The following is a 51680-nucleotide window of genomic DNA, read 5'->3' as shown; positions in this document are numbered from 1 at the left end:
CCATTTAAAAGAGCTGTTTAGGTCTGAGAATTTTCACATGTACAAAGTTCCACTCAAGGATGCCGAGGAACTGCACCCCTCTTGCTGGAGTCCAGCCCTCCCCACCCAACCCTGCTGACTGCTGATGCACCTTCCATCCCTGTCACACTGTTGTCTCGGGAAGGTCACGTGAGTGGAGACACGCAGCATGGGATCTCTGTAACTGGCTGCTTTTGCTAAGCATCATGTTTTTGAGATCCACCCCAGTGCTCTGTGTGTCAGTGGCGTGTTCCTTTCTATTGTGGAATGGTGTTTGCCTGCACAGGGAGACACGGGTGGTTACCCCTTCATCCATGGGAGGACATGTAGTTGTGTCCAGATTTGGGCGATTATGGACAGAGTTGCTATAAATATTTGTGCAGAGGTTTTCATGTGAACACAATTTTTCCTTATTGCAGGGAAAATCGTTGTGGGACTGCTGGGCTATGTGGTTTAACAGAACTGTCAAAGTGCTTTCCAGTGTCACCTCACTGTGGTTTTGATTTGCATTTCCCTAATGACTAGTGTTGATGGTCTCTCATAGGCTTGCTGTCTTCCACATAGAGCGTCCTCTTCAGTGAGGATCCAAGTCTTTTACCCACTTTTGTTTGGATGGTTTTCTAACTGTTGATTTTGAGAGTTCTTTATATATGCCAGACTACTTTCTTTGTTGGATATGTGGTTTGCAAATATTCTCTCCCAGCCTTTAGCTGTCTTTTCAGTGTTTTTTAATAGTGTCTTTTTCCAAGCTATGTTTTTTATTTTGATTACGTCTAATTGATGGATTTTTGCTTTTACATGCATTTGGCGTCATGTCTAAGAACAATTTCCCTAACCTCAAGTGATGAAGATTTCTTCCTATGTTTTCTTCCAAAACTTTAAACACACTCTCTCCCTCTCTCTCTCTCTGGTACCAAATAAAGAGGAAACACTCATGACAATTGCAGTCCTGGTTTCTGTAGCTGGTCACATGGTCCTATAACTACGTTCTTCCACTCCCCAGTATGTATTCCCTTTGCCTTCAGGAAGCCTCTGTTGGTTGTGGTTTTTAACCTGGTGGGGAACCCTCATTCCCAAAGGTTCTGGACTATTACTAATCCTGCCTAGATTGGGTTGTTGTGCTTTTCCATTGATCTTAATCACAGCACATTCCCCAAGAGCCCTCCTATACCCCAGACATGCTCTTCCCCAGTCCGTTGTGAAGCAGCAGGGCAGTTTCTCCTTGGTGGTCTGGACCAGCCACCCCCACCAGCGCAGGAACTCCTTCTTTACCTGTTGATCCAGAGGCATGAGGAGCTTGGCGCTGCTGGGTGGCAGCCTAAACTTCCAGTGCAATGGATCATCGCTGTGTCTCCTGGCGGCAGCATTCCTCCCTCTGGAACTAAGACCTCTAGGCCAGCAGAGCATAAGGTATTGGGGACGAGGAGCAAAACTTTTGCTAGTAATTTTGTTATTTCACAAATGTTATATACATGGAATCATATAGTATGTACCTTTTAAAGATTGACTTACTTTTTAAAATTGATAATTTATTTGAGTTTCATTCAAGTTGTTTCATGTGTCAGTAGATTGTTCTTTGTAATGCTGGGTAGTATTCTATAATATGGATGTGCCGCAATGTATCCAACCATTCACCATTAAAGGACATCTGGGTAGTTTTCTGTTTGGGGTTATTACAAATAAAGCTGCTATGAACATTTGTATATAAAATTCTGTCTAAAAACAAGTTTTTGTTTGTGTCCTGGAAATGCCCATGGTTGCATTTTCTTGGTCCTATGATAAGTACATTTTCAGTTTGATAAGGAACTGCCAAATTTTTTCCAGAGTGGCTGTACCATTTTACATTTTCACCAGCAAGTGTGGGTGCTCTGTTGTCTCTGCATCCTTGCCAGGATTTGCTGTTATTCACTATTTTTTAAAAAAATATTATTTAAAGTTTTTTAGCTGGAGTCTCCATCTCCCAGGCTGGAGTTCATTGGTGTGATCTCGACTCACTGCAACCTCCACCTCCTGGGTTCAAGCAATTCTCCTGCCTCAGCCTCCCGAGTAGCTGGTTACAGGCATGTACCACCACGCCTGGCTAATTTGGAATTTTTAGTAGAGATGATCTACTATTCTTTTTATGCATTGCTAAATTTGATTTGCTAACACTGTCTTGAGGATTTTTCCATCTAGGCTTATGAGCAAAATCAGCCTGCAGTGTTCTTTCTTCTGTACCTTCCTCCTCTCTCCCTCCCTCCCTCCCTCCCTCCCTCCCTCCCTCCCTCCCTCCCTCCCTCCCTTCTTTCCTTTGTGCTGTCTTTGCTTTGTTTTGATATCAGGATAATGATATCATGTTCCTTTCTATTCTATTTTCTGGAAGAGATTGTGTAAAACTCTCGTTGATTCTTCTTTAAATATTTGGTAAATTCTCCAGTGAAACCATTTGGGTCTGGATATATTGTGTTCAGGAGATTTTTAGTTACAAATCCAATTTATATAACGGTTATAGGACTATTCAGGTTATATATTTCATCTTTTCTGAGTTATGGTAATTTGTGATTTTCACGGCATTGATCCATTTTTTCCTAGGCTGTCAAATTTGTCAGCATATAATTTTTATAGCATTTTTCATGGATGCAGGCTCTTTTGTGATATTTGTTTCATTCCTGATATTGGTGATTTGTGTGTTATCTCCTTTTATCTTTGTTCATCATGCTAGAGGATTATCAGTTTTATTAATTTTTTGAAGAACCTGTGTTTTGCTTCTTTAATGTTCTGCATTGCTTTCCTGTTTTTAATTTCATTAATTTCTGCTCTTAACTTTCCATCCTATTTGCCTTAACTTTATTTTGCTATTCTTCTTTTAGTTTCTTTTCTTTGACTATTGGTTTGAGAACTTTCCCTATTATTAATATAAGGATTTATAAAGTGCTATAAATTTCTCTCTCAGGTCTGCTATAGCTGAATCCCACTTTTTTTTTTTTTTTTTTTTTTTTTTTTTTTTTTAAGACAGGGTCTCATTCTGTCACTGAGGCTGGAGTGCAGTGGCACAATCTCCACTCACTGCATCCTCAACCTCCTGGGCTCAAGCAGTCCTCCCACCACAGCCTCCCAAGTACCTGGGGCTACAGGTGCATGCCACCACACCTGGTTAGTTTTTTGTAGAGATAGGGCTTTCACCATGTTGCCCATGCTAGTCTTGAACTCCTGGGCTCAAGCGATCCACCCGCCTCAGCCTCCCAAAGTCCTGGGATGACAGGCGTAAGCCACTGCACGCAGCTGCATCCACAAATTTTGATATGCTGTATTTTCATTTTGCTATTTGCTTTTTAAAAATTCTCTTTAAGACTTCTTCTTGTCCACATTTTATATAAATGTTTACTGCTTCATTTCCAAGTGTTTGCAGATTTTCCTGTTGTCTTTCTGCAATTTATTTCTAGTTTGATTCCACTGTGGTCAGAGGGCATACTTCGTATGATTTCAGTTTCTAAAAATTTGTTAAGGTTTGTTTTAAGATCTAGGAACCTCACCCAAGCTTTGGTGTCCAGAGTGTTTCCTGGAGCTGCACTGTGCAGCCATAATTGACTGATCTGTTGCAGACTGATTGGAACTCTGTGGTCACCGCTCCCTTTCCCGGAATCTGGGGCTGACAGCACATTCCTGGGAGGGCCCACCATGGGCCAGCTGGTGGCAGAAACTTCAGTATGGTCTGAGGGGCCCACCATGAATAACAGAGACCCTCCTGTCACATGGCTTCAGGACTACTTACCAGGAGCCAGGACAAAGGCTAGACCTCTCTTTGGGCTAGGCCGAATTCTTTACCACACAGAAATTACATTTAGGACTCAAATGTGCCATTTGTATTTGCTTTCTGCGTGTTTCTTATGTTTCCTTTAACCTGTTTCGTTTCACTTGTCATGGATTAGTTGAACCGTTTTTAGCATTTCATTTTGAATTATTTATACTTTTGGGTGCATTGCTTTGTATCGTTTTCTAAGTGGCTGCTCTAGGATTGATTATAATACACACATGTAACTTATCACAGCCTGCTGCCATCAGTGTTTCACCACTTCATGAGAAATATCAAAAAGCTTTCTTTTATTTACCTCCCCTTTGCCTCCCCCACTTAAACATGTAATTATCATAAATATTTCCTCTTCAGATGTAGAGCGCCACAGCAGATGATGTTATTATTTTTTGCTTCAACCGTAAAATAAAATTTAAGAAACTCATCGTAGTCAATTATATTTATCATATGATTACCCCTTCTGTTGTTGCTATTTCTGATTTCCTTATTTCCTTTTTGTTAGGAGAGCTTCCTTTAGCCATTTATTAAGGGTAGGTTTTCTGGTAACAAATTATCCTAGTTGTCCTTCCTCTTAGAATATCTTTATTTTCCCCTCATCCCTGAAGGATATGTTCACTGAATAGGGTTCTGGGCAGACAGTTTTTCTCAGCACGTGGCGATGGTGTGCCGCCCCCTCTGCCTCGTGGTTTTAGAGAAGCCCACCATCCTCAGAACCAGCGTCCCTTAATGCATCGTTTTTCTCTAGTGGTTCAAAAGATTTTTTTCTTTGTTTTTCCTTTCCTGAAGTCCGTTATGATGTGTTTATCCTATTTGGGGTTTGCTCAGATTCTTGAATCTGCAAGTTTATTTCTTTCACCGAATTTGGGAAGTCTTCAACCATTGTGCCTTTGAATACTTTTTCACTACACATTCCTTCCTCTCCTCCTGGGACTCTGGTGACAGGAACGCTGGGCCTTTTGTCACTGCCCGCCCGTCCGCAAGGAGATGTTTATTTCTCAGTCTCCTATCTCTCCATCGTTCCTATGGGTCCGCTCTATTAATCGTCCTTGAATCAACAGACTCTGTTCTCTGTCATCCCCACTCTGCTACTGAACCCAACTGCACATTTTTTCATTTAGTTATTGCATTTTTCAGTCGTATGATTTTCATTTTGTTCTTGTTTCAAGAAAATTCGCCATTGTTTTCTGAAGCATTTTTATGATGGCTGCTTTAAAGTTCCAACATCTGATTTATCTTGGTTAATCTTATTTTGCTATTTAAGTTGTTTTTTGTTTGTTCTGTTATGTTTTTGAGACAGAGTCTTACTCTGTTGCTCAGACTGGAGTACAGTAGCATGATCTTGGCTCACTGCAGCCTCAAACTGCCGGGCTCAAGCGATCCTCCTGCTTCAGCCTCCTAAGTAGCCGGCACCACAGGTGTGTGCCACCACAGCTGGCTAATTTTTAAATTTTTTGTAGAGACAGGGTCATGCTGTGTTGCCCAGGCTGATCTCAAACTCCTGGGCTCAAGTCATCCTCCTGATTGACCTTCCGAAGTGCTGGGATTACAGGTGTGAGCCCCCTCACCTGGCTTCAAGTTGCTTTTTATGTTTCTTGATATGACAAATAATTTCAAATATATTCTGGAGATTTTGGTTATTATGTAAGGAAACTTTTGATCCTATGTGAACATTCCAGTTCAGTTCATGGTACCCTTAATTTGGTTTACCATATAGGCCCCAGCCTGCTTTGGGGAAATGTAGAGTCAATGACAGTGAGGAGATTCCCACTGATCCATGTCACAGGTGAAACAGAACCTGCTGGAATGCAGCTGGCCTTCCGTGGAATGAAGCTGGTCTCCTGTCTCCTTGATTTGAAGCAGCTTCTCCACATCGGTTATTATGCCATTTTTCTACCTCTAATGTTTTAAAATTTGTGCCTTTTCTTTCTCTTTTGCTTGACTTCCCAGAGGTTTTTTTATTTTAACGGTCTTTTCAAAGAAGTAGTTTTGGGTTTTATTTATCAAGTCTACTTTTATTATGGCTGCTTTAAAATTAAATACATTGATTTCTTGTTTCCCTTTAAAGAGCTTCTTGTATGTTTACTTAGTTTATATAATTTTATATATCCTTTGTTCAAGCCTATTAATAAACACTTGCAGCTATAACGTTTCCCCTGGGAACTGCTTTGGACATATCCAAAGATTCTGATAGGTCACACACTTACTGTAGTTTGCTTCTGAAGTTTTTCATTTTAGTTTTTTTTCTCTTTTACTCAAATTATCATCAGCTTTCTCCTTTTATCCTGTTTATCACAAATTAATCTGAGGATATAAATTTCTCCCTAAGTGTCAATTTTGTTGAGTTCATAATTTTAATATGTAATACCCTTTTGCTATTGAGTTACAGGCATTTTATAATTTTCATTGTGAAAACTAACTTTGTTTCCAAAACACACATTTTCCTTTTTTTTTTTTTTTTTTTTTTTGAGACAGAGTCTCATTCTGTCGCTCAGGCTGGAGTGCAGTGGCACAATCTCAGCTCACTGTAACCTCTGCCTCCTAAGTTTAGGTGATTTTGTTGCTTCAGCCTCCCCAGTAGCTGGGTTTACAGGTACGTGCCACTATGCCTGGCTAATTTTTTGTATTTTTAGTAGAGACAGGTTTCATTATATTGCCCAGGCTGGTCTTGATCTCCTGACCTTGGGTCATCCACCCGCTTCAGCCTCTCAAAGTGCTGGGATTACAGGCATGAGCCACGACGCCCAGCCCCAAAATGCACTTTTAACATGGTCTTTGTTATTGCAGGTTTCTAATTTTGTTGCTCCCTGGTGAGAGAATGTGATTTGTGTAACAGCAGTTCCGGGAAAGGGACTGAGGCTTCCTGCTCCTTTAGCACAGCTAATTTTTCCAAATGCTGTCCATGAGCTTGGAAACAGCATTGTACTCTGTTGGGATGGGCTCAAATCTCTCTGTAAAAATGAGTCTTCTTCTGTTGGTGTTTTTTTTGTTTGTTTGTTTTTTGTCTTACTTGTTTTGTTTGCTCAGATCTTTCGATGATCCGGTTAATCTTTTAATTTATGCAGGATGTTTCTCTGCTCGCGCAGGCTGGTGGATGGGGGACTGGAGAGAGGACAGGTGTCTGCTTGCCCAGGACTGGCAAACTGTCACTTGCCCTGGTTGTGCCTTGCCGGGAGCTCCCATGCCTGTCTCTGAGAGTGTCATGAGCGCAGTGGTGGTAGTTGTGTGGTGGATGCATTTCCTCTGGGTTGGAGGGTGGGTGGCTGGTCCTACCTCTGTTTGTTGTTGCAGCTGAGACACCGCCCACTTCTGTTTCCTGATGGATCTTGTGGGTCATTTGGCTTCTTTGTGGCCTGGGCTCCTGAGCTGGCCCTCCACAGTTCAAGCAGGAATGGAGCTGGCTGCTGCAAGAGTTCCTTCACTGGAGGGTATTTCTCCTCTCTCCTCCCACACATAGGAACACGCGGGTGAGTTTTGGAACACGCGGGTGAGTTTTCCTCTGCCCACTGTGGTCCGCAGCCCGGCTTTCCCCTCCTCACCCTCTGCTTTCAGACAGACCTGCTTTTCCCTGGTGTCTGTGAGAGGTGATTCTTCGTGGTGCCAAGAATGTGGATTTTTTTTAGAGCAGGGACTCTCACAGATATTTGCACACCCATGTTCAAAGCAGCATGATTCACAAGAGTCAAAAGGTAGAAGCATTCTGGGGGTCTATGGGTGAGTGGATGGGCAAGCAAAATGTGGTTATGCATACAGTAGACTGTTACTGAACCTTTACCAGGAAGGAAATTCTTTTTCTCTCTCTTTTTTTTTTTTCTTACTTTTTGTGGAGAATGGGGTCTCACTATATTGCCCAGGCAGGTCTCGAACTCCTGGGTTCAAGCTATCCTCCCGCCTCTGCCTCCCTAAGAGCTGGGATTATAGGCGTGAGCCACAGTGCCCCGCCAGAAAGGAAATTCTGAGAGGCCCACCAACATGCATGAGCCTTGAGGACATTGTGCTAGGTGGAATAAGCCAGCCACAAAAGGGCAAATACGTTGCGATTCCACTTACATGAGGGGCCCAGAATGGACAAATTCACAGAGACAGAAAGTGCAATGGTTACCAAAAGGAGGGAGTTGGTGTTCAACGGGTTCAGTGTTCAATAGGTATGGTTTCCTATCGGGAAGATGAAAAAGTTCTTGAGATGGACAGTGATAGGGGATATGCGACAATGTGAGTACACTTAAATGCCAGTTAACCTTACACTAAAAGATGGTACAACTGTGCATTTTATGTTAAGTATATTTTCACCACAATCAAAACATTTGAAAAGATCCTGCCACGAAGTCCTGCGAGCTTGAGCCGGTTCCTGGGCCTCCTGGTGCCTCAGCCCTGCGTATAACACGGGGAGCGCCTGTGCCTTGGCACACGGCCCTTTGAGTTCTCGTGTAGCACTCAGAGCTCAGCGTGGGCGAGGGCGTCACCTTTCTAGGGGCATCCATGGGGCTTGGAGAACGGAGGCTCTGGGGCGCCAGAGCAGTCCACAGGGAGAGGCCAGGCGGAGCGCTTGATCACCCCCAGCCCTCTTGGGGGGTTTCACATGCTTCTCCCACTAGGCAGCGGCAACCCTCCCCACCCTCCCTTCCCTCCTGGTTCCCTGATCCTCAGTGACCTCGTCCTTAAAGACTCAACTGCAGAGTCCCCACCCGAGGACCCGCAGTGCCCTGCCCCGCGCCCCGAAGCTTCACCGCTCCTGTGTGCCAGGAAGCCTGGCTCCAAGGGACCCTCAAGCGCTGGGTGCGGCTACCGGGGACTCCTGAGGCAGCGGCTCCAGGCCCCGGGGCTGGCCAGGCGTGCTGTGGGCCCGCTGCCCTCACTCCCGCCCAGGTCGCACACAGGAGGCGCGGTCAGCCGACACGTTGGACAGGGTTGGAAACCTGCTGTCTCTTTCCGGCCTCGGTTTTCGCGTCTGAAATAAACGCGCGTCTGAAATCCTGGTCCTGGCGCCGCCTCTCTGCCGCGGTAATGGTTTCCACCTCTCATGAGCCCAGAGCTTCTTCCAGGCTTGAGGCAGAGGGAGTGTGCGTGCGTGTGAACGGGTCACACTCTTGTGTGAACGCGTCATACGCTTGTGAAAGACGGTGCGTGTGCACACGTGTGTGCGTGCGTGTGAACGCGTCTGGTTGCCCGAGGATGCACACATGCACGTGTGAGTGTGCGCATGTGTGTGCTCAGAGGACAGCTCTCAGCAGGCTGGGGACCTCCTTCCGCTCACCCCTGGGGGTTTCGGGGACCAGCCCCCAGTCTCCGGGTGCTGTGGGATGCCCTGGGCCGAGTGCGCACCGCTGTGCTCCAGCTCCGGCTCTGGGGGGACCCGGCCTTCCCGGCCCGCACCACGGGGAGTTCCACTCAGTGGCCACGGGGTGGCGCCGCAGACACGCGACTGAGGAGCGTGGCGGCTCCTGGCTCCCCGCAGCCTCGCCTCGGGCTGTGGCCAGGGCGGTCAGTCTCAGGCCCAGGTCGCTGCTGCCAGGAAGAGCAGGAACAATCGCTAGTCACGCCTGCTGGTGCCCCTGTAGTGCTTATGCTCCCAGGCATAAACTGACCGCAACATGCATTATCTCCTTTTATGTCCCTACTATTTGGAACCCTGTATTTTTTTTTTTTTTTCGTAAATCTGTCACTTAAAAATATCCAGGGTGGAGCTAAAAGTACAGACGCTGCTCAACTTACCCCTGGCTGCGGCCCCATGAGGCCACTGCGAGTGGAAAACAACAGTCCACCTGACTACCGAATAGCACAGCGTGGGGGCCCACGTTGGCCCGCTGGGAACACTGCCCTGAGCCTGCAGTGGGGAGAAGTATCAATACCAAGCCTGTTTTGTAGTCAAGTGTCAGATACCTCATGTAATCATTGACTACTGTACTGAAAGCGAAAAACCGAGTGGCCGTGTGGGACTTAAACGAGGGTGTCTGCTGACTGTGGATGACTTTTGCATCACTGTAAAGTTGAAAACTGTTAAGTGGAACTGCGGTAAGTCAGGGGCTGTGTGCACTAGAGACCTGAGTTCTGCCACTCCGTAGCTGTGTGACTTTGGACACGTATTTGAGCCTGAGTGTCTTCTACACAAAATAGATTTCTTAGCATAACATACACATGTGTACGTGCCCGTGAGTGTGCACGTGTGAGTTTGCATGAACACATCTGTGTATGCATATGTGTGCGCATCTGTATGTGTCTGTGTAAGTCTGTATGTGCATTTTTGTGTATGTCTGTGTGTGCATACAGACATATTTTGTACGTGTGTGTGCTGTGCATGTGTGTGTTAAGTCCCTGAGGTGGAGCTGAGGAGTTGAGGGGAGATGCTGGGAAGGGAGCCAGCACCATGCCTTTGTTGGCCAGGAGAGAAGCTGCCATCCAGATGCAACCTTGGGCTCCTGCTTCAAGGCCACAAGGCTTTGGGAGTGAGGAAGCTGGGGGCTGGAGCAGGGCAGTCCTCCACCTCAGGGGAGGTGCCCAGCCAGGCCAGGAGGATGGAGAGAGTGCTGGAGAATGGGGGGAATCCGAGGCATCAGGAAAGGAAGGCACAGGCCACGGAGAGGGCAGCTGGGCCCTGGGTGAGGCCAGCCCTCGGGAAGGGGGTGCCACAGGCAGGGGAGTGCCCAGATGGACAGCCCAGGGGTACAGACCCATGGGTGCATGCCAGTGGGGGTGCTCCTGAAACAGAGCAGCGTTATCCAGCAAGCAAGATTGGGACAACTAGTTATTCCATTTAAAAAACAGGTCAATGTCAGTCCTCATACTATGCTTTAAAATAAGCTCCAGATGGACTCATGCTTTAAATGTAAAGAAAAAAAGGCAAAAAGAAAATAAAGAAAAGGCTTGTGAACAGGTGGTTATTTGGGAGCAATCATAGGATGCAGGAGAGAGGGGATGGAGCTGCGGCAGGTCTGGGGAAGGGAGAGAAGCCAGCCTGAGACCAGGGCCCGAGGACCCATTCCAGCCAGCAGTGCCTTCTGTGCACTTCCGCAAGCTCACACGTTCTTCCAAAGTTGCCATCATGGAGAGGTAGGCTTCCATGTAGTCTTGCCTCCATTCGATTTGAATCCTTGGGTCGCTTTTCCTGTGATCATACTCAACCCTGATACAGCCATTGCTGGGGCCTCCCCTGGCTGGACGTTCTGCTTTTGATCCACATTCTTTCCTCCTACCCCGAGGCCGGCCATGGGCCTCCTGAAGGCTGACTGGGAGGACCTCCCTGCCACAGCCGTGCTCTTGATCTGCCCATGCTGTCACCTCCATCTCCACCTCCCTCTCCATCCTTACCACCAGTGCTCACGTCAATGGGAGCTTTCCACTCACCAAGCCCAGGCAGGTGTGTCACATGAATTTCTCTTGGGCCTCACACTAGAGGTAGTGGTGCTGTTGTCACCCCACCTGCTGAGGATATGCTGGGGCTGGCAGCAGCTACTCAAGAGCAAGGGTGTCGCCATCTCCATCCTGTGCCCACCCAGCCCTGCCCCCTGGGCTCCTTTCAAGTCTTTTTTTTTTTTTGAAATGGAGTCTTGCTCTCTCTCCCAGGCTGGAGTGCAGTGGTGCAGTCTCAGCTCACTGCAACTTCCACTTCCCCGGTTCAAGCGATTCTCCTGCCTCAGCCTCCCAAGTAGCTGGGACTACAGGCGCCTGCCATCACGCCCAGCTAATTTATTTTGTATTTTTAGTAGACACGGGGTTTCATTATGTTGGCCAGGCTGGTCTTGAACTCCTGACCTCGTGATCTCCCTACTGCAGCCACCCAAAATGCTAGGATTACAGGCATGAGCCACGGCACCCCACCCCTTTCAAATCTTAACAGAGAAGTCCCCGAAGTTTCCTTGGGTCCATTGGATGGATGGGCCTCTTGGACCCCTCAGCCTCTGGGCTTCCCTTGAGGTCCTGGAGCTATGTGGGCTCCAGCTCTGGGAAGGTGGACCCCCATGCATGTGTCCTGCCATCACTGTCTCTATGGAGTCTGGCTCACACTCAGTGAGCCATAAGGGCTTGTTCAAGGTCATCTGTCCCACTGATTTCAGACTCAGGGTGGAGTCTGAAATCATCTGTCCCCCACAGTGCACTCAGAGCCCTGTCTGGACTAGGGCACACATACATGCATGCTCATATGAACACACATATGCATATGCACACACCCATGCAAGGCTGCAAGGCGCATGCACACACACATGTACATGCACACACATGCACGTTCACATGCACAGGCACTCATGCACCTAGAGCCTTCTCATCTCTGCACTTTGAGTCCTCCCTCCCCTTGCCCATCCTTGCCCATCCTTCAAGGCCTCAGTCAAAACCATCTTTTACAAATCGTCTCTGGGTTGACTTTCCTTTTTGTTTTCCCTCTTAGAAGAAGCGATGCTGTCCTCAGTCATCCAGCATTCACTGGGCGCTTGGTGTGTGCCAGGCCCCAACGTGGGTCTTGGGCATGTTCCAGTCCTCATGTCCTTAGGGCTCCTCGGTGAGTCGAGGGTGAGGAGGACATGGAGGCAGAGGAGGACACCGAGGCACAGGAGGCCATGGGGCAGGTCTGGGTCCACTCAGGCTCCAGAGCTCAGCCCTCCCTGCCGAGTCAGGGTGAGCAGGACAGACGCCTGCTCCTGGAACTCGGAGGGCGAGATGGACACGCAGGCAGGGAGGCTCCAGGCTCAGGGTCTATGGAGCAGAGAAAGGAAGCTTCCAGGACAGCAAATAATTCCTGGAGTGCCAGGGCAAGAGGGGAACCTGGGTGGAGGAAAGCGTGAACAGGGCAGAGGTTGGAGGTGGATGTGGCCCCCGAGCATGTTGGAGGCGACTGAGCTGCTCCGTGACTTTGGGCGTCTTCGTTCATCCCTGCATTTGCACATGTGTTAAACAAACCTACTGAGACACTTGTTTTCTTTCCATGGTCCATGGACCTCTATATTAGGAATATAGAGTTAGCTTCCTGGGGAACTTTTAAAGAAGTATTCTTAGAGAAGAAACCAGGAGGCATCGTTGTGGGATGTTAGTACAGGGTCTTGGGTGTATCCTTTGGTATTTTGCGGGTCAGAGTAGCACGAATTGTGTCCCCAGGTGTTGAGACTGCAAAGTGCAGGTTCCCTCCTGCCCGCACTGATGCCTTCGGGGGATGGCCTGTCTGCTCTTCTAAGAACAGTTAACTCAGTCTCAGCTGACCTCAGCTACCTGTGCTTTCTCCAGCCAGGCTCTGTGTTTTGTGCTTTCACTCTCAAAACAACCCTGTTATTATCCCTGTCCCACAGACGAGGACGCTGAGCCCCTGAGAGGCTCAGTAGGTGCCTGAAGGTCTTCCAGCCAGGAGGTGGCAGAGCCAGGGCCGGCATGGCCTGAGGACTCCGAAGCTCCCACGGGCACAGCTCCTTCGTGCCAGCTCTGTGTCGGAGTTTTCTGTGGTCCTCACAGCCATCTTCCTGGTCGGCTGAGGTACAGACAGGGTGGAACTAGGACCGCCAAGCTAGAACCAGAGCTCGTTCCTAAGCAGGGCACCCGGGCCCTGCCTACGGTGCTGGGCAGGTTCCTGGTGAGGAGGGTGGGCTCAGATCCTGCTGTCACTGTGACCATGGGGCTTTTCTAGGCACCCTCCTGACTGCTAACACCAGGAGGGCCTATGATGGGGGACCACCGCCCCATGACGTGTGCCAGGTTTCTGCACATGACCGCTGGGAAAGGCTGGCTCTGGGCTGGGTGGACCCGCACTGCCCGCTGGCCCCTGCACCCAGATGGTGCAGCCCACACCCTTCTGATGCCCACCTATGCTCAACCCTGGGACTTCCCTCCTTCTGCCGTGTCTGACCCTGGTTGCCCTGGTTCTGCCACCAGCTCGTAGCAGCCCTTCCGGAAGCCACGTCCTCCAGGGAGATTTGATTATGTCCTGGTGGTGCGACCTCGCTAATGCAATCAGGAAGTTTTCTCAAGACTTCAGCTGCTTTGTTGGCGGCCAGGCCTGGCTCTCAGCAGCTCTGCAGGCTGGAAGGGCCCAAGAGACCCTCCACCTACCCGTTGTCTCTGGCAGCAGGGAGGGCTCCGGGGCGCAGTCCGTTGCTGCTCTGCTCTCCTCCCTTCTTTGGGTAAGCTCCTTGGCTCTGATTTTATTTGGAATCATCGAGAGCCTGTATCTGTCTAGAAAAAGCAGATGAAGAATCAGCACCACGGAGAATACTCCAGAAAGCAGTCATTTTCTATCAAGGTTAGGCTCTTAATTGAAAATTTTAAGAGGAGAGGAAATTAGGGGAGAATCCAGATATTCTCTCCATTATGGTAATCAGCTGTAATCAGAGCCCGAGAGCTGCGCTCACTTCCGGGGTTTCTCCCAGGATTACCAGAGCTGTCACGGTCACCTTCACCGACCTGCACTGTTGTCAGTGGGAGGGGCTGGTGGGGTCAGGGGGTGCTCTGGGAAGTGGATCCAGGAGGGCTGGGCTGGATCCGGGGGTGCTGAGTTCAGATGTGACTCTGCTTAGCAAGTGTGAAATACCGGACAGGGCCTTCCAGGCAGAAGGAAGATTGAGAACTGCGGCCGAGCAAGTGCGTCTGGGAGCCTTAGTTGAGGGTCTAAGTTTTCCCAGCAGGGCAAGGTTGAGGGTGAGGATGCTGCAGGCCAATTTTCTATGGCCTCATAGTGAGGACAAGAAGCGGGAGACGGGCCACAGGGATGAGGGTGTCTGCTCCCTGCAGCAGGGTGCACACCACAGCCGTGCAGAGGCACCCGGCGGCAGGTATTGGGAAAATGCCCTTCCTGTGTGTGTCCTAGGGGCTGGGCACGGCCTGATGGGCCCCCTTTGCTCACGGTTGCAGGAGCCCATCCATGTGGGGTCCTGCTGAGCTGACTTCCATAGGGCCAGGAAGGACTGACCCGGCCTCCTTGCTCACTTTGCCTTTTGGACAGTGTCCTGTAGGTTTCTGTGAGCAGAGCACACAGAAAGGAGATGCCCAGTAATTTCACTTAAAAACATTTTTTTAGATAACAGCAAAGGTTCTTCAAAGCTCATACTGTTAGATATTTCTGAGGCAACAGCAGAAGGAAATTAATAGCTAGAGAAAGGAGGTCCACACTCATTTATTCCAGTCAATAACATAGTGTGATTTTATAAGAAGGACAAAAGAAATTCATACTTTCTCATGAGTTGTAAACATGTTAAAAAATAAACAAATTTCTTTGTTATGTTGAAGAAGATAGTAAGAAAATTTCAGTCCACTATCACATTATCTTTCTCTCATATTGGAAATGGTTAAAAAAATGGCGCTTCATCTATTCATTTATTCATTAAATCAATCAACAAGTGTGTATTGAAAACTGTGGTGGTAGTAAAATATGCCCAAAGATCCTCTGACACTTCCCCCATGAAAGAGGTTAATTCCCCTGCCTTTGGATAGGGACTGGCATATGACATTGTGAATGAACACGACGCAGTGGAGTTGTTGCTGCTTGACTCCCAGATGCGTTAGAAAGGGGGTGCAGTTCTACAGGGCTCTCTGGGGCATGTGTCTTGGGAGTCCTAAGCTATCATGCAAAAGCCCAGCTACCTTGAAACTGACATGTTAGAGGGACCACATGGAGAGCCCAAATACCGATAGAGAGGCATACCTGAGGAACATCAGCTTTTGCAGCTGTTCAAGTCTTCCCAGCCCAGGAAATAGCCATGGGAGGCCTTTGAGATGAACCCAACCCAGTCACCTTCTGACTGCAATCACATGAGACGTCCCAAGCCAGAACCACCCAGCTGAGCCAACTCAATCCCCAGGACCAAGAGACATAATAATAAAAAATCACTGTTGGTATTGCATACCATTAAATTTTAGTGACTGGTTACACAGCAGTAAATAACTGGGGAAATCCCCTAAGGTATGTCAGGCACTGTGTTAGGTATTAGAGACATCCTCCCCTAATGGAGTTTAAAACTTGATGAGTCTAGCCAGGCATGGTGGCTCATGCCTATATTTTCAGTGCTTTGGTAGGCTGAAGTGGGAGGATTGCTTGAGCCCAGGTTCAAGGCTGCAGTGAGTCATGATCACACCACAGTACTCCAGCCTGGGTGACAGAATGAGATCCCAAGTCTAAAAAAATTAAATTTTCCCACGAAGTACTCCACATGAATACAAGAAACAATGCCCTTGCTTCCCTGATTTTTCAGTCCAAATAGCAAATAGGGAAATATTCATATTAACAGATACATACCAATATAACAAAATGTAGACAAGTGCTAAGTAAATGAACAGCAAACAGAACTGACTAACAGGAGGGTACTCTTGGGAGCTGCAGAATCAGGGAAAGAATCAGCGGGGACAAAGGAGCTGGGCTAAAGTCAAGGATTCATGTGGGAAAAGGTGCAGGGTGGGAAAGGCATGTCATCCTGAATATGACGGGGCAGCGTGAGCTGCTTGGGAAGACAACTCCCATGCAGGGAAGAGCGTGAAGGAAAATCAACAAGAGGCAGAAAATCAAGAGTCACAGCAGGCCATAGCACAGCTTTAAAATAACTAGACTTTATTTTCTAGGCAAGAGGAAGGCCCTGAAGGTTGAAAAGCCATGGACTTGCCATGATGGAAGTACAGGCAGGTAGCCTGGCAGTGGAAAGAACATGGACTGATGTGTCGAAGTCAGTCTACAGGGAGGGAAACCCATCAGGCGGCTCTTGAAATAATTTTCCAATACTGTAAAAAATGTCTTTCACTCTGCTACCCTCCTCTCCCATGACCTGCCCCAGCTCCTCCAAAATGTCACATAGTGCCTCTCCTGTCTGTTCCAGCACTTTCTGGTCTCTGGAGCCCTGACATTCTCTTAATGACCCACATTGTCTCACGCTGGGGATACAGTTAAGGGGCAAACTTCCCAGCAGCTCTCTGCTGAATGGATGGGCTCGTTTCATCGCCAAGCCCACTGACAGCTGCTTCCTGGTGATCCAAGGAGTTCTGAGTACTTGTTTGTTTGGACTCTTGGATCCCCCATGTGCTACACAGTATCATTAGTTCACTGATACCTGACAAGTTTTATCCTAAAGTGAACCATACAAGTGGAGACACATTCAAGTGTTCCCTGAAGTAGAAGCATTCCTGGTTTCTGGAAGCGATGATATATAATAACAATGACATGATGCTTTCATCTTCAAAGCCCTATGCAAACATCACCTAATTAACCCCAACTCCGTACCTGAAAGGCAGGGAAGCATCATCAAACCTGGGTTTCAGGAGAGGAGACTGGAAACTACACATTAATCAGCCTTGGTGCCAAAACCAGCAAGGAAGAACTCCTGACCCTTACTGCTAAGCTGAGGCCGAGAAGAAAAATCAACTCTGAAATTTTAAAATTTATCACAAAGGTCATATATGATAGCTCCTTGTAAAGCTTATCAGAGAATAGGAAAATAAATGGTGTTCATACAGGGAGGCAGGATTCTAGGGTGCTGGCTCTGGATGTTTTACTGCCTAACAGTGTGACCTAGCCATACTTTGAATTCCTCATCCGTCAAAGAAGCCCTATTAGTCTGATTCCCAACACATAACAGCCTTAAAACAATTCATGAAAAAAGTGCTCCAAGAATGAACTCTAACCAGGTCCCACACGATACAGATCATTTTAACAGCTGGGAAAAGGCGTAAGATAGACGAGTCCTCATCCTCCCTTTCTACATAATTTCCACCTCATTCTGCCACATTTCCACCAGCAGAACTGTCCCTCCTTACCACTCCAAGCAATACGGTCAGGTTCTCTCTCTCTCCCCTCCATCAAACTTCCCCCCAACACAGCCTTAGAGCTCACTGATGCCTTGGCTTCCAAGCAAGTTCAGGTTTCATGGAAGCCTTTCCAGAGGGACTTTGCATCTTAACAGGGGACAAAAGTCCTGTTCAGCCAAACTGAAGTCTTGATTGTGGTGTTCTGGCCACTGGGAACTAACTTGCAGAGGAAGTGTCTTGGGATAGTGGGGCCCATGTATCATACCACCCGACATCGACAACGGCCCCAGTAGCAGTCAATGTTTTTTGCAGGTTTTTGTTTGTTTGTTTTTGAGACAGAGTCTCACTCTGTCACCCAGGCTGGAGTGCAGTGGTACCATCTCGGCTCACTGCAACCTCCGCCTCCCAGGTTCAAGCGATTCTCCTGCCTCAGCCTCCCGAGTGGCTGGGATTACAGGTGCCCACCACCATGCCTGGTTAATTTTTGTATTTTTAGTAGAGACAGGGTTTCACCACTTTGGCCAGGCTGGTCTTGAACTCCTAACCTCAGCTGATCTGCCTGCCTCGGCTTCCCAACCTGCTGGGATTACAGGCATGAGCCACAATGCCTGGCTGCAGCCAACATTTTTTAAGTATTTACAGGGAGCCAACCTCTGTTTTAAAAGAAGACTGGTGTTATGATCAAGAGAGCATGGTCCCTGGTCTTCCTGATGCTATGAAATGACTTCATCTCTCTGTGCTTCAGTCTCTTCATCTCTGAAATGGGAAAATAAGGTGTATCTATCCCCTAAGGTTACTGTGATGATTAAATGAATGAATCCCATAAAGTGCAAAGCACAGTGCCAGGTATGTAATAAGCACCAAAAGAGAGTTGCTATCATTATAGACACTGATATGTACTAACAAGCATGTATTAATGCAACCTTGTGACGTGGGTGCTAGTCCCATTTTATGCAGAGGCTGAGGCATGGAGGTGAACATGTTTGCCTCAGATGAATGGCTAGTCGGTGGTGGGCAGCCTGGCTGCAGAGCCTAGACCTTACCACCGTGTTGAACTGTGGGGCCCCATGGCTTCCAGGCCCTTCTGGGGCAGCGGCACAGGGCTGGCACTTGCCAGCCTGGGTTCAAGTCATAACTTGTCCACATCAAACACACGAATGAAGTTCTCTCTTTTCTCTCTGACTTGGTATCTTCATCTTTATTATAATATCCCCCATAAAAGCTGGCCATGAAGATCAAATGACTTGTGCAAAAAGATTTTGAAAATTCTGAAATGCTCTCCTTTCAAAGGTAAGGAACTATTATTATCTATTGCAGCATAAACTGAAATGAGAGCTATAGGCAAGAGCTAGAAGAACCCAGGCTCTGAAGGCCTTAGAAGACCACCTGTGCTTCTGTGGATCCTCAGGTCATGGAGACAATTGGCCTCCATGATCTATCATCTATTGGCTCCTCCTTGGAGAAACTTGGTCAGATCTTGGTTCAGTGGGCCCAGGAACTGGGTACCAGCACGGCAGGAACCCAGGGGCAGACCCCATGCTGCAAACTCTACTGCAGGCCCTGCCAGGCACCCCTCCCCACCACATCATGAGGTGGTAAACCTCCATCCACCCCACAAACCAGGAAGCCCATCACCAATCAGGTGCTGTGCATGGCTGTCATTCACTCCCTCACTGAAGTTCCTCCTAGGCCAGGCAGCCACAGGAAGGGGCCCTGAGGACTGTGAAATCCAGAGGTCTCTGAGGAAGGTAGGATGAAAGGGGGCTTTGCCAGGCACTGCAGGGTTCCAGTGTCCTTGGCTCCCATGACAAGAGCTGTGTCCGCCCTCCTGTTTTTTCCATTATTGCCTGAGCCATGCTGGGGTGCCCAGAGCACTGTAGACCATCTGGGGTCAGTACCCTGCTGATTGGCCTGGGGAGAACAAACACATACACACACACACACACACACACACACACACACACACACACACACACACAGGCCTTTGGAGAAATTCACCCCAACTCCCTGGGGACTGGCATTCTCAGTGTGTGGCCTTTTAAATCCCCAAGGGCAATGACTCAAACTACTATGCTGGGGATGTTAGAGGATGCAAATATGCATTTTTGAATGACAAACTATTTTCTAATGGTGGCAAGTCTGCTTTCACAGCTAATCAGTGTGATCTATTTTAAAAGTTATTATTTTCCATAGTACAAGACACAATAGCCAAGATTTGGAAGCAAACTAAGTGTCCATGAACAGATGAATGGATAAAGAAAATGTGGTTCGTGTACACAGTGGAGTATATTCAGCCATCAAAAAGAGTGAGATCCTGTCATTTGCAACAACGTGGACAGAACTGGAGGTCACTATGTTCGGTGAAATAAACCAGGCACAGAAAGACAAATTTTGCATGTTCTCACTCTTTTGTGTGAACTAAAAATTATAAACAACTGAATTCATGGAGACAGAGAATAGAAAGACGGTTACCAGAGCCTAGGAAGGGTAGTGGGGTGGGGGCAGGAGGAATGGCTAATGGGTACAAAATATAGTTTGACATGAGTAAAATCTTTGATAGCAAAACAAGGTGACTATAGTCAACAATTTTTTGTATTTTTAAAAGTAACTAAAAGAGTATAACTGGAATGTTTGTAACATAAAGAGATGATAAATGCTTGAGATGGATACCCCATTTACCCTGATGTGATTATTATGCATTGTGTGCCTGTATCGAAATATCTCACATACCCCATAAATATACGCTCCTACTGTTGTGGGAAGTCAAAGACTCTGAATGGAGGGACCGGCTGGAGCCGTGGCAGAGGAACAGAAATTGTGATTTCATGTACATTTATCAGTTCCCAAAATTAATACTTTTATAATTTCTTACACCTGTCTTTACTTTAATCTCTTAATCCTGTTATCTTCGTAAGCTGAGAATGTATGTCACCTCAGGACCACTATTGCACAAATTGATTATAAAACATGTGTGTTTGAACATTATGAAATCAGTGCACCTTGACAAAGAACAGAATAACAGTGATTTTCAGGGAACAAGGGAAGACAACCATAAGGTCTGACTGCCTGTGGGATTGGGCAGAATAGAACCATATTTTTCTTCTTGCAAACAGATGTGCAAGTAGGAGAGATATCGCTGAATTATTTTCCCAGCAAGGAATATTAATAATTAATAACCTGGGGAAGGAATGCATTCCTTGGGAGAGGTCTATAAATGGTGGCTCTGGGAGAGTCTGTGTTATGTGGTTGAGATAAGGACTGAAACACACTCTGGTCTCCTGCAGTACCCTCAGGCTTATTAGGGTGGGGAAAAAATCCTGCCCTGGTAAATTTGAGGTCAAACCGGTTCTCTGTTCTCAAACCCTGTTTTCTGTTGTTTAAGATATTTATCAAGACAATACGTGCAAGGCTGAACATAGGCCCTCATCAATAATTCCAATTTTGCCCTTTGCCTTGCGATCCTTGCTTTTGTCCTTGCTCTGTTTCCTCAGAAGCATGTGATCTTGTTCTCCTTTTTTTGCCCTTTAAAGCATGTGATCTTTGTGACCTACTCCCTGTTCGTACACCTCCTCCTCTTTTAAAATCCTTAATAAAACTTGCTGGTTTTGCAGCTCAGGTGGGCATGAGGGACCTACTGATATGTGATGCCACCCCTGGTGGCCCAGCTGTAAAACTCCTCTCTTTGTACTCTTTCTCTTTATTTCTCAGACTGGCCAACACTTAGGCAAAATAGAAAAAGCCTACATTGAAATATTGGGGGTGAGTTCCCCCAATAACCTACTGTGTACCCATAAAAATTAAACATTTTAAAAAATATGATTTACCTATCTTGTGTTTTGGTTCACAAGAACCACTGTCTCCCATTCCAGGATGAGAGCAAAGGAAGCACTCAGGATAGCCCTGGAAAGGTAGTATCCAGTTGGCCAGCTGCATTCCATCCTCCACCTGCAGCCATGGCCCAGGTGCCAAACTGGCTAAGGTGATGAGGTCCAGAGATAATTACGCTGGCAGTGTCCACGCTGCCCCTGGACTCTATCACTCCCTTAGCCTGCTCATCCGCTGCCACTCTGTCCGCTTGTCTGCATGTGATTTCCTGTCCTTGCAGCTTGATCTCAGTACAATTTGCACATACTTTCCCACTCAGGAAGAATGTCTCCATTCAAATCCCTCGCAGGATACAGTCTATTTTGGAAGCCACTTAGTGGCAAAGGTGAGTGATGTGCCCAAGCTTGTAGATATTTACAGACCCCTCCTTCCCACTGGTTTCTCCAAATGCCACCCATGGCTCCAGGGCTTTGCCTGATCATCATGGCACTAGCGTTGAACACTATCAAGGCTGCTCTGTGGGTCCAGCACTCCAGCAAATGAATAGAAACATAATGTTCCAGCCAAGCTTATTTGTCTGTCGCTTAACCAGAGTAAGCGAGAGAAGAAACAAACAGTGGGAGAAGATGTCTCACGCACACTAAGTTTAGACCACCCCAAAACTGAGTCAGACAGCGGCTTTCTGATGCCTCCCGGGGACAGCTGCTTCTCGGAGGAAGAGTATTGCATGGTGAATTTTAAGGATTTTTTTTTCCCTAAAATAATGCTACTACTCAATTTGGGACATTCCCCTAAACACAGTCCTGGTCCTGCTCCCAACAGCCTACCCACCTGCCACGACCATGACCCACAGCTTCTCCACTGCCACCTAATCCTGTCATTTAACTGGGACAGAAGGCAGGTTTGGCCAGGCACGGTGGCTCATGCCTGTAATCCCAACACTTTGGGAGGCCAAGGCAGGCAGATAATCTGAGGTCAAGAGTTCAAGACCAGCCTGACCAACATGGAGAAACCCTGTCTCTACTAAAAATACAAAATTAGCCAGACGTGGTAGTGCGCATCTGTATCCCAGCTATTAGGGAGGCTGAGGCAGGAGAATCACTTTAACCCAGGAAGTGGAGGCTGCAGTGAGCCAAGATCATGCCACTGTACTCTAGCCTGGGCAAAAAGAGCAAAACTCCGTCTCAAAAAAAAAAGAAGAAGAAGAAGAAGAAGAAGGCAGGTTTGAGAAGAAGAAGGCAGGTTTGAGAGCTCTGTAGACCCCAATAGGAGTATTCATCACACCTTTGTTGTGAGAGCAGACTTTCTGAGTGTCTGGGTTCCTACACCCTAAAGTAAGGCAGTGCTGCCGTCCGGCATTGCTTCACAATCGGGAGTCATTCGCACTCTTAGCTGCACTAACTTTTATTCTAAAGTAAGTAAAGATTACAATTTTGAAATAAATCTAAGAATGTGGGGGTGGAGGAAGTAAGAAGAGTTTATATCAGGCAACATCACACAAGAATAAGGTCTAAGATAAGCCAGGTTTCAAGATCAGTGTCAGGCAGGAGGATCCCCTAAGGGGTGGAGAGGGGATCCTCCCCAGGAACAGGAGGGGCCGACAGGCACTTCATGCCCCAAAGCCACAAAGAAGAGTGTCATCCACAGCATTTTCCCCCGAAAGCAGAGCCAGCTACCGATGTTAGAACAGGAGCCTCAGGACAGGCCTTCCCGGAGCTTATTGGAATTCTGGTTTAAGCCCCTGACAGGTCCAGGACATTGGTTCAAGATTCTCAAGCAGCTCCATAGCAGGACTCACTGACATTTCCTATTCTCATGGCCAAACATCTTAGCAGAACATGAGCAGTGATGACTGAAGGGGCGAGATACAAACTGGGACCAGGGCATCTGCCAATAGGCAGAATGGGTGGGAATAGGTCTCAACTGACCTATTGCCACCCATTCTGTGACTCCAGGGGGCTCTAGGCCCTGGCAGAATTCTCTTTGCTTTGACAGCCTTTCCTCTTGCTCTCCTCCAGGTTGGGGCTGGAGATGTTCTATGCAGAGTTTTTGCAAGGGGAAGCAGTTACTTTATGAGCGATGCTTCAACCTGCTAACTCGATAGCCTTTCCCTTTTGCAGCTGGCGTGGGTGAAGATGTTTAAGCTTGATTCTCCTTGGAAGCTCCAATCAACCCTGCCCAGAACTGCCAGTCCCCACTTAGTCTTGGAGAGGAGGCAAGGGTGTGTGTTCTCTGTGTGTAAAGAAATTTCCCCTAAATCCATCCAGCAAGCAAGAAGTGGGGACAAAATGCGAGTCCACTTGGCTCTCAGATCCAGCCTTAAGCACCTTTTAGAGCCACGGGGGTTGCACAACACGGACTTCCTCTGCCAGAGTAGCAAGACAGTCTTTTTTACATGAAAAAATTAGGATAGGCTAGGTGCAGTGGCTCACTGTAATCCCAGGACTTTGGGAAGCCGAGGCAGGTGGATCACCTGAGGTCAGGAGTTCGAGCCCAGCCCGGCCAACATGGTGAAACCCCATCTCTACTAAAAATACAAAATTAGCCGAGAGTGGTGGCATGTGCCTGTAATCCCCGCTATTCAGGAGGCTAAGGCAGAATCACTTGAACCCAGGAGGCAGAGCTTGCAGTGAGCCAAGATCACACCACTGCACTCTAGCCTGGGTGATAGATCAAGACTCCATCTCAAAAGGAAAAAAAAAGGATAATTTTTAGGTAATCATTAAGTGTATATTTATTTACATGATATTGTTTGATCATGTTCTTAAATCATCAAGTCTGTTTCACCTCCTTATTCTAAGGTTCTCAAGGATAAGAACCACATTTCCTTTTAAATCATTTTCTTCCTTGCTTCCCTTCACTAAGGTAATCTCTGACATGAATAAAAAGTGTCCCCCGTCACCACCTGGCAGGGCATAGCTTAGAATGCAATTGCTGGAATTTAGTTCTATATTTTTTTCCATAGCATTTCTATCAAGCCAGCTGAAACTTCAGCATGCGATGCATTGCTTCTGAAACCAATATTTGCTCTTAATGATATGTATACACTTACTACCAAGAAGACTTAGGTACGTGCTTCATCCCTTAGACAAAGGCGTGGTTGGGGCACCCTAAATAAGTATTGTTATCAGAGCTCTGTGTCCTCCATACCCCGTTGGTAAAGGGCATGTGTGTTGTGTGTGGTCAAGACTTCATTCTTAACATTCTCCTGTAGTTCCACTGACTAAACCCTCATGAAAGACAGACTTTAATATACCACATATTATCAGAGGAGGGCAGACATGTGTTTATCATGTTAGGGCAGGGTGTCATATTTTCAATATACCATCAATAAATCAAAAGAAATTCAGTCATCCCATGGAGTATTGGTCAAAAGCTTTCTCAAAAGTCACCCGAGAAGTCATTTCACAAAGATTATTTTCGTCTGACTTACTTCTTACTCAGAAATAGAAATTCTTGCAGGATACAATTTTAATTGAGAACAAAGGGTATTAATCCCAAAGTTCAAGTAAAAATTTTTTTAAAAGAAAAGTAAAAGTGCACATGGGACTAAAAGTTCATTATCCCACTTTGAAATAGACTGCCTGCATGCATTCTCATTGTCAGGAACCCAGAAATATCAGCCCTGTTGACCAAAAGGAATGCCCCTTAGCCCAAGTGAATCTCAACATGAGAATACCAAGGTAGTAATGTCCAATTTCACCACAAGTTTCTGGATACTGTCTCCAGGGAAACCTTCAGAGAATTTGCACACCATCTGAATACATAAGAGCAGACAGATCATCAATGAGGGGCAAATAAATCAGTGATAACTTTCATAGAGACAAAAATACTATAGCAGTAGGTCTACATGCTATGAAATGGACAACTGGTTAAGCACTTACTCAGGTGTCATCAGAACAATATTTTTTCCTCACCTAAGTGTAAATTTCTCCAATATAATTTATATTTATTTGAAAACATCGACATTTAATAAGATATTTTATTTATTTTTTATTTTTTAAAGGTATATTGATATGTAATTTACATAGAGTCAGATTTACCCCTTTTAGGACTACAATTCCATGAGTTTTGAAAATATAAAGTTCTGTATCCACCACAAGTACATAGAAGGATTCCATTAGTTCAGAACATTCTCTTAAAGACAGACTTTGATATACCACATGTTATCAGTTCTCCTGTGCCTCACTATAGTCAATCCCCCTTCCCTACCTCCAGCCCAAGGCAATCAATGATCTGTTTCCTGATTCTGTATTATCCAGAATGTCACATAAATGGAATAAAAAAATACATAGCAGTCTGATGTGGCTTGACTTTGTAAATTTTTTTTAAATCTTTTATTTTAGGTTCACGGGTACATGTGCAGGTGTGTTATACAGGTAAATTCATGTTATGGGGGTTTGGTGCACAGATTATTTCATCACCCATGTACTAAGCATAGTTCCCAATAGGCATTTTTTCTGATCCTCTCTCTCCTCCCAACCTCCACCCTCAAGAAGGCCCCAGTGTCTGTTGTTCCTGTCTCCATTTCCATGTGTTCTCATCATTTAGCTCTCATTTATAAGTAAGAACATGTCGTATTTGGTTTTCTGTTCCCACATTAGTTTGCTTAGGATAATGGCCTCCAGTTCCGTACATATTCCTGCAAAGGACATGATCTCATTCTTTTCATAGCTGCATAGTATTCCATGGTGTACATGCACCATGTCTTATTTATCCAATGTGCTATTGATTGGCATTTAGCTTGATTCCATGTCTTGTGAATAGTGCTGTAATGAACATTTGTATACATGTGTCTTTATGGTAGAATGATTTTTGTTCCTTTGGGTATATACCCAGTAATGGGATTGCTGGGTTGAATGGTGGTTCTGCTTTTAGTTCTTTGAGGATTTGCTACACTGTCTTACACAATGGTTGAACTAATTTATACTCCCACCAGTGTATATAAGTTTTCCCTTTTCTCCACAACCTCACCAGCATCTGTTATTTTTTGCCTGTTTAGTAATAGCCATTCTAACTGGTTTGAGATAACATCTCATTGTGCTCTTGATTTGCATTTCTCTAACGAGCTTTTTATCATATGCTTGCTGGCTGTGTGTATACCTTCTTTTGAAAAGTGTCTGTTCATGTCCTTTGCCCACTTCTTAATGGGGTTACTTGTTTTTATCTCATAAGTTTGTTTAAATTCCTTGTAGATGCTAGATATTAAGCCTTGGTCAGATGCATAATTTCCAAATATTTTCTTGCATTCTGTACATTTTCTGTTTACTCTGTTGATAGTTTCTTTTGCTGTGCAGAAGCTCTTAGGTCTAATTAGATCCATTTGTCAATTTTTGCTTTTGTTGTGATTCCTTTTGGCATAAAAAGACATTTTAAAGAGTATTCTCCATATAAAAGTCAAAGTCTGCTTTTGAATAACTCAAAAGTCTTGAGTATGATTACATGTAGACTTTTTAAAAATGTGTGCCCCGTAGTTTCTTTCTCTCTTGTCTGGTACCTGGTGTCCTACAACAGCTAAATCCTTGGGATAGAAAGGGTGACATGCTTTTCTCTTTTTCTTTCTTTTTCTTTTTTCTTTCTTTTTTTTTTTTTTTTGAGATGCAGTTTTGCTCTTGTTACCCAGGCTGGAGTGCAGTGGCGCGATCTCTGCTCACCACAACCTCCGCCTCCCAGATTCAAGTGATTCTCCTGCCTCAGCCTCCTGAGTAGCTGGGATTGTAGGCATGTGCCACCATGCCTGGCTAATTTTGTATTTTTAGTAGAGACAGGGTTTCTCCATGTTGGTCAGGCTGGTCTTGAATTCCTGACCTCAGGTGATCCACCCACCTTGGCCACCCAAAGTGCTTTTACGGGTGTGAGCCACCATGCCTGGCCTGACGTGGCTTTTCAAGTGTCTCTGTCTCGCTCTTCTTCACTTGCAGTGTAGTGGAGGTAAAACAGAAACCAACCTGACCTGAATATTCTTGCCACTTGTTCCAAGCGATCCCTTCCCAGAAGGAATGGGAAGGAGGGAGTGGGAGAGGAAGGTGGCAACACTGTTTCCAAGCAAGGAATGTGCTTCCAGAATCCTCTTTTACTTGGCTGTTTCCAAAGCAGAGTCTGGTTAATGAGTCAGTTTGGGGTTTGAATGTAACTTTGTTTTATAAGACTTGACATCTCAGTTCAGACAATATTTCATTTTTGAAAACAAGTAAAAGGATGACCACTTATTTGTAGGTTCACATTTCTTCTCTGGAATATATATACATACATATAATTTTTTTTAAAAGACATGCTTCTTAGTTGTGGCTGTAAGTAACTGCTCATTAACTTTATCATCAGCAAGGGCTCATTAATTCCTAATTGGGCCAGGTGTCTCAATTAGGAAATGGCACCACTGGATTTGGAGTTATAGAAAACTTCTCATTGTACTTGTAATGGAAAGATGTGTGTGTCTGAGAAGAGTTTAACTTCACATACCTGAAAGTAAGTGCAATCCCAAGGGATTTGTTTTGTGTGAGTCTCTAGATAGCAAGATGTAAGATGAGAGGAGAAAGAGGGGGATGGTATATTGTCTTGCTTACAAACAGACTCTGGTGTCCATCACTAAAATGTAGATATGCACATATCTACATTCCCCTGAAACAAGTCCTGTAATGAAGGCATCTTTCCCTGGAGAGTGGCATATTTAATTAGAATGGATTTATGTGCAGTTGGCTTTCCAGGATAGACTCCAGAGATGAACATCTTGTTATGGGAAAGCCCAAGAGGTGTAGCCGCCAATCTTCCTCCAGCAGACTTGGCATAATATGAACAGTATAGTATAGAATGTTCTGCCTCTTATGAAGATACAAAGCCAGACTCACTGGCTTCTGCTCATTTTTTTAAGAGTTGGCTCTTAGAACCCAAGTGTACCATGTTTTGCTGAAATAAGCAAACTGACCTCTGTGGTCAAAGTTGAAACCCTAAAAACCTATTTCTTGGCCTCATAGCTGCTGTCATTTAACAAGAAGGAAGGGTCTCCCTCCTATCCAAATTCCTATTATATTGGATTTCTAAATATAAGGCATATGCAATAACCAAATAGGTACTCTTTACAATGCACCAACTAGGTCCATTTTTTTCATTAATCTCTTCTAGAAGACAGTTTTCTTTAAAGATTTGACATGGTAGCTTATTGCATAAAGAGAAAACCATAGTGATTTTAAAGAGATAGTATTTTATGTAGTTTCAATGTTTAAAACTAAAACACAAAAAATGAGTAAACATGTTATTAGAATATTAAATAATGGAATGTCAAGATAGCTTATATTTGCATAGCTCCTTTCAGTTGACAACAAATATCTTATAAATCTTTACAACAATTCTTTGGATAAGGCAGGGAAGGTATCACACACAGCCCACCAGCAAATCTTATCATCCTCTGCCAAGTTCAGAAACTATAAAATAATTAGAGACTGCAGATTCAAATACTGTAATAAAAATTTCAAATTGAATTGGAGATTGTGTTAAATTCAAATGTGACTGAAACTGCTATTGATATATGTATCTATCATCCTAACTGCTCTGGTCACTTTTATTGACTAATTAGAAATTTCTAATCCAAAATTTATCTAATCCTTAGTAGTGTTCATTTATAAGCCATGTGAGAAGTCTGCGGTCACCTCTGTTATCCAGCATGTGCAATCCATAATAACCCAACAATTTAATACAAACATTTTCTGTCAAAGAAAGTTTACCAGAATGATTTCTGTCTTATATTGTGCACATATACCAGGCCATGCTGGTGACCCTTAGCAATTCTGGTAAGGCTTTAGAAAATTGCTTTATCAGGAGGCTTGCCAAATAAACTACAGATTACTTTGCAGAACAGCATCAGAAAGAAACTTTCCAGGGTTTAACAAAAAGATACAGTCAAGGAACACAGGCTGAAATAAGGAATCGGCAGCTCCAGAAGAAGAGAGAGGCAGAGAAGCACACGCCCTGCCAGGGTTCATCCTGCCTCTTGAACTGCTGGTAGTAAAGTTAATCTGTAAATACTTTGAGGCGATTAAGAAGCTGGGCATCACTCTAAATGTAAATAAGTCCTGTTTCCTTTCCTAGAAGCTGGCTCTGATTGGGGCAGTCACTAGCTACTTAGCCTGCTGATAAATTTAAGATCCACAGTCTAGTTCCTAATTAGCCCTGTCTTCTTATGAAGTCAAAGCTTAGCAAACTCATTTGTAAATACAAGCACACTCAGAGACCTCGTTCTCCACAGATTCATGGAGGAGAAGTTGGTTTGTCATACACAGAAAGCCATATTAAAGTCTGAAAGCCTTGCGTTGATGATGGATTGCTTACCAAATATTTGGTAGAAGGTGGTGTCATTTCCTTCAACCAACAAATCTGAAAAGTAATTTGAAAGAACATCCTAACAATTGAATTTTGGTCCTTTTTCTGATAATGAGATTTCTGTCCCTTCAACTTATAGCTTCTGGAAGGAGCACAATGAATTATTTATTTCCCACTCACTTGCTCCCTCTCTCTGCATAGGCTCTGTTCATTCCTCTATCTTATAGTAATAAGCCAGGTCATCACTGAACTGAGTTTAAATCACAACGGTTCGGTGTTGCCTGCTTTATGGGTCTGGATGGCCTACTTTATATTGTTTGTTCTTCACTGAAGCTGGTGTGTTGGTGTAAGATTGTATAACTTCTTCACCCTGGGAACCCTCATAAAAATGAGAGGGTTGGCTCATAAAACTATCCCACTGTGCAAAAGTGTAAATAACTTCCTTAGAGGCAGGACAAATTCAAGGCTGCGGAAAGCACATACTTTCAGGGCCAGAGAATGGAACCACCCCCTCTAGAGTTGGTGCCTCTGCAAGCCGGTGGGGTCCTGCTCATCCTGGGAATCACAATGCCAATTGTTCTCTCCATGTTTTGCAACGCAACACCATTTCCTCACTTCTGTTTCCTTTCTGTTTCCGCTTTGCCACTGTTTGCAGACACAGGAAGAGGTCAGTGGGCTCAGATGAGGACAAGACTCCTGCTGGAGCACAGCCATGTTTAGGGGCCGAGTGATGATCCATCACCCTCGCTGTGTTTACATGAGGGATTCCATAAACAAAGAGTTCCTGTACAGCTGCTGTTCTTGCTATCTGTTTTCAGGATTCAGAATGGTGTTCTAGAGCAACTGAAGTCTGATGCTGGTGTTTTGAGCAGAAGTGAATGTGCGGATTCTTTACCAGCCTGTATTGTGTTCCACACTTTCATTCCCAGCACCCTGAAACACGCGGAGTAGCTTCTTCTGCCAGTCGCTAAGAGCAACCAGCACCTTGAATCAAAGCGGTTTTCTCCCCAGAGTATTTTCTTAGAACGCTCGAAGGAAGAAGTAGAATCCAAGGTGACTTCTCAATTGCGGATACAGGGCAGGAAAAGGGTAGCATGTGGAGTTCGGGTGGGGAAAGCGGGCTCTTCTGTCTACAGGTCGCATGAATTTGAGCTGCAAATTAATTGCAGGGTACATTTCACCTTCCCTCAAGCAGATGCACCTGAGGGAGACTGCGTGAGAGGCAGGATAGCATAGAGCAGCGGTCCTCAAAGTCGGGTCCCCATTAACAATATCTGGGAACTTGTTGGAAATGAGAATTTTCAAACTTATAAATCACAGACTTTGAGAGCAGGGCCTAGAAATGCATGTTCTTAAAAGTCCCCCTAGCATTTTGATGCAGCTAAAGTTGGAGAACCAGTCCTGGAAAGAGCACAGCATACAGCAAGGTTAGAGTCCATCCTCAAACTGCTGTGTGCCTGGCTCTGCTGACCTTGACCAAGTGATTTAATTCTTGAAACCTCAGTCTTCATCTGGAAAACAGGCAGTAACAATTAAGTTGTTGGGACCATTTTGTGAATGTATTTTGCCGGTTACACACTTAATATAGTGTCTACTGATGGAAAATACTCCACAAACAAAAGTTGTCATTGCTTTTATTCTTTTGGAAACACTAGGACTGGAACAAAGTATACACTCAATAAATGAAATGAACAAAGAAAATAATGAATGAATGTCAGGACTCTAGGTGGTTAGCTTGTGTTGAGAAGGAAGATGCTAATGGCACTATATAACTAGACCTCTGCATTTTAGGGAATGATTTATTCTCTGAGATCTTATGAACAGCAAATGCATTTAGCAAATAGAAAAGGTAGGAAGAGAGGGAGGAAAGAGAAAAGAAAAGAGAAGGAATTGAAAGGGTAATTTTTCTGCATCTCATGTTACATGCAGACTGTGGCTCAGAGCATTTATTTCTCCAAGTATCTACCCTAGGACTGTGAAATCCATGATGCCTTTAGGGACTTCTTTCTCTTTTCCTCTACCCTTCTCCCTTCAGCTGAGGGCAACTTGTTCCTGATGAAGCGTTACTTTTTGTTCCCCCTAATTCTGATACTTGTTGGGGTGGAGTGCTCAAATGGGGAAATTGGCGAGGGGTTCTGAGAGTGTCAGATAATAGGATGAAGGAGGTGGGGCCCAGGGGCTCTTGAGGGAGCTCCGAGGACACCTGACTGTGTCACAGGAAGCATCTGCTCATGGGATTATAGGGGTGTCTGCTTATGGGATCATAGAGGGTGTTTGACCATGAAATCACATGGGGTGGGTGTCTGATTATGACTTCAGAAAACAAAGTCACAACAGCCACCCCAGGTATGAAGTTAGATGAGAAGAGGCAAGGAGATCGCTAGTTGGGACTCTCTGCAAAACCCAGCTGAATCTGATAGTTCTACTGCCTGCACTTTGCCGGGAGAAAAATCTGCAGTGGCTTTGACAAGTTAAGACAGGACTTTTTGCTTTGATATGAAGCCATGAATCAACTACCAAACACAAAATAAGAGTAAGGGAGACTATGTGTTCAGCCTTCACGCCAACATTGAATTTTCTCTGCTGGACGTGACTTTATTTTGAGAGCAGAAGACAGCGATAGTGACAGGAGGCAGTCAAATGCCTGGGCAAATAGGGGCGGGTCCTAGTGAAACCCCCAGCCGAAGACTGTTACAAAGTCTGAAAGTCAAACTACCAGTTAAATCCTCAGACTAGATTGAGAACTTGTCTTCCCATTTGATGTGCTTTCCTCTGACTGGTCCCCACCCTTCACCTATTTTACATATACCTACTCTTCCCTAATTGGTTTTTCTACACTGTCATGCCCACATTTAAGTGGTGTCTTCACTTTAACCTTTTTTGCATACTCACAAAACAATCAGCACACACCCCGCTTCTGAGTCCATAAAATGCCCTGGACCCAGCCACATGTGGAACTTTCTTACCTTTGGATTGGGGTACTACCCCCATGTCCCCTCTCAGCTGAAAACTGTTTTATCACTCAATAAAATTCTTTACCACCCTCCTCAACCTTCAATGTCCAGCCTTCAATATCCTCATTCTTCTTGGATGTGATACAAGAACTCCAGAACCACTGAACGCAGGTACAAGCTGTAACACAGGTGAGCTGGGGCATGCCAGCATAGCCAAGCAGGGCTCATGTCGGGCATTGCCAGCCAGAAGTCCCTGGCTTGCAAAGTGACCGAGAAGAAAAATCCTACATCAAAAGCAGTGGCAGCTGCAGAATGTTAAAAGGTGCATGTCAAAACAAGTTTAGATGAGCATTTCTTCATTTTTCTTACCATATCAGGCCCACAGGAGAAGTCAGAAAACAAAAGAAAAGAATCTATATGTATTGTGAGGGAAAGACATTTCTCAAAAGTCAGAAGCATAGTGCTCTGAAGGAAGACCCCAGGCTCACCCCAAGACTTGAGGCAACAGAGCCCCCTGCTTTTAATGACATATTTGTACCTGGTTCTTTGTGGCTATGACCCATAACCGCCATTCCACCTTCCCCAGCCCTGCCCTGAGTCCAGTTTCTGCAAATAAAGCACCCCAAAAGCCACGGCCTCTTCTAATGAGACTTCCTTCATAAAAAATGCAACTGTGAGTCAAGACATAAACTCCCTCCAAGTTAGGTTAATTGTAAGCCCACATAGTAGACACAGGATGTTGTTTATCCTCAGTAGAAGGATGTCTTAACTAAATTCCACCCCTCTGGTCACCACAAATTTTGAGCATCTGAAACTATTTGATCAAACAACTCTTCTCCATGAAAGAGATTTCTGCTCTTCTTCCCTGAAAGTTATTTGTCCTCACCTGGCCCCTGTGAGCAATTTCCATCCTTTTGCCCCTACCCCCACCCCTATCCAAGACCACCTTCCCGCTAGAAATGGAGCTCCAACCAACAGCGTTTGCATCCCTAGTGCTGAGAATGTTGACAGTGCTCAGCCAGTGGCTGGTCGGGTGGCTGATCCTTAGAGCATAAATCACTTCTACGGAATGAAAACCCTTTTCTTCTTTCTGAAGTCATTTTCATTCTTGCCACCAACCCTCCTAATTCTGGTCTTTACTAGTCTCTATGCAGAATCATCAGGTGTGGGCTATATAGAAAATCACTCCTTGCTAACCCACCAATGCTATCAGACACAGAGTAAGTGCAGGGGGACCAGAAGGGGGAGTGACAAATTTCTCTTCTAACAGTTATTATCCAACAACAAGGAAGTGAATACTCTGAAGCCAACATAAATAAATGAATAAATACATAAATAAGTAACAAGTACCATGCTTAGCTTAGAAAAATTAAGCCCTTTATGACAAAAATCCTTTACCAGAAAGCCTTGCATAATATATTTGTGTTTCCCTTTGCTCTTCTTCTCATTTTATTAATATAAATGACCAAAGGCAGCAGGGAGGAGATATCATTCACTGTACTAAAGTAGGAATCTAGTGAGAAATTCATTTCCAAAAGCTCTTAACTTATATCCAGAACATATTCACAGGCCAGGCCTGATGGCTCATGCCTCTAATCCCAGCACCTTAGGGAGTTGAGAAGGGAGGATCCCTTGAGGCCAGGAATTTGAGACGAGCCTGGGCTACATTAGAGAGACACCATCTCTACAAAAAAATTTTAAAAATTAGCTGAGCATGGTGGCATGTGCCTGTAATCTCAGCTACTTAGGAGGCTGAGGTGGGAGGATCGTTTGAGCCCAGGAGTTCAAGGCTACAGTGAGCTGTGATTGTGCCACTGCACTCCAGCCCAGGCAACAAAGCAAGACCCTGTCTCTTAAAAAAATTATATTTGATTATCTGACAAGGATGACTCAATAATTGTACTCAAGCAGTAGGGCTAACTTGTGAGGGATGGGATCAATGTCGCCAAGGTCTTCTCCCTTCTCACAGTCTTCTAGGGAGTTACTATTTAACATCTCTTGTGGAAATGCAGTTATAACTGAGGAATACATAGGTGCTCTGTAAATGGAATGTTACCAGGTCAACCATAAGAACTCCCATCTCTGAGAAAATAAAATCCTCTGTGCCCTCATTGTGTCACTGTTATTGGCTGAAACAATAAAAGTAAAATAGTAATCGTGGCTGTGTGGACAGTGATTTAAAAAAGGCTCATCAGTGAAACAAATATGTGATTGAATGTTGGCTCCACTTATCAGAGCCTCAGTTTTCTGAGCTGGAAACTGGGATAATACATTATTTTCCTCAAAGGGTCACTGTGATGATAAAAGAACACATTGTGGCCCAGTGTGGTGGTGCACATCTGCAACGGCAGCTACTCAGGAGGCTGAGGCAGGAGGATCACTTGAGCCCAGGGGTTCGAGACCAACCTGGGAAACATAGCAAGAGCCTGTCTCTTGAAACAAAAAACATACACATAGACACAACAATGGGAAAAACAAACACTGGGGATTCTAAAAAGAGGAAAGAAAAGAGAGGGGCAAGGGTTGAAAAACTACCTATCGGGTATTATGTTCACTGTGTGGGTGATGGGATCAATAGAAGCCCAAACCTCACATTGTACAATATACCCATGTAACAAACCTGCACACATACCCTGTGAATCTAAAATAGAAAATAAAATAATAAAGGTTTTTCAAATAATAACAATAAATATTGTAAATAATAAAGAATACACTGTACACCTAGCACAAGTCCTGACACCTAGTGAGTATTTATACGTGATTTACTACTTTTGCAGTTTTACAAAGAACTTGCACTTACACTGTTCTAGTTGGGAGACAAATGAGGAAATTATTTTACAAATTAAAATAAAAATGAGATCAGATAGAAGAGCTGACCTACATTTGATCGCACAGGTATCACATGAAACAGGTGAGGTAGACATTATATTTTTGCAATTTGACAAATGAGAAACCAAGTTAGGAAGGGAGGTTTGCTAAGGGAGACACAGCTGGTTAGGGAGCAGCGCAGCACTTTCAGCCAGGCCTGCAGGCTCTTAATCTCATTCTCCTTCCACTAAACCAGCCAACACCTCTGAAAGAAGAAACAAACTCTTCGTTAAACCACATGGAATCAAATATTTTCATTAGTTACCCATGCTCTAAAAATGTTAAAAAATTAACTGTTTTCAATCTGCAAAAGGGTGCTTCCAGCAAATCATTTCAAGGGCAGTCAACCTTCCACAACTTTTTAAAGGACAATTTATAAACAAAGGCAAGGAAAGATAAGCTATCTCATAAAAATGTGTTACGCAAGGTTTCACCTAATCTCTGGCTATCACTTTGCAGACCCTGAAGTTGTGTTGGAGGTGTGGGAGAGGTGTGCACAGACGGTGGTGTGCATTCAGGTGACCACTTGCTCAGGAGCCACCTGGGTTGGAGGAGCAGCCTGTCCCCAGGCAGGACCCCTGGGGACAGACTACCCACTCAGGTGCCCCCGATAACCATTATCAGAGGTGCGTGATTCAGTGGTGGGTTTTCACTCTGGCTATCAATTTGACTCAGACTGATTCCTTTCCAATATGTGCCTTTAAATATTTTTCCCTGTTTCTACCCTCTTTCTGCCTTTTATTTTCCTTCCTAGATGAAAAAAAATCAGAATTATTTGTAAACACAATGAAGGGAGATACAAGTCACTTTAAGAAAAATAATTATTATCTCTCTTAGGGAAAAATGCACAACAGTATAGAATCTCTCAAAATCATTTTTCCATGCTGGTGCTAATCATTATTCTCTTCATATTCCCTTGTCTCCTGTTGCAGCCTGTGGTGGTGTGTTCTGTTTCTTTTCTGGAATCATCAAGAGTCCTGCCTATTCGTACTCAGACTACCCAAACAATATGCACTGTCTGTATACCATCACCATTAGTGACGACAAAGTTATCAAGCTCAAGTACGTAAGACAAATTGGCTTTCTTAAGAAAATCCTCTCAGCATTATTTACAGAAGAGCCATTCCTTTATTGTTGGAGAGCACTGATTCTCATTGGCAGTCTGGACGGAAATCTACACAGAGGAGTGAGGTTCCTAGATGATAGTTCAGCCTGGGAAATGACACTCCCCCTCTCCACACAAGCCTGTAGTAACTAAGGGTGAAAAACAAGCACTCACCAGTTAAAACAGTCATTGTAGTTTCCCAGCACTTGTGAAGGAGCATCATAGAATGGATTGTCAAGGTATAAACCCCTCTTGAAATCAAAGCAGAGAGGAAGGGCAAGAGAAAGCGGTTGCCATTTGTTGAATATTTATCATACACAAAGAACTTTGATTCACACTTGCAATAATTGTCTCATTTTATTCTTAAAACAGTCATATGAGGTATATATAGATTATAGATTGGGAATTGTATAGATTATTCCGATTTCACTGATGAGGAAACTAAGGCTCAGAAGGGTCCAATTGCTTTCCGAAAGTAACACACACATAAAGAGTCAAAATCTGAATTCCTGCCAGGCTTCCTCCGAACACCAGGTCCTCAGTGTTTACCGAAACTGTCCTCAAATGACACATTTTCTTCTTTTTTATTATTTATTTATTTATTTATTTATTTTGAGACAAAGTCTCACTTTGTGACCCAGGCTAGAGTGCATGTTAGTCAGGCTAACATGTCAAGTGATCTTGACTTCAAGTGATCCGCCCGCCTCAGCCTCCCAAAGTGCTAGGATTATAAGCGTGAGCCACCACGCCAGGCCTCCAAGGATACATTTTCTAACTACTTAAGATATCTATTTTTATTCCTGTATCAGACCACCTCTAAACTGATGCTATAAGAGATGGCTTGCGTCCTTGGTCAATTTTCTCCCCAGTCTTACCTATTCCCAACAAGACTAATGAGGGTAATGCAACCTCCCATTCTCCAGAATGATAAAGTTCAAGACTGTTTTCTCCCGACAGCCTGTTTCAGTGGTGTACGGCATGTGGTGGGAAACTCTGAAAGGTAATATAGTTCATGGCCATATAGGACTTTGCATATAGAAGCCTGATGGGCTAAGACCACACCTACCTACCTCCCCTCTATTTGTCTGTTATCATTTTCTGCCCTAAAGATCCTGTACTCCCTGCAGTTTACTTCCAAAGACCTCATGTATCAGTTGGCTCTCAAACTGAAAGACATCTCTCATCAAGCCTGATTTGGTTCCTGTATCAGGCAGTAAGTGTTCTATAGGCTGGACCTCAAAGAAAACTGCAGCTCCCACCAGGACTATTTGTAGGAAAACAGAGCGTCCTTTAGGTCCTGGGGACAAAAGAACAAAAACTGTCAGATGGCCAGGAGCAGGAGGCCTGTGAAGTACACCTGCCCAGGCGTGGAAGCGTAAGGGTGAGCTGTTTGCTGCTGTGACTCACTATCTGTTTCTTATATGTGTAGGATTATTGCCTCGTTCTGTTCAGATTGCTTTAACAAAATACCATAAACTGGGTGGCTTATAAACAACAGAAAGCTGCAAAAGTCCAAGGTCAAGACAGATTCGATGCCTGGTGAGCTCCTGTTTTCTGGCTCATAGAAGGCAATTTCTTGCTGTGTCTTCATGAGATGGAAGGGATAAGGGCTCTCTCTCGGGCCTCTTTTGTAAAGTTCTAATCCCATTTGTGAGGGCTCCTCCCCCATGACCTAATCACCTCCCAAAGGCCCCACCTCTTAATACCATTAGCTTAGGGAACATATGAATTTAGGGGAACACAAACATTCCCACCATGGTATACACACCAACTCATACAGGTATGTTATATATTCTCTCTCTTTCTGTCTCTCTCTCTCTCTATATGTGTGTGTGTGTATATATATATAATCTAAATATATTTTTTCAGTTTTCAGCCTGGATCCTAGAGCTCACCATAATCAAATTTATGTCTGCATGTTTATTTTATTTTATTTTACTGATTTATTTATTTGAGACAAGGTCTCACTCTGTCACCCAGGCTGGAGTTCAGTGGCGTGATCTTGCCTCATTGCAACCTCCGCCTCTCGGGTTCAAGCGATCCTCCCACCTTAGCCTCCCGAGTAGCTGGGACTACAGGTGTGTGCCACCAGCCTGGCTGATTTTTTTTGTATACGTATGTTTGGTAGAGATGGGGCTTTGCCGTGTTGGCCAGGCTGGTCTTGGACGCCTGACCTCAAGTGATCCACCTGCCTTGGCCTCCCAAAGTGCTGGGATTACGGGTGTGAGCCACTGCACCCAGCCTACGTCTGCAGGTTTAGAGAATTATTTATTGTGAACTAAGAGCCTACATTCTATGAAACAAATAAGATTCCAGGTGTGGTAGAAGATGCAGATATTAATAAAAGGCTCTCAAAGATTCTGGCTACACAAATTTTTCTGTCAATGGGCTTTTTCAGATCTCTTCTGTGCTCTCCTAGGAAAATTATGTAAAATAAAAAGCCAAAGCAGATTTAAGTCCTCTCAGAAACTGAGATTTTATCTTTCTTTGTGGATTCTTATTGTGGAAAATAAATATGTTTTCTGTTGAGAATTAAAATGAATGCAGTGTTGTTGGAAATTATCTAGCTATTGTTCTTCTCTAATCTTTTACAATAACATTAAATATTACATGTGGTAAAAGAAAATCAATAATTTTTTCACCTCCTTCCTTATCATCAGTTTGAAAACCTTCAACCAACCAAAACCTTTTAGAAAAAAAATTAACATGTTTTTTTCTCAAGGCTATTAAAAGGAAGCATTTATTATATATTTTCTTTTTAGTGTGTGCTGTTGGTGTGTTTATATGCATTGTGAAAATCCAAGAGGGAATACAGTAGGCTACATTTCTTAAATGTATTTCATTACAGTACTTATGCTTGATCTTATGGACCTAGTGTTTCAAGGAGCACACTTTAGTAATAAACATAATTGAATGAAACTAAACCAGAAGATGATATGAAGAGAACACATCTGAGAAATAGGCCATCACAAATGAATTTAAATCATTATCAATACACAATATTCTATGGTTTACAAAAAGACCCCGCATGGGGGCGATGATTTAGAAAGCTACTGTCCATCTTGTTAAATTTATAAAATGATGAATATTACAAAATAATATGACTAGTTTTTAACTAACATATGAAAACTTCTATATCCAAAAGAGTACTGCCTTTTTTGAAGTTGTCCCTTGTGATGGCTAAATACTCATCATCACTGGTCATCAGAGAAATGCAAATCAAAACCACAATGAGATACTATCTCACATCAGTTAGAATGATGATCATTAAAAAGTCAGGAAACAACAGATACTGGAGAGGATGTGGAGAAATAGGAATACTTTTACACTGTTGGTGGGAGTGTAAACTAGTTCAACCATTGTGGAAGACAGTGTAGCGATTCCTCAAGGATCTAGAACTATTTGACCCAGCGATCCCATTATTGGGTATATACCCAAAGGATTATAAACCATGCTACTATAAAGACACATGCACACGTATGTTTATTGTGGCACTATTCACAATAGCAAAGACTTGGAAACAACCAAATGTCCATCAATAATAGACTGGATTAAGAAAATGTGGCACATATACACCATGGAATACTATGCAGCCATAAAAATGGATGAGTTCATGTCCTTTGCAGCGACATGGATTAAGCTGGAAACCATCATTCTGAGCAAACTATCACAAGGAGAGAAAACCAGACACTACATATTCTCACTCATAGGTGGGAATTGAACAATGAGATCACTTGGACACAGGCTGGGGAACATCACACACTGGGGCCTGTCATGGGGTGGGGGGATGGGGAAGGAGAGCATTAGGAGAAATACCTAATGCAAATGACGAGTTAATGGGTGCAGCAAACCAACACGGCACATGTATACATATGTAACAATTCTGCATGCCGTGCATATGTACCCTAGAACTTAAAGTATACTACTAATAATAAAAAGTCCAGATATTATTTCCAAGCATATTTTGACCAATCGTAGTATCATTACAATGAGTATTTAGCTATCTCAAGGGACAGCTTATTATATATTTTCAAAATTATTCCATATTATGGAATATTTATTAGAGCTACTGGCAAAAATAAATTGAAAAAGCAGGCTGGGCCTATTGACCCATGCCTGTAATCCCAGCACTTTGGAAGGCAGAGGCAGGCGGATCACCTGAGGTCAGGAGTTCAAGACCAGCCTAGCCAACATGGTGGAAAACCCATCTCTAACAAAAAAAAAATACAAAAACTAGCTGAGCGTAGTGGTACACACCTGTCATCCCAGCTGTTTTGGAGGCTGAGGCAAGAGAATTGCTTGAACCTGGGAGGTGAAGGTTGCAGTGAGCCAAGATTGTGCCACTACTCTGCGGCCCGGGCAATAGAGTAAGACTCCATCTCAAAAAAAAAAAAAAAAAGAGAGAGAGAGAGAGAAAAGGAAAAGCAGAAGAACCTACAAAAATGAGGACAAGATCACAAATAATTTAAACAAGTTTAAAAAATAAGCTATAATAAACCCACCATAAAACTCTAAAGTAAAACCATGTAGGAAGCCTTGCTTGTTCAGGAACTCTGGAAATTGTTATTTCAAATGATCAAGAATAAGGCCTAAATTAAACACTGTATAAGACAGAGAAAAGCATCTGTCAGGATAGGTTATGCATGGTAACAAACAACCCCATGGCACAGCAACTTAACTCAACAAGTTTATTTCTCATTTAAATGAGTATGTTCAGTGTGGCCTGGCATGGAAACTCTGCTCATCATGGTCATTCAACAACCCAGGCTGATGGAAGCTTCATTTTTACATTTGCTTCCATGATCATCACTGCAGTGGGAAGGCAATGTGGAAAAGCAAGTAGTCATTTGTAAAACTTCTTCCATAAAGTAATATGTCTCCCTCCTGCTTACATTTCTGTGGTCAAAGCAACTCCCAGCAGCCATTCCAAACCTGAAAGTGTGCACCTAGGGCAATCCTACCGGTGCTGGGGAGGCAGAGAGCTGGAACCATGTGCAGAAGAGTCAGTGACCACCACAGAGATCTTATATGGGAATTTCTTGTTTTTCACCTGACCTTAATAGAAACTCCATTTTAAAAGAGGGAAATGAGACTGTGAGAAGGAGAATGGAGCTATGATTCTAAAACCAGCATTTCTTCTATTATATTAGTGTGCTTTCCATAAGTTCTACTTCATCTCATAAAATAAAAAGGGAAGAGTAAATACCATATTTTTAATGAGGCCTAAAAACCTGAAGTGTTGCTGGGATAATAAGTATCAGTTCAACTTTTCAAAACTTGATCTCAGATGGACTTTAATATGCCATAGACTGTGAATTCCTTGAAGTCTTAAGACTGTATCTTACTCACCTTGACATCCCCAGCTGCTATCACAGTTTTTGGTGTATTGTAATTACTAAAACCAAATTTGGCGAAACTTTTGAACTGATCAGTAAGGTACTGTCTGATTTCTAATATTTCCTATCAAGTGAGGCTTGAATGCTCTGCTGTTAGTTTTTTCCTTGTCATTTTTTGCAATAGCTAAAGCTACAATTTAGTAGACGTCCAAATGGAAACATCAGTATTAACAAGGTACATTTCACAGGTTCAGAGATTTTGATGCGGTTCCTTCCACCTCCTGCTCCCATGACTACCTGGCAATTAATGATGGTGCCAATACCAGCGATCCCCTTCTTGGCAAATTATGTGGTTCCAAGCGCCCACCAAATATGAAGAGCCACAATAATAGTATGCTCCTTGAACGAATATGTTCAAGACAGATTCGTTTCAAACAGCAAGAAGCTGGAAGATACCTTTTCGGCAGTCATTGGGGTAAGAATTCCGGATATGTAAATCTATTTTTCAGGACTGTTACCTTTCTGCTTTATTCATTTTTTCCCCACCTGACTATAATTGCTTTTCACTGAAGCTTAGAAGAATATGCCATGTAAAGGCTTGGTTTTAAAAATTATGTATGACATATTTTACTGTTGTAAAAAATCACTCAATAAAGGTACCTCTCCAGCATACAAAGACGAAGTCTTTCTACACAATCACACTCAGAAAAGACCCAAGACTCATTTTATCACCTATAGAAATGGTATAAGTTGAGCCTAAATGTAGACAAGGGCCAGGTCAAAAAAGAAAGCCCCATTGCCTATGCCAACTTTATCAGCTGGGCGCGGTGGCTCACGCCTGTAATCCCAGCACTTTGGGAGGCCAAGGCAGGTAGATCACCTGAGGTCAGGAGTTCAAGACCAGCCTGGCCAACATGGCAAAACCCCTTCTCTGCAAAAATACAAAAAGTAGCTGGGAAGGGTGTTGTGGCCTGTAACAACTGAGGCGGGAGGCTGAGGTGGGAGAATCACTTGAACCCAGGAGGTGGAGGTTGCAGTGAGCCGAGATCATGCCATTGCACTCCAGCCTAGGGGACAGAGTGAGACTCCGTCTCAAAAAAAAAAAAAAAAAAAGGATAACTTTGGTAGCGTGGTGGAGGAAGGTGTGAAGAACCTATAACCTGGGAAGGAAGAAGCTTATGATAGAAATATTGATGGGAAATGTCAAAGCCTTGAACGAATACAGAGGGAAAACAGATAAAAGAAACGGCAGAAATCTGAAAGATGGAAGGTAGGATACATTGGAAGCACGGCGTTTGGACTCTGACGATATTTTAATGAGGATGTGTATTGAGGATGACTTTCTGTAGGTAATTTGTTGGATGGTGGTGCCTTAGGAGACTATGATTTAAGGGAGAAATGTTATATTTAATTTGGGGCATTTTAGGTTGGAAGACCTGTCTAAATAGAGCTGTTTAGTTGGAAGCTGATGCTTGAGAAGGAATTTGGGCTGGAGAGCGTGATGTAGGTGGAACAGGTTAAGTTGGGTGTGAGGATAAACTGAAAATACGCCCCAGATTACTCCCACTGAATATGAAAAATAAATTATGAACATCAAACACTGCATGTGAGAAATAAATGATCAACATCAAACACTGCATGTGAGAAATAAATTATCAACATCAAACACTGCATGTGAGAAATAATCACCCAGATCAAATTAAGTCAGAACTTGGAATAATTTAAAATCAGTGGCACAGTCTAAGATCATTAATATTCTACTCTGGAAAGTGTTTTGATCCTTTTCCATTTGAATATAGATGTGATTAATGTGCTAAAAATGCATAGCTCTCCAAACAAATCTCATACTCTGTAAAGACTCAGAGAAACCCAGGCAGCTTTCTGTAATAATAACCCTCATTCACTTTTCAAACTCTTTCTCTTTCTCCCATAGTGTGGATAAACTTCATTTCTCTGATGCAAAGCAGAATTTACCTTCAACTTCTTGATATTGGGCATATGAAATTTTTTATGCATTTCTTGAGGAAAGCAATTAGACATTGTGTTTTGAAGGCTTCCCAGTAAACCACACACCTCATGACAAATTGTATCAGGAAATCCCTTTGCCACTTTTCCTACTTAGCTGTCTCAACAGTAACTTGAAAGCAAGTCTCATGGGCAGTCAGAGAGCGTTGCCTTGATAGAATCGTGTAAGTGAAATAGCATACAAAAGACACAAGGCTATTTTGAAAGAAAAATTAATTTTCCTTTGGAGATTTTTTTTTTTTTTGCACAAAAAAAGGGATATATTCTTGCCTTTAGCACAGACTTTAGACCAAAGGGCGTATGTCTGCATTTGCTTTGCTACCTTTCAAGTTGTTTTTCTTTTTCCTAATATATTCTCACGAGAAAATGGTAATCACTGTGTTAACACTCTTCTCACTGCTGTCATCTGCATGAAGCTTCTCAAGTGAGCCAGGGTTCCCTAGCTTAATTAAATTACTGTGTCTTTCCGAGCCACAAAGAATACATTTTTAGACTTATTGTTATTTAACAGAAGGAAAAATCTTACACTGTCAGAAGCATTGTCTATGCATGAGTCATTGAACAATTACAGTCACTTACTGTTTTCCTCTGGCCACAGTTAGAGAAAAGGTTTAAGTGAAGAATGCAAAAATGGAACTCCTTGCCAGTGTTGTGTTACCCCTATATTTCATGAATATGATTGTTACCTCTTTTTCATCTGTATAGATGCCATCAGCCACTTGGAAATACTTAAGAAGTCATTGTAACTACTCTTTGATGGTAATGCTTAAGTGAAAAACCTGAGTATTATCATTTTGCCTTGCAGTGCTCTTACAAAGATTTCGAGATCACATTGACAAGTTTATTTATCATTCCGCATAACTTTTAGATTTTGTTTCATTTTAATTTTTGTTGTTTGTGGTAAGGAAAGGAGGAAGGAACAATAAGAATAGCTTTGATTATAGGGTTTATAGGGTCTTTTAGTTATAGATCTGGATGAAAACACTTAAACTTGGCTAATAAGGTGCCCCTTTCACCTCCAACTCATTTATGTAAAACAACTCTGCCTTTCCCCTAAAGAGAGGGAAAGTAACTTTGTGGACCAGATAGTGAATTTTCATTTACAAGACTGTTCAGCCTGGAAAACAATATCTTCACTTTGTAAATAATTGATGTGAAGAGGAGACCATATTATTCTATGACGTTTCTGTTTTGATCTTAACTAAAACACTACGTAGGGTTTTGCAGATTTGCTATTTAGATTATACAGCTGACAATGCTTGTACATCTGCTTCCATTTTTCAGGAGTTGACAAACAGACTGGCTTATATAATTATGTGACTATTAGGTTAATTTCATCTTGTGCATTTGTTATATTTGTATTGGTAGTGAGTCACAGCAAATTTGGGAGAACTATCCCTTAGTTGCTAATTACTAAATATGTAGTGAAATTGGGTCTCCTTTTTCCATGGAATTTCTGCCGCTGGAGGCCCATGTGCGTGGGATGTGAGGTAAGGAGAAAGCACATTTGGCAAGCAGGAGCTGATCTCTAACTGCAGTGGAAATGTGCCTGCTTGTTTCTCCCATGTGCTTCAACACGGTATGAATAATTGAATAAATGAATGGCTGACAACAAGCAAAATGATCACACTGGGCTGCAGCAATCTGTGAAACTCTGAAATAATCTGCAAACCTGAGCACTTTTCTTAACCAAGTTCATAGTTTGCATCAGATTGTCAATGGCTTCTATGATCCTATAAAGTTTAAAAAGCTGTTGGTTCTGTGGATTTGGCTAAGTAGGCATGGCCTGTAGGCAGAACAGATACTTTTAAGTGCCTTTTGTTCTGTTAACTTCTGCTAGATTAGTTGCTGCACCTTCCTTTACCAGTAGAGTCAGCTCCAGCCTTGACTCTGCTTATGTGTGTCCCGCACAAAGCACTTCACACTTGCAAACGTGTTTTTAACCATCAGAGACTCCATGTTCTTCTTCCCAAATGGGTCTCTTACCAGAGAGTTGCTCAGTCTATTTGCAATATGCTCATCACACTACACACCAAACTTCTTCTACATGTAGGGTTAGATTAGGGGCTTTCAGTGAACTTATTTATTTACTGTGCAGTACCTTCGTTGTCTCACTTTTTTTCTAAAATGATGTATTCTATAACACTTCAGCGAAACTTCAGTGTAAAAATAGAACTTGGCTCTACTAGATGTGAGGTCTGCAGGTATCTCAATTAGTGAGTTGTCAAGAAGGCAGTGAAGAGTGCCCCCTGCAGGACAGCACAGGAGGACAGATGGGGAAGATGCACCCTCAGGGACAAGCCAGGTCAGTGGCTGGACTCAAAGCTCCCAGGCAGTCCCTGTTGCCCAGAGCACATGTGCTGCCGAGGAGGGCCACTGTCTGTCTTCCTCCACCTTGGGTATTTGTCACGTGGAGGATAAGTCAGGTTCCATTAAGGTCGGACTCAGAGACCTTTACTAAGAGTTCAAGGCAAAAATACCCAAGCACATATGTAACAAGGACAGAATGAATTACAGTCCAACAAATGTAGAGATATGGCCAGATAGGCCAGGCACAGTGGCTCATGCCTGTAATGCTGGCACTTTGGGAGGCTGAGGCAGGCAGATCACTTGAGGTCAGGAGTTCGAGACCAGCCTGGCCAACATGGTGAAACTTCGTCTCTACTAAAAATAAAAAAAATTAGCTGGGCATGGTGGCGCATGCTTGTAAACTCAGTTACTCGGGAGGCTGAGTCAGGAGAATCACTTGAACCCGGGAGACAGAGGTTGCAGTGACCCGAGGTTGCACCATTGCTCTCTAGCCTGGGGAACAAGAGCGAAACTCTGTCTCAAAAACAAAACAAAACAGAAAAAGTAATATGGCCAGATGGAAAGAGCTGATTGATGTCATTGCCTGGTGATATGGCTTTGGAAAAGATCTATAACACTATGGAAATCAATTTTTATCCAAAAAACTGATCAATTTGAAATATTACAACCGTTTATCTTTTAAGAATGTGATGGGGATGAAGCAGATAATTTCTGGAAAGCACCTTAGCTGTCAGAGTGAAAGAATCTATGCATTAGAAAGTAATATTGAAGTCCCAAATTTTCAAGCCCCTCCCCCTGACCCTATTGCTAAGGTTAGGGGATGGCTGAGGGTGGGGTGGGCAGGGATCAACATTCTCAACAGGACCACATCATGCTACAATGATTTCTTGTTCATCCCTACCCACTTTGCAGTGACACCTAACCCTCAAATCCTAAAGTACATTTCATAACCTAAATCTGAAATCAAAAGCTACATTCTGATTAAATCCTCAGGCCTTGCAGAGGCCTGGTACATAATTTTTACTCCATCAATATTGTCCATATGAGTGATTTACAGAATAAATGGATAAATTGTGCCTACTTCAAAAATCATATTTTATAATGAGAAATAATAATATACCGCATAGTATACATCAGATTTTAATCTAGATTCAGCTCATTCTCAAAATTCAATCCTGGTTTATAAAACTGCTGCTTAAGCTCTACACAGGGAGGTAAATTGAATCACTTCCATCCTCAGAGAATTAGGAATACCAGATCACATTCAATATTTGGGTCATCTGTGTTTCTCACCTGTGGATTTTTGCCTGTTATCTTAAACATCTGGAAAATGCCTCTCAAACACGTTAAAGGAAGGCAGTGGGAGTGGCAGGAGGAAGTTGAAGGAGTTAAAAAAAAAAAAAGGAAACAGAGAAGAAAGAAAGAAGGAGACAGAGAAAGCTGAAGAGGGTCTAGGGCCACAAAGATGGAAAATATGGTCACAACAAATAGAAAAAACCTAACAAGTACAATTCAGACTTCTGCTTGCAGCTATTTTTAATTTTCCTGGTTTTGATGTTAAATTTAAACTTTGTGAGGCATTCTAAAAATAGCTAACCAATACAAGAATAAACTTTTAAAAATTAAATGGCATTAAAAATATATGTGTATGTGTCTCTAGGTACCTGTCAGCAGCCTGACTGAAGCTGTCAGCTCACATTACTGTTAGAAGTACAAATGTAATAAAGAAGTTGAATTATAACTTGAATAATTCAATAAATCACTGATCAAATAACTCTCAGTTTAGTAATAATGGGGGTATTACTTGAGAGCAACCAAGGCATGTTATTTTTCTGGTTTCCTAATGTCATTTGCTCCCTTGATGAAGTCTGAGAATGAGATGAGCTGAAACTGTAAATCCATTCAAAGAAAAACCCAACTAAGCTTATTTCTGCCCTTTTTAAGCCCTGTACCTTTCACTGGCGATTAGACTTCCCTTGGGGGATGATACCAAAGACAAGGTTATCTTCAGGTTATTCTTTGTGAGTTTTATGGGGAAAGGTTTTTTGCAGAGCTGAGAATGTGGGATCAGGATAAAGAAACCAACAAATACTTAGTTCACCAAAGCTTTACAAAAGCGAGTAGACAGGAGTTAAATACCAAATCAGCAAGAAGAAAGGAAAGGTTCTTAATAAATATATTTCAACACCGGAGTCTGTGCCCCACCGATGACTAGATTGTCGTTCCTGGTCTTGAAGGGTGGGGCTGTCCTTGTGAAAATAAAACCAGATGGTATTGTGGAGACCAAACTAAGTAATAAAATTGAGTTAATGTTAAATTATAAGATAACATTTTGAAAAACATTGAAGGGAACAAGTGCTGGGAAGAAGCACTTATTTTGTGTAATCTAAAACACAAGAAACGACCTAGTTTTATTGCAGGTAACTGGTTATTTTGGGTTAAATTACCCATAAATTTCCTATAATAATCATCATCCTTACTCAGATCAGCCTGGTTTTGATACAGTATTCCCAAGAAGGTAAAAGGTAAAAGCAAAATATATACAGTCAGCAATAAAAATTTTAAAAGATTCTTTTGTTATAAATGAATTGTTAGGAAATAAAATAGTGGGACTGTGTTCTCCTCATACTAATATATGGAAAGTCTGTTAACTTTATGTGGTAGCTGTACATTTTGCTTGCTCGCAAGTAAAGACTTGTCAGGAAATCCCAGGGCATCATGAAAATGATGGCCGGGCGCGGTGGCTCAAGCCTGTAATCCCAGCACTTTGGGAGGCCGAGACGGGCGGATCACGAGGTCAGGAGATCAAGACCATCCTGGCTAACATGGTGAAACCCCGTCTCTACTAAAAAGTACAAAAAACTAGCCGGGCGAGGTGGCGGGCGCCTGTAGTCCCAGCTACTCAGGAGGCTGAGGCAGGAGAATGGCGGGAACCCGGGCGGCGGAGCTTGCAGTGAGCTGAGATCTGGCCACTGCACCCCAGCCTGGGCGACAGAGCGAGACTCCGTCTCAAAAAAAAAAAAAAAAAAAGAAAATGACTGCCTGTCCTCAAGACTGTGCCCTACAAGATGTAGCATGAGCTGCTTGATGTATACTACTTCATCTAATCCTCAGAACTACCCCATGAGACAAGAATTACCCCATTTTACAACGGAAGAAATAATAACTTAAGAGATTAAGTAATTTGTCTATGGTCAAAGGGTTTGTAAGAGGTAAAGCCAAGCTTTGAACTAGGTTTGACAGTCCCCCAACTCATGATTTTCTTAATAAGCCTTCATTGCCTCTGTGGGAATTGATGAAAAATGCCCAGGGATGCTTTATTGTTTTTTTTTTGACATGGAGTCTTGCTCTGTTGCCCAGGCTGGAGCGCAATGGTATGATCTTGGCTCACTGCAACCTCCTTCTCCCAGGTTCAAGCAATTCTGCCTCAGCCTCCTGAGTAGCTGGGACTACAGGCGTGCGTCACCACACCTGGCTAATTTTTGTATTTTTAGTAGAGACAGGGTTTCACCATGTTGGCCAGGCTGGTCCGGAACTCCTGACCTTGTGATCCACCTGCCTCAGCCTCCCAAAGTGCTGGGATTACAGGCATGAGCCACTGCACCCAGACCCCAGGGATGCTTTTTAACGGAAGTGTTTGCAAAGGGCACTGGAAGCACAAAAGAAGGGATCTATGGTACTTGGATATTTGGTGGAAAAAAGGACACAAGATTGTTAGAGGATCCACCTCAGAGAATGTGAGTCCTGAATTACGGTGCAATGGGTAAGAAGTTAAACTTGGAACATCGTATCCCAGATTCATATTCAGTTTGTACATCTCATTGAGGTTGACCTTGGACAATTTACCTATCCACTCAGGGTCTTGATTTTTTTTTTATCTGTAAAAAGAGTACACTAATAGTAACAACCATATAGAGTTCAGTGATGACTAAATTAGAAAATACTTGTCACTCATTTAGCAAGCAAGAATTTTTAGATATAAATAGTATTATTTTGGAAGGATGATAAGGTATTCATTGGTCAGGCATGGTGGCTCACCCCTGTAATCCCAACACTTTGTGAGGCCAAGGCAGGGAGATCACCTGAGGTCAGGAGTTTGAGACCAGCCTGGCCAACATGGTGAAACCTCATCTCTACCAAAAACGCGTGGTGGCACGCACCTGTAGTCCCAGCTGCTCGGGCAGCTGAAGCAGGGGAATCGCTTGAACCTGGGAGGTGGAGGTTGCAGTGAGCTGAGATCACACCACTGCACTCCAGCCTGGGTGACAGAGTTTCTCTCTGTCAAAAAAAAAAAAAAAAAAAAAAAAAAAAAAAAAAAAAGAAGTCATTCATTGGGAAAATGGACAATTTATGGGGAAGAAACACATATGTACAAAGTTACAGGTTTATCCCATTTCAAGGGATACTGACTAAACTGCCCATTGTAATGCTTCGGGGCATAAGGTGGAGAACAACAGGTGCTGCGACATGAGAGATAGGCAAAGGCTGGACATGGAGGGCTCTGTATCATGTGCAAAGGTGAGCCCGTAATTGTTTTGAGCTGGAGAGTGCTATGATCTAGTCAGATTTATTTTAGAAAGCACATCCTAGCACCGTGGGCATGATGTTTTGAAGCAGCAGTCCAGGGAAAAAGTTAGGAAAGCACTGCAATAGTTTAGGCATGGGATGTTAAGAGCAGTGGTACTATGAAAAGAAAGAAAGGGACTGAAAGGAGAAATCCTCAAGATATTGAATCAATAACACAGTGTTCCATTTGAAAGAGGTGGCTTGGGAAAAAGAAATAATAATGCTCCTAAAGTTTCTGGACAATATCTTGAGACACCATCATTCAAATAGAAAATTACTAGGAGAGGACAGCGCTTTGCAGAATAAAATAATAAAAGCTTTAGGTTTTGTCTGGAGAATTTGATGCCTTTAGGATATCCAGCTAGTGTTCAGTAGGTAGTCAGATAAGAGAGTTAGAAGATCAGTAGAATCATCTTGGCTAGAGTTTTGCTCTAAAAAGAGCAAAATTAAAAAATTTTGAAACCAGCGTGGCACATATACATTTGTAATTATCATATCTTTCTGGTAGATTGACTCATACCATTATGTAACAACATTTTTAAATGCTTTTTGCCTTAATTTCTACTTGTTCTGATTTAGTATAACTTCCATAGCTCTCTTTTGGTTCATATTTGCGTGACATATGATTAAACCCTTTTATTTTCAACTTTTCTCTATCCTGAAGAATATATTTGACTTTTGTTTGGCTATGTCTTTCAATTGGAGAATTTAATGTGTTTATATCTGATAAAATTGCTAACAGTATTAGTTCTAAATAGACCTTTCTACTATTTGTGTTTTGTTTGTCCCACCTCTTTTTATGTTCCTTTAACTATCTTTTCTTTTTAAAATTAATCACTTTTTTATTACTCCCCTTTTAAAATTATTACTTA

At 43.5% G+C, this 51680-nt stretch overlaps 1 long non-coding RNA gene across 1 annotated transcript; it reads left to right on the top strand.

Annotated features, from left to right (window-relative positions):
• The first annotated feature begins 7168 nt into the window (after nucleotides 1-7168).
• Nucleotides 7169-32695, top strand: LOC141407597 (uncharacterized). Its single transcript, XR_012417234.1, has 2 exons — nucleotides 7169-7272; nucleotides 30300-32695. It is a non-coding gene; the product is annotated as an uncharacterized lncRNA (long non-coding RNA).
• The last annotated feature ends 18985 nt before the right edge of the window (nucleotides 32696-51680 follow it).

The sequence above is a fragment of the Macaca fascicularis genome, chromosome 9, assembly GCF_037993035.2.
Source record: "Macaca fascicularis isolate 582-1 chromosome 9, T2T-MFA8v1.1".
Classification (NCBI taxonomy): domain Eukaryota; kingdom Metazoa; phylum Chordata; class Mammalia; order Primates; family Cercopithecidae; genus Macaca; species Macaca fascicularis.
The sequence above is the reverse complement of the archived record's forward strand: the minus strand, read 5'-3'. Positions and strand labels throughout refer to the sequence as shown.